We start from the raw sequence: 72,089 nt of genomic DNA, 5'->3' as shown, positions 1-72,089 counted from the left end.
ATATCACCATCAAAAATGAATTTGATATTGAAACTCGCAATTTTGTTGGTTGTGGCAGTTGCGGCCAATGCAGCGGGGAATTGTGAGTATACGTGTTTTCTGCGCATGACTTAGTCTCAATCAGTCGAAATATTGTTGAAAACTTCCATCGTAATGTATATCGCCAGACAAACTTACGATTCCGGCAATATAAAACAATAACTAATCCCCGGGGGCAATGTTCCCTCTAATGTTGACGAGTCTGCGCACACTCACACTCACACTGCGCAGACCCTTGGAAAATAGTGCGTAGCGTTTAAAAAAGAGGTCATCAATTCGGATTTTTTGTGCGCAAGTTCGATTTTCTGTGCGCAGAGACCGCGTCAGCACTGCGCATTTGCGCACGTGCGCAGCTTAGAGGGAACATTGCCCGGGGGTGAATGGCATTTTGTGCGAAAATTATGGGAGAGGATAAGATTCATAGTAGCTTGCACGTGTCAATATCATTGGCAAAATGGATCGAAGAGAATAGATAAATAAATATTGTGTTCGCAGCCATTTATTACGGCTCGTTCTCGAATCGCATAAACCTTGACATGGTTCGCTCGGAAAAGATTTTGCGCATGGATATTTAGTAGTGAGTCCGCGTTTACTATTAAAAAGGGTTACGATACGTCTTCTTTTAGGAGGATTTGACCTCTTTTTTGACTATTTGGAAAGTGACCTCGGATGACGCTAAAATGTCCTCTTTCTGGAGAATTTGTCCTCTTTTTTAAGTTTTGGGTAAATATAGGGTAAAATTCGACTGAGATACAGTAAATCGTCACTGAAGTAACGCTCCGGCAATTATTTCGGGAGATTAGCCGGAAAGTTGACCCTTTTTCTTAGTCAACCAACGGAGAATTCAAGAGCAGTATCAATTCGAGAAGTCGTAAACTTTCCGATAGTCTTATGTCTTGATGTGTCCTGACGCGGAAATACACGCGACTAATAGCTCGGAGCCGGCAGGCTGCACACCTGTTGGCTGAAACATGCCAATGGGCTCAATTGATTCTAAGAATATATTGCCCTCTTGTAAGTGCGAATAATATTTGAAAGGATTATGTAATTTTTATTTCTACCTATTCATTTATTTGGAGGCGTACCCATTTTTAGAGCAAGAAATGTAGTGACACTAGATCGTGCGAAGCGCAAAAGAAATATTTTCAAGCCTATGAAATTACAATGAAAGTGCTATACTTTACGTTGATATATGAGAAGTTACAAACTATATTTGAGGGGCACCGCCATTTTAGCCTCGCCTGACTACGCCAATGCTGTTGTTTCAACAATAAATGAATCAAAAGAAAATATGTCGCTTCATCCATTGTGTCGACATTTCGATTACTTTGGCATGGTATCATCTGGCTGTTCAGCTGTTTGCTAAATATAATACAAGTTCGCTTTGATTTCAGTCGGTGAATTTGGCTTTTGTTTTCAAGATCGGGAGGATTTGTACTTTCACTAGCTTCCTGGCGGTGATGAATTCAGCTTTAACATTCACAGCCAAGTACAATGCAGACGATGGGCTATGGTTCCCTAGAATTGTCTCGCGAGCCGATCCTTCAGCACATAGTTTACCAAGTTAGGGGGGTTGTGCCAGAACGAAAGATTTAATAGAACATTTAAACATATACTACTAGCTAAAATTAACCGAAACGATCACACATTACACAACGAACCAGTTGCATGTCATACTAAGCAGTTGCGCAATGACAAAAATGAAAAAAAATGGTGATTTCCTTTACAATTATAAATACAGATCCACTAGAAATAACACGTTTAACCCCAAGGGTGTGCCCACCGATTGGGAACCAGTATTTTAGTATGAATTTTCTGCTTGGGGTCCTGGAAGACTCGAAAATAAATGCAGGGGTCTCTGATCAGGGAAAGAGTTTAAGAACCGCCGATACAGTGCTTTTCAGCCTGTGTGACGGTTCGCACTTGTGCGAATGAAAAAAATGCAGTGCGAATGACAAAGATGGTATCCAAGGTCAATGTGTTAGGTACCGTAGTCAATAAGTGAGACACGCAGAAAATATGACTTTATCATGAGAATTTATGATAAGATTTATCCGACTGGTTTTTCTGGAAAACATGGTCGAAGCTCGTCGGGAAGAGCTAGTGTAGGGGTGTGCAACGAGCTTTTTGTTGCACATCTGAGCAAAATGTTGTTAAGTACCTTCATCTTCGTTTTGCATAATAATTTTCGATTAGTTTGTGCGAATGGAATTTATTTTACAAAAAATAAAAGTGCGAATGGAGCTGAAAAAAATAGGAAAGAACATCCCCGATATGGGTTTTGTCAACCAAATTTAAATTTCATGGCAAATGAAATTTGATAATACACTATTACCATATCCTACATGACAGGTAACATGATTTTTCAGGCTGTTGGAGTGACTCACAGTGTGGAAACGGAAGCGTTTGCGCGCCCCATCCTAGATGTTTCAGCAGAAGGAGATGCACATGAATCAATTGCCGCCGTAAGTCGCTTACAATTTTGAATGGATAAATGGCGATAAACGAACGCACGGGTACGTGGCCAACTGTGTACACAGCGTATACACAGTTACACACATTATCAGCTGTGGTCAGCAACAGGGTTATTCTATTCCTCAGAAGTAATCCGGCGACGTTTTGCATACATGAGGTATTGAAGCCAAGCAAAGTTATTTACACTCCTTATTTGATATCGTCAAGTTGAAAGTAGCGGTTATATAAATGCGTATAAATTTTTTGAGCGACGTTAACATGTTGACCACATGTCTGATACAGCCCCAGGGCATTATGGTAAAAGCTGGTTATATCAACCAATATTTTCACGTGAGTGTGTCGTTGCCATGTCGAATTATATCCAGCAGCAAAAATACTCGATCATTCGTAGAACGAAATCCATCCACAAACTCTTTCTCGCCATACGAACTGAACGGAGGATCTTTCACGTCTACCAGTCTTTTCTTACTGATGAGAGCTGACGGGGCTTCGTCGTCAAGATTTCCAACAAGTCAACAAAGTTCACGACAATGGTTCTTAACCGGGGGTACGCGATGCATTTTCAGGGGGTTCGCGCAAACTCCAAATTTTCCAAATAGTTGATAGCCAGATTTGTATTTTTACATTAGAAATCTCCCCAGACAGTTTCGCTTCATTTCTGCTAAAACTTCAGAACTCAAATAAAAAGAATGGCCGTCTGATATGAAATATTCTACTCTGCGAACTCATTTTAATTGCCGAAAGCCTATTGATACAAACATAGTGACGCTCAGAGATGTTTTAGTGGAGTTTTAGAAAATATATTATTTCATACCGTTATTCCGGAATATACTTCAAGATGAACTTCTAGATATAAATGACTAGGCTGGACAGTGGACATGATATGATGATCATCAAAGATCTGTTTCTCAATTTTGCTGCCATATATGTTGCAATCATACCCAAAATTGTCGCCGGAAGTGTTACGCGTTATTATTAAGTTCGTCAAAAGCACATATATACGTGAAAAATGATGCACGCGATACAGATGACGGCTTGCCGAAAATTGAGCTAAATTTGAACGCAAACTGTGAGGGAGTTCGCGGCGGTCTGTAGCGCCCAAAAGAGGGTCCGCGAAGATGAAAGTGTTGATAACCACTTATCGTCTAGCTGTGATTGATGTGATGCGAAAAAAAGTTGTGTCTAATCAGTATCAGACATGGGGTGATTACTTCGCGAATGTAATCGATTGCGATTACGATTACTTGTGAATCCCGCGATTACGATTACGATTACGATTACAGCAAAATCAGGAAGTAGTCGATTACGATTACGATTACATTTCAAAAGTAATCACGATTACTCACGATTACATTTGTTTTGCTTTTTAGAACTAATTTCAGAAGAGATATTGGAAGACAATATAAGGCTTGCGATGAAAAGGTTTAATGCTTTTGCTTGTTACGTCATCATACACCCATTGTCAAACTCTACGCAGGACTATTCATCGCATCCAACGATTTGCATTATTGCCACATCCGTAACTGCCACACCCCAAACTTCCCAATAGGACCGGGAGCGAGCTCTAAGGGGACTCAAAAGTATTTCGTAAATCAACATAAATTATTATAGAGTATTTTCAAGAGAGTAATATACCTTGAAAATTTTCTTCGAGCTTCGGGATTTAATGACTCTAAATAGCTTGATTTTGAAATGCTTACCTCTCCCCCTCAAGAAAAAAGCAAGCATAATTTATTGGAATATGCATTTCGGTGGCGGCTATTGCTCCGTCACGACACACCAAAAGACGTGTACAATTCCGGCCAACATACAACTCCACAAAGTGTGCTTTGTGCCAAAACTTTTGGTATGTGTCCGTTGTCAGTAGCCGCGCTCTGTGGGGGTGACGAATAGTCCGTTCCTTCCAATCTGAGCCCCAACAGTGCAAATGCCACCCGGGGCACTAACAGAGGAATGAAGACATGATAATTGGTGTGTGCGTCTCACAAAAGTTTTTTTTTAGTCTGCTACGTTTGGGCGACTCCAGTATCTTTTGATTATATAAAAGACGGGAGGTCACGAATCAACAACATACAATAAAGTAATTATAACAACATACATGATGCTATAATTATGAATTACGTGCCCCCAGCTCTGCCGGTAAATCGGAATGAATAGCAATATAATGCAATGAGCAATATTATTGACGAAATTCAGTCATCAACTTGAAAACTGACCACCCTATGGGCCCCAACACCCAGGATTGTAATGACTCGAGTCATGACTCGACTCGAGTCGCGATGTTTTGGTTACTAGACTTGACTCGAGTCATTTTTTAAAATGCGTAAATTGACTCGACTCGAGTCAATTTTTGTATTGACTTGACTTGTACTCGAGTCATTTTGCATGACTCGAACCAAGTCATATGATTCGAGACTAGAACGGCCAAGACAGACATTCCACGTAACTTCGAAGAATAGTAAAGTTACCACATTATTTTTATTTCGTCTATCAGTTCTGATACTTGGAAATAGGGCCGTAAACTGTGAAAGCTGATGAAAATTACTATATTATTAATACGAGCCATTCTATATCACTCGAGCAGAGTTGAAAAAAGGGGGTTGAACCGGATTGATCTTAAAAGTGATCTGTGAACATAACGACTTGGCATCGTACACGAGTCAAACACTATGACTCGGGATCGTCCCTATACTAGCTGACTTGGACTCGGACTTGACTCGCGGGTGAATTGAAAATAACTTGACTTGACTCGAGTCAAAACTATAAAAGTGCGATTGACTTGTGACTTGGAACATTGTGACTTGGTTACAACCCTACCAATACCAACGTTGGGAGTGAGGGACGAATTGCTGTTTTGGTCCTGATTGTGCCTACAACCCACGCTAACATGGTGTATAAGCGGAAGGCCATGGCGACAGGTATAAATCTTGAGTGAAGAATTACGAAATAACGATTGGCGCCCGTTTCAAGTATAGTCATATGAGAATAAGATAAAGTGAACTTTAAATTCTACCTTTCACTCAATACAGATACTGAAAGCTGCCGTTACGAGAAACAGCAAAGAACGGGCCGGTTATAATATATATCAGCAGCTGTTGATTTTAACCATCATAATGTTTTATTTTGAGTACAAAATTTCAAATCTTTGTCCGGTGTACGTACAATACATACGTATACTAAATAGATAGGCCTACTGCTCGCCAAGCAGCAACGGTCAAACTGCGTTTAACTAAGCATAACCAAACATCAATACATAAGTTACTATTTGAAACTAGGCAGAGTGGTGATTATTATCTTGCTGCGAGGTAGTGGCGTCTGGAGTGTATTGATAACCTGATATACAGCATGGCTTACACTGTTCTAACAATAACACAACAATGACCATCGAATATATATTTACTACGTGTGGATACTTCTTACGCAAGGACGAGCAAAGCTAATATTTCTGACGTAATAATGAGCAGTGGCGTCTGAAAATCAACCGTTTACGCTATCAATAACCTGGTATAACATCTCTTAGTTGTTCACAAATGTTCGGTAATGTCATATTCATTGTACAAATAAAAAAGTAATCGTTCTTTCACGAAGAAATCGATTAGATATGTGAAGTAGTCGATTACGATTACGATTACTTTGGATTTTTTTCGAATGTAATCGATTGCGATTACGATTACTTGAAAATGCTGTAATCGTCGTAATCGATTACGATTACTAATCGCGATTACCCCATGTCTGATCAGTATACGGTACAACGACGAATCGGATTAAAGAATATAAACACATATAAGACCGTAACTGCCACACCCCAAACACCCCAATTGGTGGCGGCCGAGCTCGAAGGCGGCCCGAAATTGTTTCGTGAATTAGCATAAATTATAGAGTATTTTTAAATATTTATGCAACTCTTTCAAAAATCTTTAGCGCTTTGCGCGATTTCAAGTTGCAAAGTATCTTGCTTATTTGGTTCTCTTCCCCCAAGAAATAACACGCAAGATTTAAATAAGTGGACATATCGGCGTTGACGATTACCGCGGCACGACGCACCAAGACATATAACGATTTAGGACATATTACATGCGACTCCAAGAAATGTGCCAGAACGATCGGCAGCGCGAAAACCTTGGCCGGAAAGGACTGCCCTTAAGCTGACCGAAAACTTCGTTATATATACAAAATACACATCGGTTCAATTGTCCATAGGCGCATATAAATAACTGACGCCAAATGTTCTTGTCTTGGCAATGTGAACCACAGAAGACGAATTCCATCCCGCAGGGAAAATTATATGCCAGTGAAGAAATACCTATTTGAAATCATGTGCGTAGTTTAGTACGTTCGGGCGATTCTATAATATAGCAGACAGGAGGTCACGAAATAACATCATAATTATAACGAAGTCATACCAGCGGGTCTGCCCTCCCGAAGATGTTTAATTATTAGTTACGAGCCCTACCGTCTCCAAGACACCTCACTCAGCTCTACCGGTAAATCTGATAACGTGAGCAGAGAAGACAAGAAATTGATAGCAATGTATATGCAATTCCCGGTCTTATTGACCGATTTTATCATGAATTATCGAAGATTTTCGCGCCCGGCGCTGGCTCACTGAACAGTACAGTAAATTTCGTGGCAAAAGCGAACGTGATAGGATGTGGTCGGTTTATCACCCTATAGGAGCCCACGAGCCAAGTTTTCTGGGGGGCTGACGTAGTGCTGTCTCGTTCCAGCCAACGGGTACACGCCTGAAGATGTTCAATTATTATTGAGGGGTCCTATCTTTCCATACACACCTTACTCAGCTCTACCGGTAAATCTGATTACGTGAGCAGAGAGAGAGGATAAAAGTGATAGCATTATATATGCAATTCCCGATGATATTGACCGATTCAAGGATGAATTATAGAAATTTTTCGCGCTTGGCGCGTCTAGGCGAGAATAGCTGGCCCACCAAACGGACACCCAACGTAGGTGAGAAGTAGCGGCAAAGAGCGGATATCCAGAAGAGGTCTGGGGGGCTCAGCTCCCATAAGTGCGGTTTATCACCCGATGTGGGGCCCGAGACCAACTTTTTTGGAGCGGGCTGACGAAGTGTTTTTACGGCCCTGGCTACATAGATATATCGCTATGCAATTGTGCGTGCATAGTTGGTTGTTTATTGAGTGATTCCAGATGACCGCAGTGTACACTGCATTGTTTGTTTAGAGATAACTAGTTATCTGTAGTTTCTTCCGGTTTGCTAAATCACGAGATTAAAGACTAACTTTATGCTCTAAGATCAACTGGTTTCCTTGATCCTGCGGAACGCGATAATCGACATATTCGAGCATCCAACTCCGCCCCTAATTTCCTATAAGTTTTGATTGCCTACCGTAATGAGTTTTCTTATTTCATCCTCCATTTTCACAGACGATGAGGGTGCATTATGCATAATTAGCATATCTATCTCGTTAAGCAGTTCTATCTATGTGTTAGCGATTCAACCCCCTTTTGCAACCATAATTAATTTCATCTTAGTTACTCGATTTCTCATGTAAAATGCAATGACTCGGGTCATGTCTCTGAATTCTGAAATTCGTCATGACTTCAACTTATCTGAATTGACCTTGAAATGTGAGTGACTTGATTAACCTCGCATGAAAGATATGACTTCTTCCCGATCTTTAATAATAGATATATAAATTAGTAAATTACACCTACTACCTGTGTCATTTCCGGGATTGAATCATTGCAAATTGCAATGTTAAAGACTATGACCGTTGATTCGACAAACAAAAGCCAGCGATGTGATGTTTCAATTTGTTTTTAGGGCTACCTACACGAGTATTTCTAATATTCGTGTTCTGTTTACACTTGATGTCGATTGACAATGTAACTTTTTCTACTCAGTGTCGAGCAATTCTGACTACCTGCACCGTCTGCGGTTTTTACAACATCGACTGTTTATATTTTGTGTCGCAAATTTCGACTCGCAATGTAAGCGACAGGAAATAATTGATTGCTTCAGATTTCGGCCATGGTAGTACGGGAAGAAACAATTAAAAATTAGGGTTTTATTTCTTTGCAAGGCAGGCAAATTAAACTATTTTATTTGATCCAAAAATATGGAATCGAAGCTAGAAATAGGCTATGTTCAGCATTTTGAATACGACACTTGCAAAATATTATTACGTACAATAATGGTACCATCATAATGGAACGTTCGAAAGCAGAAGAAATGCAGTCACATAGAAGGTCAATTCGAACCGATGGTAACAATACTGTAATAATTGTATGTTATATTGTATATGATATATTGTTGTGATATACACATAGTAAGTTGTGACTAGTCATATACAATGTGGGTGGGTCTCAAAAACTCATCTTAATTTTCTCCTGGCTTAAAGTCAGTACATGACTTGCCATCGTCGCCAGGCGTTGACGATCGTGAATCCGCTAAGTTCACCTGTAGGTGAGCTCACACCATTAGTTGCGACGAATTACCATCGACTCCGTCGCTGTAGTGAGGTCACAGCGGAACCGAAGCCAGATGGTTATCAAGTCTTTTCTCTTAGCGATTCAATGATGACTTCAATTTTCACGGTAGCTTGCATGGTATGTAAAGCGTCGACCGGTATGAAGAGCCTGAGCAAACCACCAAGCATCATATTACCATGCTTGCATTCAGTCAATCTGGAAATGAGACCTACACCAACATGCTTAGCAAGCATGTGAACATTACACACATAAACAAGGCTCATCATTAAGCCCGTACTTGTTTAATATATTTAATCATCATGTTAGTAATCTTAGTATTGCTATACACCAGGGTTATCAAACATACGGCCCGCCAGACCATTTCATTTGGCCAGCGACGGAATTCTGAGTAAATTGGAAATTGCTTGTAGTATCCAGCACAATTTTAACTAATGTTTAGGTTTTTAGCAAGAAATACTTCTATTAAGTAATCCTTCGGGGCAACAAATCTTGTATTATGTTCATAGGCCGGATTATAACCCTCCCACAGCCGTAATATGGCTTCACTCCAGTCACCATTAGGAAACAAATCACTGACATTGACACCAAATTCCCAAAAATCAGTTCTTCTAAGAAGCTAAAAGGGCAATGCGAATCCGGTATATGCAGGCTATATTGAGAATATGATAGTCACAAGGTTATGATTCAAATATATGTTGTCGCACCTCTGTATCAGGTTGGACTCAAAAGCTCGCCGGCCTCCAAATGAACCTGAATCCCGAATCAATACTGATGAACCAAATTCCAACGTGCGCGTATCTTAGAGTTATAAACCCCTTGTATTACTCACAGCGCATATTCTTAACCCAGAGCTAACAACAAAGGGAGCATAACAATATGCAAGCGTATATCGTCTTTGCACTGTTTTAAACGGTTTATTACTGTATTCAACCGGCCAATCATCGTACTTTTGCTAAATCGATTGTTTGCGAATAAGGGTGTTTCTAGAATCGAACTCCCTTGATCCGTAATACAATGTAGTCTACACGTACAGTGGCTCGATAATGAAGTACTCACATGAAAACACGGGCACGGATTTTGAGGTAACAATTTGAAATAATTTGACCGGTGCCGCCCGCGAGCGATCTGAAGGTTTTAGTCCAGCCCACGACGCAAGTTGAGTTTGAAACCCAATCCCTGTAAAAGAAGGTTTCTTACACATTACATGGCCTTTCTTGACCCTTCTAGTTTTTTTTCTTGTAATGAATGGAAAACTACATTCTTTTACTTAAAAAAGCATTTTATTTTCCAGGTTCCAGGTCCGGATATGAACAACAACATTTGCCTATGTTAAATTAGTCTGCGTTTTGTTTAAAATACATATCTGCCCGCGACGAGAAATAGTGTCTTTATGAGTTGTGTCATAGACGTATAAGAGCGGACGTATGACATAGCAAGGTGAACAGAAAAATGTTAAAAGGCAGATACTTTTGAATTGAAGACACCATTGGGCAAGCATTGATGTTGATGTCATGAGATAATATGAAGTGACCAGTATATGAAATGTTCAGGTCGAAGATTTAGTGGGGTAACTTCCCTTTTCGCTCCCCTGGGATACGCCATTGATTGTAGGGTAAAAGCTTTGTAAGACTCGGCAAAAATAGCCAGATCTTTTCAATTAGAGATTCCCGGTCATTTCACAATATTGGAATGTTCCAGCTTCAGCTTGAACAGCTTCTTTGAGGTACAGAACTTCAATATACAATTGAATAGTATATTCATATTGAAATGAACCCTAATATTTTCGGCTGACACTCGTCAGGGGTAATCGTCAGCAACTAGTAGAGAATTCGAATGAACAGCGTATATCAACCTGTGATGTCAACAAATATTATCAACAACTGACTTGAGATCAGTGCACCAAAGATCGCCTAGCAAACTAGTTTAAGGTTTATTTGGTTTATTTCGAAATGTCTCTCTCGAATACCAAACTCGTGGCATCCAACTAACTATAGTCGACTAATTTCCCTGAATTCCTTCTCAGCTAGGACACTCCGTTGTATACACTACTATATTGAGACTTCACAGGATCCAGTGTCAGTGATCCGTGATTTACGATCATAAGATTTGACCTGAGGCGGTAATTTCCAACAGATTGAGGAAGATTGTCGATGTATTGTATGTAATTCTATGTTTAAGTAATATATGCATTGAATAAATATACTGAAACCCGGAGCTTTCCGAGCTGACACTCTTCACGAATTTCCAATCAACCTATAAATTGGCCACTAGCTGCGCTCGCGGTTTGCCTGTAGTGCAGCACAGATGAGCATTGAATTTGACTTGGATTGGACAGGATCAGGATTATGGGTTATTTTCGTTGGAGCCGGATCGGACCGGATTGTGATTTTGAAAAAAAAATGTTGGAATTGGACTTTGAGCATCCCAAGATACGGACTCGGATTTCGTAACCAGAAGTGCGGGGCGGCGGGAGAGAGGAATTGTTTCCAGTGTTGTCAAGTGACGCATTTAGAAATCAAATTACGGAATTTTGGCAATTTTCATGCTGGTTGGCACCGGAATGATGACTTTGGCACATTGGCTCTATTTTGGCACTTTCGAATTTCTAAAATTAAAGCAATGTAAATTAGTTAACAGCACATTAGATCTTATCAAGTGCTGTTTACACGAGCACCTAAGAAAGTATTTGATGTTAGAATTGGAGAAATATGGGATTGCAGTTAACATATAGGTGTACATTGAAATATTATGTCACAGGTCACTTTATCTGCTTCCAAGGTGCCAAGTGCAACAGCCAGTTTGTATAATGTTACTATTCCTTCGCAATCTGGGCTACTACATATGTTTCTCTTCCTTGGACACATGGATTTAGGTCGAGTCGAGATACTACTATGTTTGCTGATCCACAGAAAAAGTTTGCCTAGTTCGTATAGGCCAGTGGTTCTCAACCGGGGGTCCGCGGACCCCTAGGGGTCCGCGAAGCAATTTCAGGGGGTCCGCGAGACCTCTAAATTTTTAAAATGGTTGATAACCTAATTTTTATTTTATTTTTTATTTTGAGAAAGCATGAGGCAGTTTCGCACCACAACTGCTAAAACCTCATGACTCATATCATCATAATAATCGTCTGGCATGAGCTATCGTAGTGTGGAAATTCATTTTCATCGCCAGTTTTCCAATAACCTGCTGATACAAACATATTGCTGTTTAGCGACGTTTTGTTGGGGTTTGTGGTAAAAATATAAATATGGAGATAGTAACATCAATCAGGGTGACTTCGTAATGTCTGCGAAACCTTCTCGATTTAAAGTTGTCAGTCTCATCAAATTAGTGAACAGTCGTTTGAAATAAAAATTTACGAAGTATTTCCCTAATTTTTCCCAATGCAGGGATTGAAACCTCGCCACGAAATCCATTTGATCCTGTAATATACATAACCACTATTTGAATAGCTTCTTGGAGGTACAGAAATTCAATATACAATTAAATAGTATATTCATATTGAAATGAACCCGAATATTTACGGCTGACACTCGTCATAAATCGGACAATGATATACCTACTCTTAAAGCTCGGCTATCAGATTTGGCGCATTCTTATTGCGGATGCCCTATCGACAAGGCTGGTTTTTTGATGAACAAGGAGTGTTTCGTTGCTGTCAAAGCATTACGCTCCAACCCTGAAATTCATATCACCAGTTATATTGGTACCCATCCTTGTCGTGTTAATGTTCAATAGTTCATGGTCGAAAATGTTTGCTCGAACAGAACAAGTCGTTTCATTACAGTCATTCTCAGGTTGGAAAACTTGGATCCATTCTTTGGCGCATAAAATTTGTCTATATACTTTTAGATTAGGATTTCACTTTGACGGTAGAAACTCTCTGCGGGCCGATCAAAATGCCGTCGCGGGCCCATCCGACCCGCGGTGCGTATGTTGCCAGTCCCTGCGCCAGATGCTGGGCGTGATATGTTCATAAAATATATGTTTCTTCATTTTGGTGCCATAAATGTTGCAATCACACCAAACGTATAGTCGGAAGCGTTATAGTTAATATTGCATTAGCCTCCATCTATCTTTGCGGAAATGATTTTCGGAACTCCTCGTTCATATCAAAACGAAGACGTGGATTTTCAAGACACGACCACTTACTTCAAGAAATACAGCAGCAAAATTAGCTTTGAAATATTCAAAGTCTACCAATTTATACATAAATAGTATATGACGTTATTTTCAAGAAAAATCAATATTTTGCTGTTTATCACAAGCCTACAATTCATATTTGCACAAAACGGATGAAGGTTGCACCATAATACAGCTAAAATTGAACTAAAACTGGAGGGGGTCCGCGAGGGTCCGTGACGGTCAAAAGGGGTCCGCGAAGCCAAAAAGGTTGAGAACCACTGGGTTAACTATTCTAGAATGAATATTGGTTGTGATAGTCATGTTTATTTTTGTTGCAATCTTATATTGTAGCCTATATCTTAAAGATTGTTGTGGCACAACTCTTGCCTTCATATCAACCGGAATGCAATAACTGAAATTTCCCGAAACCAAATCTTCTGCATGGCTATTATGATTATATTTATTTGTAGGGAGAAGAAGCCGATAAGTTTATACTCCTGACGGAGTTACAAAATGCAGTAACTGAAAAGAGAATAGGGGCACAGCATGATTCGAGGGCGATTAGGCTTTATGAGGTGAGTTGTAAGATTTGCTTCTTGCTTAACCTGGTACTTTGTGAACAATGAACGTAGGTGTACCATAATGTCCTGATTTGTCAGATTTGCACCGATTTTTACTCTTGACCTGATTTTCGGCAAACATTGTTCGGCGTTATTCGTAACATCTGGATTGTTTTGCATGCCAGGATCTGGCACAAGTTCGAACTTAACAGACCATCACAAAAGTACCGCTAGTTGTCTGAAAATTTCGTGACCTAACATCGGCGCATGTTGAGTTAATTTCCGGGTTGCGCCATAAACATGTGTTCTAGTTCGGGGTCTGTTGAGTTCAGACGTGTGCTGCAAAAATGCGACACAATTGTTTTTATGTGCTGAAAATATGGTATGCGAGGCCTGTTTTGATTGTTTACGGTATGACGGTTCAATAAACACACTCGAACTGAAAAAAGGCCTCGAAACAAAAAATGATTATTAAATATTTTTGAATTACATCATCTTTTTCATAAGGCTAAGTCTAAGTTAGAATGATCTGATGTAAATTCGTTTTCCCATTCGTCCCATACCCTGGAAAATGTTTTCTGCTGCTAATGTAATTTTTGGTTGACCTGACTTTTGAGTCCATGATGAGTCCGTAATTCTTGTGTCGTTCCAAAAGGAACCTGTATGATGGTATACTGATCAAATCTGATTGGATCAATAAAGGTTAGTAAACTTACTAGTTTATGGTTTACCCTCGACTGTAATCAGAACTTCATATGATCAAGTACTGATTTGCAGAAGATATCTGATTATGTGGAAAAATCCATACGTGTCAACGATTAGACAGCATATCGTGACGACAGAATTTGCTTGTCACGACAGAATCACTTGTTCCCATGAGTTAAGCTTGTTAAACCATATTGATACAGAAGTATATTGACCCATTCAGCTCTATCTTTATTACATATTCATTGTGCAGAAGTCCCATAAAAGCATTTCTACCTAATCTAAATCTTGTGCTTTCAATTCGCTCATGGATCATTGTCAATATACTTTTACGTAATATGTTTTTTTCAATTCCAGGCCCATTCAGTCGAATTAACGGCCACAAAGCCGAGTCAGTCCCGGCAACTCGTACTAGCGCACCATGAAAATGGTGACTTGCAGTCATGGATCATGGCGAATGGCTTCCGCATAAAGGGATCGTCTCACAATAAAGCGGAACCATTTGAGATGGTGCTGGATCTTCTCGCGTGTTGTTATGTTTGGAACCTCGCATATCCAAAAGTTTTCCAAATACTGTCAATTTTACAGTATGTCCTGAATGGAGACAAAAATTTGGGTTTCAATCAAACAAGCTTCTCTGTTTTATGAGCAGAATCCAGAAATCCCAGGAATGATTTTGATTTCGTTTGCTGACTTGGACAACCATACAATTCTAGTACTAGTCTAGTTGTCTAATTAGAGTGAAAAAATGTGTCGCTAAAATTCTGATTATCCTCTAATTTTGAAACAAAAAAACTAGCTATAATTATAAAAATCTACTTTAATTTGTGAAGTGCTTCGTCTCTCTCATTCGAATCTAATTTGTGAAAACAACTGAACCTATAGTTCTAACTGTACTCTAATTTGGAAAAACAGTGTAGCTATAGTTCTAATTCGACTCTATAATTTGAAAAAAAAAGAACTGAACGTTACTATAATTCTGATACCATTCTAATTTCGAAAAAAAAAACGAGCTACAATTCTAATTCTACTTTAATTTGAAAAAAGCTGTGTAGCTATAAATTCTGATGTTTCTTTGCTCTCAATCGAATTTAATTTAGAAAACAACTATAGCTATATTTCTAATTCTACTCAAATTTGAAATAACAAATACCTATAATTCGGATTCTACTCTAATTCAGAAAATATACTGTAGTAATTATTCTACTTCTGTTCCAATTTTTGAAATGTGTTCTTAGCTCTGATTCGAATCTAATTTGTGTTAACAACTGTGTCGCCATAATTCTAATTCTACTCCAATTTGGGAAATGTTTTTTCGCTCTAATCAGAATCTCATTTGTGAAAACAACTGTGTTACCATAATTCTAATTCTGCTCCAATTTTTGAAATGTGTTTTGCTCTAATTGGAATCTAATTTGTGATAACAACTGTGTCGCTATGATTCTAATTCTACTCCTATTTGGGAAATGTTTTTTGCACTAATTAGAATCTAATTTGTGATAACAACTGTGTCGCTATAATTCTAATTCTACTCCAATTTGGGAAATGTTTTTTTGCTCTAATCAGAATCTCATTTGTGAAAACAACTGTGTTACCATAATTCTAATTCTGCTCCAATTTTTGAAATGTGTTTTGCTCTAATTGGAATCTAATTTGTGATAACAACTGTGTCGCTATGATTATAATTCTACTCCAATTTCGGAAATGTTTTTTGCACTAATTAGAATCTAATTTGTGATAACAACTGTGTCGCTATGATTCTAATTCTACTCCAATTTGGGAAATGTTTTTTGCACTAATTAGAATCTAATTTGTGATAACAACTGCATGTGTAGCTATGATTGTAATCCAACCCCAATTTGTTAAATGTTTCTTTAGAATCTAATTTGTGAAAACAACTGTTTCGCTATAATTGTAATTCTACCCCAATTTGTGAAATGTTTCTTTGCTCTAATTAGAATCTGATTTATGATAACTTTGAAGGTGTAATTCTTATTTGTATTTGGAAAATCTTAAATTTTTCAATTGTGCAAGCTAGAAATTCACACATTTTCGTTTGCAAATGAATGTTCTGTATTCATCTTTCGATGCAATATAATATTTTTGAGCCTAAGTTGAGTAAAAGTTCATGGATGGCTGGTATTAATTTCGAGATCTGCACGAGTCAGCATGAACACACCACCACGAAACACAGGATAGGCAGGCGCACATCGGCTCCAGCACGTTGTGTGGTAGTTTAAAAAAAACGGATTTGGCATGTAAGTTTGCGTTCCGCTGCACGCATTCGAATTTAGAGTGTACCCTAAGTTCAACTTTACCGGTGAATCTGATCACACGGCCCGAGAAAGGATAAATATTCGATAGTAATATGTGAAACTATACTAATATTTATTGACGAAATTCACTCATGAACATGAAAAAAATTTCGCGCCTTGCGCCGCTACAGAACGAATCCCGATTTCGGTCACATAGTAAGCCGATAAGCCCTACTAGACAGGCTTCGTGGTACGTCAGCCAACGAACCCTGCGGGATGGGACGACGGTCCGTCGGAAGGAAAGAAACACGCAACGAGTGGTAAACGTAATCTTCTGGAGTCAGATTACACAAGTACAACATCTACAAACATTCGCTCTGCGTTATAACCTCTAACGGTCATTTCCAATAGATCGGGTCAATATTCGATTTATATAATTCTATGATATGCATTATTACTAGGTCGGTTTGTTTTACCTAAAAAAAGAAAAATTTTAACCTAAAAACTCGGAATTTTTATTTTTTTTGACCTAAACAAACTGAATTTTGACCAAATTTTGACCTAACGTATGTAAATTAGGTGTTTTTCCACATAGTGTTAAAAGTGTACCACTTATCTTCATTTCTGGTTGGAAATGGCTGTCCTAACGAAGTAGTTTGGCCTGAAAAAAATGTTTTGGGCTCAGAATCAGGCAACTTTTTAAACGAAAAACCAATATTTTAACGAAATCTGGCCCTATGAAGAATTTCAGTGGTTACAACATGTATTATGGTAGAAATAATTAGGATTTTTCGTAGTGCAACAAGATATAGGCTACTTTCCTACATTCTTGGGTAGAAAATGGATGTCCTTACTAAGAGGCTTGCCAAGGACGTTCAACAGTAGCAGTTGTTGGCTGACAACACTCAAATTGTGCGTACACTGCTAGTGACACACTCTGTTGCTTCATTCTTACAATGTTGTCAACATTACAATTTTTCATCATGCGCTTCTTAGTATAAGAATGATGCAATGCCCAGGAAGTCTTTCTTTAGTTATGATGTTGCGGTACGTTGACCATAACACCCAGGGTTGTAATGACTCGAGTCATGACCCAACTCGAGTCACGATTTTTTGATGACTCGACTTGACTCGAGTCATTTTTTCAAAATACGGAAATGACTCGACTCGAGTCAGACGGACCAGTCATTGACTCGAGTCAGACGGCCCAGTCATTGACTCGAGACTCAGACGGCCAAGACCGACATTTCATTGTAATTCCGAAGCCAAAACACTATTAGGATTTCGTCTGTTGGTACTGGTACTTGAATATGCGACCAGAAACTGCTAAAAGTAAGAAAAATTGGTATATTATAAATGCGAAACATCCGATATCACCAAACAGAGTTATAAAAAGTGAGTTTACCAAGACTTTAACTGGCAACTGAGCAGTCTATACAATGACTTGGACTCGGACTCGAGTCATAATACCATGACTCGGACTCGACCCTCTGCTCGCTGACTTGGACTCGGAATTGACTCGGTGGTGAATTGAAATGACTCGACTCGACTTGACTCGAGTCAAAACTATAAAAGTGAGATTGACTTGTGACTCGGAGCCTTGTGACTTGGTTACAACCGAACACCATGTCTACCTATTTGTTTTATTTGACCATTTATGATTCACAATGAGCAGACAATCAGCCGTTTACAACGGTAGGCGATTAAATAGGCTACAAGCTGTAAAATATCAAATGATTAGTTCACCGACCGTACAAAATCTACGATACAAACGAAATACAGACGTCAAAAAAATTTTGACTTTATGAAAAATTTTGACAAATTTTGACCTAACGATACAATTTTGACAAAATTTTGACAAATTTTGACTCGTCAAAAAAAATGCCTTAATTATTACTGATCGACCTTTTAAAACAATGTCTTGAGGACACATATTTGTCTTGTTCAAACTAACCCATACCATATACCAAGCATCGGCAGTTATTCATGTCAGAAGTCAAATAGCCTTAAGGTATTCAATCGTCACAAACCAACTGACCAACATGTGATCCGTCGATATTATCTTATCCTTACAATCACACTGGTGTGGGATACTTTGATTAAACTTGACAATTTTAGATTTACGACTATATGTGTGATATAGGGCCACTTTCCGAGATGTCGATATCCAGTGTGATGCAAGATCTCAATGATTAATTTCAAGCATTTTGTCTAGAAAACACCTATATAGTGTGACTAAACTGTGTTAGAAGTGACTTTGCGATCTAACAGTACGAGCATAAATTCAATATTTACTATTGATTGTAATGACCACTGCAGTTATGGAAACATATTGCTTATCGCAGATATATTTCACGTGGAGCGCTACGAAAACTATATAGATTTGATCGTTTTTGTGGAAAGCATGTTGGAAATGAAAACCCATGACGACTGTATACCATTTCCTGCTAACATCAAGTTTCTTCAGCGCCTACATATTGCCGTATATTGTCGACTTGAAATTAAGAATCTCCCCCTGAGCTAATGATACTCAACGGCCTCACAAATCCTAAATTGGGAAGCAGCGACTCTTGCACCTTTGATCCGCAATAATTGATGGTGACATTTTACTGAGATTCGTGGCGACATAATCCATGAATTACTTGAAATTACTTCAACTATACTGTTGGACGAATCATGTTTAAGGGGAAAAGTTTGTAATTCAGCTGTTCATTATTCGTGTTTCTTCTTACTATTCTACAATTCTAATTGTCTGACTATATTATACTTGATTGTGTAATTACTGTTTTACTTGTCTCTTGGTTTGCCTATTGTCTTCCAGTATCTTTTCTAAATGTTAGCCGGCAGCGAACGCGTAAGCACAATTGCGAATGTTGCTTAAGCATCTTCGTATTTCTATCAACCAAATCCTAAGTGTGTGTTGTTCATCGATTTGGGTTGCTGTGTTTTATTAAAATGAGTTTAAAACCGTTACGCGACGTTTCCTTATAGTCCTAGTAGCAGATGTCACCTTCGGAGCAAACAGGATCCGGCACCTTAGAAAGTGGTTGAAATAGATCACACACTATCCCACATTATGTGAACGTGTGAAATTCAAGGTTTGTGGCACAATTTGCGAAATTGTAAAATAGCAGCTATGTCAGTGGTTCCCAACCTTTTTCAACTCGTGCCTCCCTTGGCCGAAATTTAGGCCAAAATTCCCCCCTTGGGATAAATCTCCCCGATGATTAAAAAAGGTCATTTTTGCCGCGCAAACACCTGTTGACTGAGAGAATACGACGGGCGGTGCCGAGTGTTTCTTTCTAGCAGTGCTGTAATAACACTTCGTAGACCTCCAAAAATAACGGCCTTGGTTCCAATCAAACAAATTCTGAAGCGCTTGACTCAACAGACCCCCTCACTTCCATTTGTACTTTCGGCTTAACATGCACCAATCGCTAATTAATATAACTGCTATGAAAAATCAGTATCCATAAATTTACTGGTCTCGCGATTTTTTTCTCAAGTTTGCGTATGCATTTGGCCAATAATATTGGTACTTTCATATATAGCAGGGTTGACCAGACTCGAGTCAGACTCGATTCGGGACAATCTGGGTATTGACTCGACTTGGACTCGAGTCATTGTGCAGGACTCGAACAAAGCCATATGACTCGAGACTATAAAACGTTGGACGTTGGAATATTTTGTCAGTGTCTGAAAATGTTGACTTGAAAATATAAGATAAATTATTTCACTAGAGGCCTTATTGTGGTAGATCAGCATGACATTTGCTCGCTTAGGATATATTTGATTGACAGGCCGTCGCTTGCCTACAAAATTGTCTTGCGAACTGCAGCACATATGAACTAGTTTCAAAATGGGGAGTGGGGATTCATATGTGAAAAAGAGATTTCAAATAGCATTAGAACATACTTTCAGCAAACAAAAAACAGCCACAAGGAGCATATTGTCTTGCGATCTGCAGCACATATGAACTAGTTTAAAAATGGGGAGTGGGGATTCATAATATGTGAAAAAGATATTTCAAATAGCATTTGAACATACTTTCAGCAAACAAAAAACAGCCACAAGCAGCATACGTTCGGATATAACTGGTTGACTACATGACAGTTCGGACATGAACAATTTGGGAAATCCGTTACAATTATAAAGTGGAATTCCTCCCTAAAAATTGCAAAATTCCCCCCAAGGGGGGAATTCCTCCCCGGTTGGGAACCACTGAGCTATGTGATTAAAATGGTTTGAAAAGTGATGAATATTTATGAAATATAAGATAGTAATAGATGGAATATTATTGATATCAATGAATGAAAACGTTCACAACTTCGCTTTGTCATCTATGACGGCTCGGTTGACGTATACGGATTTGGAATCTGGATTCAAATCGTCTTCAGTCCGTTTCCCACCATTTTTAGCCAGACAGACGAGCAGGAGCGCTTCAACTGCCAGTAGAACTGTAAGCGTTGCCATGACGACGATCGCCCAGACAGGGATCATAGTTTCCGTTGTAGACACGTCCGTTGTTGTGTCGGGCGAGAGAGTGGTCGTAATTGGGGGTAGGTTTAGGCTGTTCTTGCTCGTGAAGAGATAAGGACGTTGCTGCAACAAATATGGTACCGTCTGGATCAAAATGTGACGTATTTCAACTACAACTTCCAACAGTAATTCCAAAATATATCATCAATTGGGTGTCCTCAGTGTCCAGTCATCCCGAGAAAACCATAACTGATAATGTTATTACCGAGATTGGACACCACCGTGAATTGACATTACCGAGAATGGACACCACAGTGGGGGACATTACCGAGAATGGACACTACCGAGAATGGTCACCACCGAGAACGGACAATACCGAGAATGTAAATTATGCAATGCAGGCATGTTATGCATATGTACAGGTCATGTGTATGTGCATCACGGCGTTGCCACATTCGGTGGCGATTCTTAGATACATATTTCTCTACAACGTCCGTCTCAGAAGTTAGATTCTCGGTATTGTCCATTCTCGGTAATGTCCATTCTCGGTAATGCCAATTCTCAGTAATATCAATTCTCGGCAATGGCATTCTCGGTAATGTTCATTCTCGGTAAACGTTTTCTCGGTATTGGTATAAAACATTAAATAGGCTTTCAGAAGTACAGAATTAGAATTGCGTCCATCTTCTAGAACGGAATGGCTTAACACTGTATTTGAAGCAATGCTGTACTGTTGGAGCCCTATAGTGTTACACACTAGTAGTATACGGTATTCGTTGAATTCCTTGGTATCAAAATACTGTGCAATACAAGTAACCTCGAAGCATAAAATATCATGCGATCATCGCCAATTATTACATTATAGCGCGATTGCAGGGTTGTATTGACTCGACTTCGACTCGATTCATTGCGCATGACTCAAACGAAGTCATAGGACTCGAGGCTCAGACGGCGAAGACCGACATTTCGTTGTAATTTAGAAGAATAGTAAAGTAACCACCCTATTGAGTCTATTGGTACTGGTACTTGAAAATGCGACCAGAAACTGCTAAAAGTGAGAAATATTAGTATATTATGAATGCGAATCATTCGATATCACCAAACGGAGTTAGAAAAAGTGGGTTTAACAAAACGAACTAGAAACTGGACCGTCAACACAATGACTTGGGCTCGGACTCGAGTCATAGTACCATGACTCGGACTCGACCCCCGGCTCGATGACTTGGACTCGGACTTGACTCGGTGGTGAATTGAAAATGACTCGACTTGACTCGAGTAAAAACTATGAAAGTGAGATTGACTTGTGACTCGGAGTCTTGTGACTTGGTTACAACCCTGCGCAATTGCAATTCAATTAGGCCTATCTCGCAACAGTAGCCTACCGTATTTTTAATGCTTTGTCTGCCTCTACGTGTGACCAATAAACGAATTGTTGATTTCCGCTTCATTCATACAAATCATCAAGTACCAGAGCAGTGGTTCTCAACCTTTTTGTCTTCGCGGACCCCTTTTGATCCGACACGGACCAAAGCAAGATTTAGTTCAAATTTAGCTCAGTTACCGTGCAACGGCCAGCTATCTTGTGTCAATTATAACTTTAGGCTAGTGATAAACAGCAACAAAATGACTTTCTTGGAAGTACCATCATACTGTACGTTGAAATCGGGAACAAATACGCGGCCGTGTCTTTGAAATCCGCGCCGTCGATTTGACATAAACAAGTGCCGAAAATACATTTCCACAAAGATAGGTGGTCGCGAAGGTAATATTAACGCGTAATGCTTTCGACAACACCTTTAGCTATGATCGCAACTTACATGGCACTGAAATTGCGGAGTAGATTTAATAATGAACATCCAGCCTACTGTCATTGTTATGTGACAACACCCCGAGCTCAACTTCAAGTTTTTCTGGAATAGCGGTAATGTATATTACAGGAGAAAATGGATCCCGTGGCAAGGTTTCAATTCATACGAAAGCAAATCAGGAATTTCGATTCCAAACGACTGTTCACTAATTAGGCTGAGACTGATAACTACAAATCCGAAATGTTTTGCATACATTTTGAAGTCACCCTGTTTGACCTTACAACACTGTATTATAATTTTTCCACGAACCCAAAAATCATCCCTAAACGGTAATACGTTTGTATCAGTAGGCTCTTGGGAATTTGGCAAGTAAATTGAGTTTGCACAGTACGATGTTCCATCTCAGAACGCCATGTTATTGATGTGAGTCGTGAAAGTTTAGCAGTTATGAAGCGAAACTGCCTCGTGATTTCCCTAATTAAAGTAAATACAAATTAGGCCATCAATCATTTCGCAAATTGAGAGGTTTCGCGGACCCCCTGAAAATGCTTTGCGGACCCCCGGTTGAGAAACACTGTACTAGAGGTAACGGTTTCGAGGTAGCTTCGGGGACTCCCGGTTGAGAATCACTGTACTAGAAGTAACGGTTTCGAGGTAACTAAAAGATGAGTACTGTAGACATGGTTTCGCCTAAAAAATGCACACTGCTATAAAGAAGTGAATGTTGCTTAAAATCACAACCACTCGTGTAAGTAGGACCAGTAGGGAAATACGTACCTGGGTACTTGAGAAAAGTAGAAGCACTTAGTTACTGCCTAGCTCTGTACCTGACACGAATACTTACGCAAGAGTTAACTGACCCCCAGACTATAACTCGCATGCTTCAGTATCACAAGTCCGAGTGTTGCATGCTGAAGTAGTGATGACTTCATTGCAAAATGTCGGCCGGGTTTGTCCGATATCGATATTTCTACGAATGCAGATACTAAGCAAATATTGAACAGCTCACCTTTGTTGGCACTTTCAAATCCGTGATGCTCCAAACTGTAGTCTTCTGGCCCACCGGCTCTAGCTGGAAAGTGACGAAACAGAATCGTGATTATCATTCACTAACAAACTCAAATCTTGCAGACTTGTACAAACTGCCAGACTAGTTAATTGATGTCAACTATAACTAATATTATTTTAGTATAGTGATAGTTCTACTTGCGTTGTTCTTGCAGCCATTGCTAGCTCAGAGTCAACACTAGGGCAAATTTTGGTTGGAGTCAAATCCATCGAAAGTTGCACTTATTTTTCATGAAAGTTGCTGTAAAAGTTGCATTTATTTTTCTTAAAAGTTGTACTAAATAGGTACATTTATGGACAAGTTCCTTGAAATTATTATGGTATGACATACTCGAATCTATCCGTATCCAAGACATTGTAGCAAAACTCAGTGTTGGCGACTTCAACTGAATCAATAGCCTGAAAAAATTGACCCAATGGAAATATGATTTTCGGCGGTCTAGCCTTAATGAACGTCAAATCAGAAATGACCTCAAATTTAAACGACAGTGAAATAATTATGTGATCTATTTACATATAGTCCCAAATATTACCAGTAAAACGTTGTATTTGCATGAAAAATCGAAAAAAACTTGCAAAAAGTTGTTTCCAAAAAAAACGAAGAAACGTTGCAATATAAGATTCCTCCAAACAGCTTAAAACACCATACTACACAACCTCTGGGTATTTAGGAAGCTGCCGAAAGCTGTGAAAAAAGTTGCAAAAACTTGCCCTAGTCATCACTAATAAAAGTGGCGTAGACAGGGGTGGATTTTGAGAGTCGAAACCCCTCTTATTCCTAGTTCAAAACGCGTTCCCAGTTCGAAATGCCCATGTCATATCTAATATTTCTTAGCTCCTTCTTAATCCAGAAATTGGTATTATCAGTCATTAGTTAGTTGTGTTTTAGTTGTTAGTAGCGGGTTTTAACGATCGTACTATAGTTCTAGTTACTAGTCTGGAAAGTAAGTATAGTTCTAGTTCTAGTTGTGAGTTTTGAATATCTCGTAGTTTGTACAAGTCTCGAGTCATGACGTCACCATGTTGTTCCATAGATTGATGGCGCCCATCGCATGCCCGATGTCACTGAAGTGAAAGCAATCAGGAGCAAAGTAGGTCGCGTCGACTTCACCGAACTGCGGACAAATAAGAGGCGGTCACGTGGTTTCTGATAAAGAGAGGCAAAACCCACCTCCGTGTAAGGCAGAACAGAATCTCTAAGGAAAGGTTGAATAACGACAGTGAAGTCTTCACGAGTGTCATACTTGCCAGAGTCTATTAGAGCCTGCAGTTGAACCTGCAAATGTGATTCGTGAATATTATCGCTGGGGTTGGATTTAATACAAAAGGTGTTTTAAAACACTTGAAATAGTCTAGGTACACGATTTAGAATGGCAATGTCTATTCAGCAGTTCTAACTATAGCCCAACTGCTTCGGTCGTTTTGTATCGAAATACTGTACAATTCAACTAAGCTGAAATTATAACTCTTGTGAGTTTTATGAGATCAGTGGTAGTTGCTGCGATATAGCGTTGCTGCAATTCTGTTACTACGCAACAATTCAGTGTTTTAACCATACGTTTTTACCCTGGGATGTTTCAACACCCCAGTGAAATATATTTGCTTGTAACTGCTCAGAAATCTAAAAGCAACATAATTGCTAATCCCATAGCTTGCGACCCGAGTTCTCAACTTGAAGACTTCGAAGGCTATTTCGGGGTGGTTCCAATGACCTGATGATATTTTAATATATATTTTCGGAATCATCGCGACAGTGGCTTTCTACTAAGATCAACTTAATTTAATTTGAGCGCTCGGGTAGCCAGCAATGGTATTAGCAATTATGTTGCTTTTGGATTGCTGAGCAGTCAATTCACCCGGGCAAGCAAATGTGACGACGGGAGTTGCATATCTGCCCGTAGATTATTTATCTATAATTTCCCTTGCTCTAGTCGCATAAACCAGTTATATAGTAATGCAGTCGCTGGTTATGTGCAGAGGTGGTCAGTAACGAAGTACTTCTACTTTTTCGAAGTACTCAAGTAGTCTTCCTCTACTTCTGGTACTTACTCAAGTAGATCTGATTTTAGTTATTTCTACTTCTACTTTGTAATATTTTATGATCTATTTACTTACTTCTCGTATTTTCAGTTAGTCAAGTAGAAGTAGTTCAATCTTCCAATCAGGAAGGTAGCCTGAGGAATTTCGGGGCTGTTTTCACGGAGTATCAACATTTAATTTTCATAAAAGTTGAGTAAAGCCCATAATTTTCGTCGCGCTTCGTGCTCAGTGGATACGGAGTAACCAGTATGATTTCACAAAAGTATCGGCGAATATAATTTAGGTAGCGGGTTGGCGTGGTTCCGTTCACATCGCATTGTCGCCTTTCACCCATATGAGACATTTGATCACAGTATATATGGCCAATCATAACGTTTTAAACTGATGTTGCCCAATCTAGCATTTACGTATCATGTAATCTAGCAGTCCACGGCTTGTCCAAATCTGGAAAATTGGACTCTGACTTTTTTCTTTAGTTTTAGAGCTGTTTTAGCATACCGCCTTTGAAACTTTCTGGACTATAGACATGGAATACGTTTTCCGCTTTTAGAAGTAGCATTTATATTTTGCTTTCAATTCCAAGTATAATATACTTTGAGTTTTAACTAATATCAGTTCTTTTGTCTGGACAACATACACGTTAAGTATAAAAGCCTTTAATTTCTGGAAATAAAGCTCCACAATATGGCATTTTTACAATCCACCATATTTTTTTATTGACGTTTAGGCTACTAATAGCGCTAAGTGTTCACACCGTATCCTATACAACTTCTCCGTTTTGCTCTTGGACTAAACTACGGGCCTTATATTATGGGGGGGTGCACCATACCATGATACTTTCTAAAACGCGCTGTTTGAGGAGTAAAAATAGGATTAGTATCGCATTTCCATATCAATACCATCATTTTCATACCATGATGCGGACGAATGGTTATGCTGTCGAAAATGGATACCTCCTGGTATGCATCAATATGAATCAAGCTCGGCACCTTTCGCATAGCTCAATTTGAACCTTTGGACAATCCATACGAACGAATTAAGATCATTTTCAAAACTAATTACTTACTTGAGTAGATTTAAAGTCAGTCAATTCTACTTTTACTTCAAGTAGTTTTAGGTTGTCTATGTAAGAAGTACTTCTACTCGTACGTGAGTAGATTTTTTCGTCGCTTTTTCTACTCTACTTGAGTAGCTTTCTTGACTACTTTGACCACCACTGGTTATGTGAGCTAACACTAAGTGCTTATATACAAATTTCATAGTGTAAAATGTCATTTTTTCTGAACTGTTCAACTAGCAGTCAGAAAATATAGCCAGTTGAAAAGCTAAGCAAAGTGAGTATACTCCAAAAAAGTAGAAGTTCTTCGTTACTGACCACCTCCAGGATATACCGATTCTAACAGCTTGCTTTCTGCGATTTGATTTCTTGAAAATTTCACCTGATACTGCTTGTTGATCGCCCTGAGTTCGTCCTGAGCTTCGGTATTATTCATGGTGTCGACCACGTGACTGCAGAATATGTTCTGCATGATTCTGCACACCCGACTGCTACCGAACCCGTATCCGACGTAGGGCAGAAGATAAATGTCGAGGATGTCAACAACGTTCACGAACAGTTTCGGAACCTGCCAAAATTGAAATCCCGATCTTAGAGTCGAGTTTATTATTTTGAAGTGGCTCTTAGAGGTACGAAACATCAATATACAATTGAACAATATATTATTATTGGGATAAACCCGAAAATGTTCGGCCAATGCTCGCCAGTGGAGATCGTTGGCAACTAGTAGTGAATTCAAAAGAACTTTGTCTATCAACAGCCGTATTACTAATTCCGACTCCACTGGCCTAAAATGTAGAATAATCTAAACGAGCAGAGTTCAATGCTCAATGCAGAAAACACCTGACGTAATGACATACATGATCATTATACTTCTTACACCTGGTTTCGTCGACATTTCATGATCATGCAATTCCCCATTGTTTTGAACATCATTTTTGTGGGTGTATGGTATTGATCTTCCTATTAGGGTGTATACTTCTTAGTTTCTGAGATCATTTGAATTTTTTAGGGGTGGTTTGTAGCTATCTATTTTCACTTCTACTTCTACTCCAACTTTTACTTGAACAGTTTTGGGCAAAACTACTTACTTTTGACACATTGAAGTTTAAACATTATAAGCTGGTATTGGATTTGCGATACAACTGCTGATATACAAAGTTATATTAAGCTCTCTACTAGTTGCTCACATTCAACTCTAGTCCTGAAAAACTTCGGGTTAATTTCAATATGAATATCTTATTCAATTGTAATTTTGTTTTACACGTTAACCTCCTCGTGCAGCAGATCCAACGCCCTCTCAATTTCCGCCACATATGCTTCGGGTGACGCCCCATCCGGGTCACGGCCGAGCGCGCACAAATCGTTGCCGCCTATGAACAGAGTAAGCAGTTTCCAGTCGGACTCGAAATTACTTCGCTGAACAGAAGAGAAGAAAGTCGCGGATTATGTTTCCTATAAAACACTACCAAATAAATTTTACTCCCTACCAACATGCAGGAGGGTATACAATTTGGGATTATTCATTTTTTCAAATTTTACTGACTACCCTATGATATTGTCAGGCTGTCCAGAAAAACATTTATAAGAAATTTTGAATTATTTTAACCCGTTGAAGCGAAGTTATTGCAGTAGAAAATTATGGATTTGAAAACAATTGTATGGTGGGAAATTCAGTCATTTGGCGCAGCTATACTAATAACATCGCCTCCACATGTTAGAATTGAGCCAAATTCCTTGAGGATCAAGATTCACGCTGTATGTGTACAGAATTATAAATATAATCGTACCGTGCTATTTATACTCTGTGCATATTGTGCAATCATTTCGCACCCTTTAGATTCGTTCTGCTTCACTTACCGGGTCTGACTGGAGGAGATCGATGAGACGTTGAGCTTGACCGAACATGTCGCTGGAAATTACATTCTCTTTCAGTACGGATCTTCAATATCACTTTATCAATAAAAAAAAGTGGAAAACTCCGTGCATGAGAGAAGGAGAGACTGAGAGAAAAGTCAGCAGATAAACGTTTTGTACCAGCCATTTGTGGTACAGACCTTCAGCGAAACACTAACTTCATATTCTTAATTTATTCGCTAAGAGCTTTTCTTCTAACTCTCATCAACAGCAAACGTCAGTAATTGGGTGAATCAAATTCGCAATGTTTTATATTTTGTGCGATTCATTTTGCCCAGAAAACCGTACAGTTAATTTGGTAAAACCTCTGGTGCAAAGGGCACTGATGATTTGCAATGGCGTCAAAATTGATTCTGGATTGTAGAACATTCGGTCAATCTTCCTGCCAAATGGTTACCCCGATCATATCATTAAATGATCATCTATCGTAAACCCAAAAATTTTAGAATAGATAAACCTTTCTAACCTGGGAGACGTCTTATTTATTTGCATCTTCCTCGGATTGAGAAAGTGTCGTACATGTTTGAAAAACAAATTAAATCATCAGTGAGCTATTGTTTTCCACAAGCACAACCTCGGATGGATAATCGTCATGCAAAATTCTCTGATGCCTGCAACGCAAAGGGGCATGCTACGTGCTACCTGTGACAAATCAAAGCAACATAATCTATCAATACACGTGTCTATGTGATGGTATAGGTCGGATATATCAGCGTTTGCAGCAAAGAATTCGTCAGTATGTCCTACGGACAATTAGAATAGCTAATGTTGTTTCCCCAACTTCATCATCGCACTGTGTTGCCACACTGCGGGATTATGATCAAGTTACTGCTTGTAATTCGGCTAACGGACAGCATCTTTTATGCCAATGTGCTAATCATTACAATGAAAGTCAATGTTCTGTAGTTGATCGTGGTCGTTCGCTTTGTTCATCCGTAGGTCCTGGAATCTGCGACCACAAAGCTGCGAAAGACGATTGTCTGTCGCCAGAAGGAACACCCCTACACTCTTGGAACATTTCATTAATGCTATGTGTTCTTGTTCCCGAAATATACTCGTTACCATTTGTTATGTGTCGTTACTGTCGTATCTTGCCAGTCTACTAGTTGTTTGTATTTGTTATTATTAGATCATACAGACAAATAGTTCCTTCATTTCGAATTTGATTCACCTTTTCACCGACGTTCGCTACTGATGAGAGTCAGTCGAAAAGATTTAGTAATATGAAGTATTTGTTTCGCGTTATGCTAACAATTTGATGTAGTTATAAATAGAAACTGGCATGTCAAGTCTGGCCACGTGACGAATAAGGACAACATAGAAAGCAAATTCGAAAATATCAGACATACACGGAGAGAGAAAGAGAGGGGAGACGGAAGAGAGAGGGTAAGTATTTAAACAAGGTTCGAAATAGGTGCTCGCATGTTGAATCTGACGTAAGAATGGGTGTGGAACAATAACGAAATAAATGTGTCGTAATTGCTTTACTCTGCTCTGGCTCCGGGCACGGCTACGTTGAATCCGTATTTCTGTTGATACAGGACTGGGACTCCGGCTCCGGTTGAATATCCGTCGACGCGTGGGTTGAACTTTTTCAAAATATCTGAAGACAAGAAGATGGAAAAGCGGAACGAAGATTGAAACTCAACAAATCTGACTCGGTATCGTGATCGAATCTTCTACTTCGGCATCTCCTCCCACACTGAAACACATTCCTCGATACTCGAGCGCTAGACCTGCGATAGTGGTCGCGCCCGCTCCGTTAGCGGCCTGAAAATCGAGTGACGGATGTGACGACACGAGTGCGAAATGACCTTATCGAACTCACAGACAAGGAATCCCCCATTGCTGCGACGATGTCGATGTCTCGCGGGCGCAAGCTGTGAACTGGAAAGTCATACGAAAACTTTATCGCTAGCAAATGCCACAGATAAATTAGGAATGGAATGATAAAGGGATTTTCAATGGATAATTTGATCCAAAATAATTGGAATCCAAACGCTGGAGAATTCCCACTCACGAAAAATAGAATAGCATCTGACATATTGCATAATTGAGAAAGTGTGTTAAATGTATCCAATATGACATGGAAGAATATTCCTATGGCATGTCACCAGTGAGGCAGGAGTGGAACATGGAAGTTTCCTGTTTCATACCATACCATACTATCCCCTGTTCAGAGGATCCGGAATATAGGCACGATCCTTGGAGTATTCTTCCAAGTTGTTTAGGCAAATAACGAACACAGATATTTTTACCTGTTGTGGTCTCGAACTGCGTGACGTCATTTTCGAACCCAATGTCGAAAAAGGGTAGCCCGATTCTTCTTGTTTGTTTCGCCGCCGAATCTTCGACCTGTCAATCAATCGACAGTCTTCGGGCGGGGTCAGTAGAAACACAAATCGATGACGTCACTAACCACATATTCTGCTATCATTTCGTCGAGTTTTTTCATTTGTTGCTGCCAAAGTTGTTTCGCACCTTCGAACAAAACACAATTATTGATGGATAGCTTAAAAAGCGCTGGACTTGAACTTTACCGGAGCCTGTGCCACTGGAAAACGGCAGCATCGTCACGAGCAGAAAGTAAATATTCATAATTAAGAGATAGTACTGACAAGAAAGAGAATGACATGCGGTTGAAACACAACTCAATAAATGAATTATGACAACATTGATTTGAAAGGAAAAAATATAGTTCCGTTTGGCTATCACGAAATCAACGACGGCGTGACGCAACAATAGCAAAATGTCAATGAATCGCTGAATCCTTTCTCCTTCTCTTCCGAACAACGAAGAGAACGACGCCCTCTATTACGACACAAGCCGCCAAGACTACGATCACGCAAATCAGCCACGCTTCAGTTCCAGAGTCGTTCGGATCCGGATTATTTTCCGGCGGTGGGAAGGGGGTGGGTGGGAGGCTGTTCTTCGACGTGAATATGAAAGGATGATCCTGAAAAACGGAGGCTGATTTTGACGTCATTGGTGGAGCAGCAGCAATTGCCGGAATGACTTTATAGGCTTGCTTTGCTACTATAGTACGATATGGTTCAAAATTTGTAATTTCCAATGTTCCAATGCGAGTTTTATGTTTTGTATTCAAACTGCGCCATATTGGTTTCATTTTTAACTCCTTAACTCTTAAAGACAGGCACGCGAAAAGTCATCGAGTTGAAATAAATGTATTACTGCAATGAAAGCAATATACATTTTATTACTATAATTCATTATGTAAATGTATTAAAACACGAAGTTCCGGGTTTTTATAAAATAATATATTTACATAACGAGTATATTATTAAAGGCCAAAGTTGAAACCCGCACCGATGTTGGAACTTTCAAATCCGTGATCTCCCAAACCGTCGATTTTTCGCCGACGTGTTCCAGCTGAAGAACAACGAATATAAGACATTTTGATCGCTTTGTTTAAACACAGCGGCGTCACCATATTGTTCCATAGGTTTACAGCGCTCATCGCGTGTCCGATGTCACTGAAGTGAAAACAATCAGGAGCAAAGTAAGTCGCATCGACTTGCCCGTCGTCAGTGTAAGGAAGAACAGAATCTCTCAGGAAAGGCTGAATAACAACCGTGAAGTCATCACGAGTGTCGTACCTCCCACTGTCTATCAGAGCTTGCAGTTGGACCTAGAAACACAAGTCTTTAGCGTTTTAGAGCCCGGCCTATTAGCGACTCGCCGATAATATTGAGTCGATATCACACTTTGGTGGTCACCGTTGGTACTCTAGTACAGTGCTCTTCAACCTTTTTAGTCGTGGTACACCCTTTTAACGTTTACTCAAAACTCGTAAACCCCTGACCACATAACACACTCATTCCGTAGTAAGCCTAATCCAGGAGAGTCCAACCTTTTGGTTATTCAGGACCGCATTTCAATTACATATATAGCATACGGCCGCATTCCAGCAGTGTGTCGATATATACCGGTGTTATATTGGCTACTGGGAACGTCGCATCACAGAGAGCCTTGTGGTGTTCCATGCAGGGCTTTGGAGCAGCCGTAAATGTTGAATTAATCCAGTTCCGGCTCCGGAGCTTTCTTCTATCATAAATTTGCTCCAGCTCCGGAGTCGCATTATTACCACTGCTCCGGCTCCAGCTTCGGCTCTGAAATCTATCGAATGGGTCTGTCTATATCAGGGGTGGCCCGCGAGAAGATTTTGAGTGGCCCGCGAGTTAATTTCCTAAATTTCTCATATTATCGAAAATAAATTACTCAGATTGTGAACTTGCAAGGCCAACCAAATATTTGATTAGTCTGTCCGCGACTCTTGGGATGTTGAAGACTAAAATATCAGTTCCGACGCATTGGCAGATCCAGGGTCCAGTCACGCTTTTAGTAAATCGTCGTACATTACAATAAACTAAAATAGTAGTAAAATTTTCTTCACGATTCGCGTGTTTAATTGTCTCTCGATTTCTTGCTTGGTAGCCTATACCCCATCCTGAAAATAAAAAACACGCCCAATTTACCCGATTGAGTCCAACTATATTCGTAATTACAAAAGAAAGTCATTTCGCGTTTGCGCTCGCAGAAATATCGTCGACGATGAAATGTAGGCACAAAATGATTGTCGCATATTAGCGGAAGCCTTCGATATCGATATGCGCGGCTAGTGGCTCGCGCACTCGCGCGTCAATTGCATGTAATGATTGTAATCCTCTAGCCGGAAAGGTTCGGACACCCCTGGCCTATGTGGAACACTAAGCTACCCACCCGTAGGTTAGTTATCTATAGTAATCTAGAGTGTGTCAGCCGTCAGTAACATCGGATGCAGCAACGAAGACATAGGTGCCTCCGTACCGGCTTGTGGTGTCATAATGACTCCTTGTCAATTGTCGATAACATAATAGTTGAACTAGAACGCACTTTACTCCATGCCATTGCTGTGTACAGCATCAAAATTCTGATGTAGCGTTTTAACACTGGCACTCTACTCGTTGACATTAAGCCATACAGCTAAATTCAATCTTTAAATTTGAGATTATTATTCAACTGTAACTGCAGTAAGAGCAATTCGGACGCATATCACCACCTGCTCAACAGAAATCCGATTTGTGCCAAATAGCCAATGGTTTGAAGTTCGATATTGGTGCACTCGTTACCAGTCCTTCCGGTTTCGATCAAGTTCATCTGGATATAATATTTTCCCGTTGAAACGAATCGAATAAAATCTGAATTGGTGCCACGGAGAATCTTTTGTTTTGATTAATATTGCCATGCACATTGCGCCACACCTGTAACGAATTAAACTATGCTCGTTTACAAGTCACATTGCGCGATAATTTTGGAATACTAGAGTATCAAGCAGACATGAAGAATGAACAAAGATGAATCAGATGAAACAGATGATTACAAATTGTGGAAATCGGCTAGCAAATCAGTAATTTGTCTCCAACATAAAATAACATGGGGTTCTGACATCGCTTTGAGTGGCCCGCATGGCGAAAATTGTTTGCTGAGTATAACAGCGTTTTAGGCTACTTCTGCCATCCCTTACGCTCGAAAATCCTTACTGGAGTGAATGACGATCATGCGCAGTAATGCATTCCAATTGGCATGCATACCCAATAACACTGTCCAATTTCGCGCCCCAAAACTATCTCGAAAGAACGAGTATTTGATCATCCCATTCATAGCAACGATGAGATGGAATTTCCCGGCGCGTGCTCGTCATATCAACATGTGCAACGAAATCACGTTTTATCCTATGTCTCATTTTGCGTAATACATAGTGATCATTATTTTCGAACCGTACAATTGGCCAATAATGTTGTGCTGATGACGAAATTGTGGGTATGCCGAATACCCACAATACTTAGAGGCATAGCCTATCTAGCATACCGATGATCGTCGCTCATGTATGAAAATTGAACATTGAACATATGACTGCTCTGCTGATAAATACCCAAGGAACGTGGTTAGTTGAAAAAGGTGGCGCCATAGAGGCAAAGATTCTTAATTTCGCGACGGGCTGCTGTTGAATTATGTGAATTCAGCAGATATGGTTGTTTCATATGTATAATAGTATCTTATGAAATATACCGGAGCCGGAGCTACTCCTCAAATAACTGACTGCGGCTCCGGCCCCAGCTCCGGTGAAAATGCACGGCTCAGAGGCCCCGGTTCCTTGCCGTCACTGTAGCAGCAGAACACCCACGCGGGCTTAGTGCTTACATCAAAATCGTAAGTATTATAACATGGAAAAGTGATCTAGATTTCTTTTGTATTTGACTTTTTATTTTATTTCTTTTCTTTCGCAGAGCGCGAATTTCACGCCTGGAAAATTAATTTCATCGACAATATTTGTTGTTTCATATATTACTCAACAAATATTCATCAATTCTTAGCCCACGTGATCAGATTAACCGGTAGAGCTGATGTAGGGGGTGTCTGCAAAAATTTCGGGCACAAAATTAATGGTAATGCATCTTCCGGTTTTCATTAATCACTTTGTTGCATGTTGTTAACTTTTACCTCCCATCAGGATTGTAGGCATAGTCTAATTATATGTTGGAATCGCCCAAACGTACCAGAAAAACCTTTATTCGTGAGACACACATGAACCCGACATAGTTTTTACTTTATAGGGTGCATCATTTTCCTCTGCGGTTCGCATTTGTATAGTGCTCATCTCAGATTTCATTATTATGATAAAAACGAATAAAATTTTCAAGTTTAAATAAAATCCCTCAAAGATTTCGGAACCAATTCGTTATTTCAAATTGCATATTGACGGCCTCCAACACACTCTAATTTAATTATGTGTAGAATGCGGCATAATAATTGTTTACCGGCTTCATGCGACCGTACCTCAGCAGGTTGTCCGTGAAGCCTTTAAATTTACGAAATAGTTGACGACCTAATTTGTATCTTTTTTAATTAGGAAAATCACGAGGCAGTTTCGCTGGCTTTAGTACAATTCCAGAAAGCACATCAACAGAATGGCTGTCTATGATGAAATGTGCAGACTCATTGTGACTGCAAAATTACAGATACCTACTGATACATATATTTTGCGGTTTAAACATATTTTGTTGTGGATGGTGGGAAAAATGGATTATTAAGGTCAATCACGTTGACTTCCAAATGTTTATAACAATCAATTTTCTCCTGTGATATAGTAAACCATTTTCCATTATAAATTCAAGATGAGCTGCTTGATGGAAACGACCAGGATTGTCGTTATATGCTCATTGAAAAATTTGATTGTGAATTTTGTTGCCATATTTGTTGCAATCATACACAAATGTGTCGTCGGAAGCGTTACGCGTTATTATTTCATTCGCCACCACCTCTCTTTGTGAGTGGCGAGATAGCGTAGTGGTATAATCCATAGCTGCAACACCAATGGATTGTGGGTTCGAGTCCGAACGAGGTTGATTCCAGAATTCCTATCTAAGTGTCGTAGTTTTATCTAGGCTCCTCCTCACCACGTGATCCGCATAAGCCGTGTCATATAAAAAGCCTAGAAATGGGCCGTGCTACAAGTCTGTAAATACGGAATCAAATATGAATTATGTCGGACTGGTGTAAAATGACCAATGTAGTCGAAATACCATGAATATCAAAAACAAACAAACCTTTCTTAATGGTAATCGATTGTCGGCAAGTCGTTCATATCAAATCGAAGGCGCGGTTTTTGAAGACACGATCACGTATTTCAGGAAATGCAATTGCAAAATTCACTTTGAAATAATAAAAGTCAACGCAATTTCTACATAAATAATATGATGTTATTTTTAAGAAAAGTAATTTTGTTGCTGTTTATCACTAGCCTACAGATGTCATTTGCACAAGACGATTGCACGATGATTGAAGTAAATTTGAACTAAAACTTCGGGGGGTCCGTGGGGTTCAGTGAACGTCCGTTGGGTTCGGTGAACGTCTGTGAAGGTCCAAAAGTGGTCCGCGAAGACAAAAAGGTTGAGAACCACTGGTATATACTAATCAGGGCTCGATGTTATCGGACAACCATCTAACACAGTGGTTCCCAATGTGGGCGATGTCGAAAATAACGAAGGGGGCGAAAATAACGAAGGGGGCGAAAACGGACGAAGGGGGCGATAGATGGGCGATGTAACTGCCGCACGCACCCCAAACCCCCTATTGTGGGTGGGAGGGGGCGAGTTCGAAGAAGGCCTAAAATTATTTAGTGAATTAACATAAATTATACAATAATTTTTTCGAAATTCATGCAACTTTTTCATTTTCCGCTCAGGGCGCGATTTAATATTGTCATGTATATTTATTTGGGGGTACCCGTCACCCAACAAAAATACTCATGATTTATGGAAATGGGAGACTTCCGCGTCGGCCATTACTGCGCCACGACACACCAAAACATATGAAGTTATAGGCCATGTAACATGCGACTCCGAGAAGTGTGCCAGAACGATCAGCAGCGAGAAGACCTTGCCCGAAAAGGAATGCCCTTGTGCTGACCGAAAACTTCGACATATATACTATACATATATGTTTAATTGTCCATAGGCGCCTCAATGACTGGAGTCGAATGTTCCTGTCCTGGCGATCTGAACCCTACAGGACAAATGTCATCGCGCAGGGAAAAATTATTTGCCAGTAAAGGAATACCAATTTGAAATCATGTGCGTCTTTTACTTTGTTGCGTTTTGGCGATTTACATATCTTCTGACATAGCAGATATAGGAGGTCACGAAATAGCATCATGTAACGATATCAATATAACAAAGGCTTCGCCCGAAGATGTTTGATTATTATTTAGGGGTCGTACCTTTTCCAACACACCACACTCAGCTCTACCGGTAAATCTGATTACGTGAGCAGAGAGAGGATAAAAAATTGATAGCAATATATATGCATTAAATGCGTATTGACCGATTTAAACATGAATTATATAAATTTGTCGAGCCACCAAACAGTACATGAAATAGGGTTTGGCTGATATGTAGCGACAAAAAGCCCACTGGCTGAGGGGGGTCTGGGGTTTGGTTTATCACCCTATGGGAGCCCAAGGACAATGTTTTAGGAGGGGCTGACGAAGTGCTATTACGGTCCTGATTGTAGTCAAGTTGGAGAAATGAACTTTATTTAGTCAACTCACGAAAATTTCGCTGTCAAAGTGTAATTTCGAGGTCGAACCGAAAATGTGGCCTTTTTTTATTAGTCAACTCGCCGGTGATCCCAGTATGTATGCCCATTTATCGGTTCCCAATATTTGGGGGGGCGATGATCGGCGTGGAGCTTCAAAAGGGGGCGATGAGTCGAAAAAGGTTGGGAACCACTGATCTAGCACATTGGTTCTTAAACTACGAGAACCCTGACTACGCCCCTGCAATTATCCACACTGTGCTATCTTGCACGTCGCAGGATGTACCAATTCGAAATGTTTGAGTTCTTGCGGCGGTTTCCTCTAAAATCATTACAAACGCATAAGCTGAACACATGTCAACTATAGGGCTGGGCACAATGATTCGAGTACTCGAATCTGAATTGAGTATTAATTGTGATCATTCGAGTCGAGTAGTAAAAGATGATTTTTTTGAGTACTGAAATTATACGCTTCTCGGCACTGGAAGCTAATTTATCAACGAGGATAATAGTTTCGACAGTTATTTTCACTGTTGAAGCCTTGAAACCTTGACTGGCCGTATCGTAGCATACGAAACATCATCATCATCATCATTGGTTTATTAGCAATTTTATCAGTTCAATACACCACAAAAAATGCGATACAATGAATAGACAGGAAGATGTCGAAGCGACTTGGATTTGTCACTACAAAGCTACGAACGTACTGGAACCAGCACATTTGCCAAGTCATGATCGTCCCACAGCAATGCCACCACGTGCAATAAAATTGGTATGGTCGAAAAAATACCAAAGTATATTTAATGTGATGGATAACAGGCATTATATTCGTTGTGGGGGCATAAAAGATACATATTTGAACTTTCACATATTACGTTCTGTTATGACGTCATAATGAGTGATACTAGATTACTCGACTTGAAGCATATATTACGTGATTCAGAATCGAATCACCCAGGTACTCGATTTTGCCCAGCCCTAATGTCAACTCCATCCTGTTCTACTCCAACAGGAGCTATTACCAACGTTTAAATGCTAAGCATTTGCCTATGACATCACAAAAGGAATGTAATTTACAAGCTGCAAGACAGCCGATATGAGCATTGTACGATATTGCACACCCAGTCAATATGTGCTGAAGCATTCACTTGACTATTAATTGTGATAGCTAGTCATGGAACCATTTTAATGTGCCTCTAGTACACCCCAGAACACCCCATCCTAGTGATACACCCTTATAAAATTTAGTTACACCCCGTAGGGTGTACGATACAACCGGTTGAAGAGCCCTGCTCTAGTAGACGTAGAAGTAGCGTCGAAAATTTCTACTCAAGTACAAGTACAAGCAGCGATTTCCAAATAAGCAACATAGTAGTCTTCTAGGCTTAGTTCGCCTAAATTACAGGAAACTGTTCAGCAGAATTAAAAAATAGCGTAAATTCATAACGACTTCAGTCATTAGTGCAAGTAAACAAGTACTTCGTTACCGACCACAGCCCTTTGCAGGTGTCCAGAGGCAGCCTTTCTAGTTCTAGTCACCTGATACTCCTTATTGATGGCTATCAGCCTCTCTTGCTCTTTTTGGTCGCTGGCAGTCGACACTACGTATCCGCAGAAGTTATTCTGTGCCTCTTTGCACTGAGGAGTTGCGCCGAACCCGTCGGACACGTCGGGCAGAAGATAAATCTCCAAGATGTCGACGATTTGAACAAGCATTCTAGGAACCTGACAACATAAGATATTTTCTTTTTATTCCTATCTCACGGCACTAGGTCCAGTAAAATGAACCAAGTACTCGATTCCAAATCAAGTATTAACTGTGATGATTCCATTCGAGTATAGTGAGACACGAATATTGCGAGTACTGAAATTATGCGACCCTTCCCGTCGAAAGTGATATTATCAGCGGGAATAATACTTTGACGTTTTATTACCAGCGTATTACCTGCCATTGAAAACTAAATATCACATCCTCAAAACATGCTGTACGATGCTATGCACATTCATGGAAATAAGATATCTTCAGAGCCATTGTCAACCCACAATATCCTCATAAATCCAATTATGTGGATATGGTCGAATAAATACAAAATTTACGTTATGTGGTGAAGAACGGGCATTTATTTTTTGTGGTGGCATCCGCATAAAAGGCCCACGTATATGAACTTTCCATATCAATCATACGGTTATGACATCGTAAGAAGTGATATTCGAATACTTGAGCCGAATTCTGATAATATATTCGATTCGGAATCAAATCAGTCATGAACTCGGTTTTGCCCAGTCCTACAATACACTCACTCGTTCGTGCAGAAGATCGAGAGCTCGTTTGATTTCGGCCACGTACACTTCCGGTGTCGTACCTTCCGGGTCACGTCCGATCGCACACAAATCATTCCCGCCAATGAAAAGCGTCGTTACTTTCCAGTCACTCTCGAACTTTGACCTCTGCAAAATACCTGGCCGTGAGCGGGTGAAACTATCATCACATACTGAACAGAGATGGTAATTGAGAATGGATATGTATTTTAAAAACCGGATTTTAATTTAGCCGTGTTCGGATTTTAGATTTTATTGAACTTCGTACTGGTATTTCTTGACCTTTCATCAGGATTTTCGGTATAGCGGAAAGATATTCGCCCAAACATATGCCTATGCCATAAACAAATTTCCTTCGTGATGAGGGAACACGATTACGAAATGGTATTACTTTATTATGGGAAGCATCATTTTCCTCTACCGTTTGTATATGTACTGTAGGGCTCAGATTACAAAGGACGCTACTATATTAAAATCGAAAATGAACTCGCATTGAACTGCGCGTAGCGCCAAGATACTTTGAAGGAAAATTCAAACGTCTCATTAATGAGGGAGTCAATTCGTAAATTCAATTTGCATATTTTGGCCGTCAACACATCCTAATCGTCGGGGAAGCGAGTGGCGCAGTTGGTTAAACACTGCAGTCACGACACCAATGGTTACTGGTTCGAGTCTCGGCTCTGCCATGTTTCTATGTGTCGGAGGTTTATCTGGGCTCCTCATCGCCGATCCCGCTGTATATACAGCGCCTTGAAAAGCCCAGAGAAAGAGAGAGCCGAACTCCCGAAAGATGGCATCAAAAGACTAAGTTGCGGGCGCATGAAAATCGAGAGGGACTGATGGTGGAAGAGCGCGTGAATGGAAGTCGTCCGTAATCTGACGAAAAAGACCGTAAAAGACCGTTGAAATTACTGAAATTGATGTACTGGGCGCAAATGACCTTATAGGCGATAAGCGCCAAAGTTGTGCGAATAAAACAAACAAACAAACATCCTAATCGAACAAGTGTCGATGGCCGCATAATTTTCCTTCTACAGCCGCAGATTTCCCATGCCTGAACCTTGACCTGAACCTTCTTAATTGGACCAAAAATCGATATCGGGGTTAGTTAGACGCGGTATTTGCTGGGAAACTATCTCCCCGTATTTTTTGGTCTTTTGAGGAGCCCGAAGTCGTTTTGTAAGCGTTTCAGTCTTGGCAGTGGACGACCATTGCACGACAAGGCAATATGCCCATTCATAGCAGCACATCCTTACTCCATGGAATGATATAACCATCGCCGAAGTCATATCAGCTAGTGAGGAATAATTATGTTGCGCACAGGAGAATAGCTTACTTTGAACAATAGCAACAATATATGTTTAATCTGAAATCAACTTCAGCATTTCAAAATGCTTTACTAAGCGTTCTTCTGAAATTTCAAAATCATGTCACGGGCCGCAAAATATGACCTTGCGGGCCGCGTGTTGGTGACCTCTGGACTACAGACTTGTATAATCCACCAATCTAGTTAGTTGACGGTCAACGAGTTTTTAAGTAGTTATAGTTCTATTTCATTTGCGTATATAGATATAGAACAACTAGAAAACACGTGTCATCACTCAGACTCGGCCGAACGTCCGCGTTGCGAATTTCGCGTCATCTATGTCGATATTTAGTTGACCCTGCGCCCATTAGCCTAGCTGTCAAAGCTGTAAAAGAGAAAGAAATTCCAAAAAGGAGGACATTTAGGCGTCCTCGGAGGGCATTATCGATTTCCTGAAAAGGGAGGACAAATCCTCATACGGAGGATATACGGTGAGCCTAGTTTATGCAGATCGCAATCCCTCCATTTAAATATCGAAACACGACCATTTGAGATGCCGATTCTATCTTCAAAATTCCATGGCTCATTTTCAAGTCAGTAATTCGTCTTATTAGAACTTTAGTTCGCTGTATTTTAGTTAGTAAGTTGCAGTTTATAAATCTCGTTAGTTCTAGTTCTAGTAGCGACTATTAAATAGAGAGTAGTAGGCCTACTATAGTTTTAGTAGTAGTTGCTAGTTTTCAAAAGTGAGTATAGTTCTTGTTCTAGCTCTAATTTCTACAACTCTGACTTCAGTATGAATCTTCTGATCATTTTCAATTTTCATACGACTTTTGAACAACTTTCAGCCAATACCGAATTTTGACGTGAGACAGACTTAATTCTGTATTTGGGCTTCGACTTGGAATCCACAACAGGATTTGCGTTTGAAAACATTAGACCGCTCATGTCTGGTCGTGATGTACTTACGTCATCGTTCTCCAATCTGTCGATCAAGGTGCCGGCTTGTCCAAACATGTTGCTGTAACGACGAAGATGCCGCTCATTTATTTAATCCCAAAAATCTCGCCCACTCACCGAGCCCTGGCCCCGCCCACAGCGACGTTGAATCCGAACGGATAAGTGTCGATTTTGGGTCCGTTCTCGTACGAGTAGCCGACCAATCGTGGGTTGAACTTTTTCAAGATGTCTGCAACAAAACGATGTCAGGACACGTATCGATCGGACTTTTGCAAACTACTAGATTTTGTAAATGAACTACTAGAACTAGAACTACTCACGTTTTAAAACTAGCAACCAGAACTAGAGCTAGAACTCACCAAATTCAAAAATCCTCAACTAACTGACAATCGATGATACGAATTACTGAATTGCCAATGTCCTAAGAAATATTGAGGATATAACAAGAATTTCAGAACTACGGGGTTTCACGATTAAAATGTGCGGGGTTCCCATCCCAATAACCCACTCCCTGGCTACATAGTGATGACTCCAAGCTAGCAATGGCTGCAAAAATATCAAACATCATAACACCGGTATCACAGTTTACGTCACACAACGACACGTTTTTTCCAGATGTTCTGAAAGTAAATTAATTTCAAAATACGCAACTAGAACTAGAAGTATGGGGTAACACTTTTCAAAATCCTCAACTACGGCTAGAACAAAAACTAGTAAAACAAGTAGTTAGTTGATCGTGAACTAACTAGACTGACAGTCTGTACAAGTATCGTACGGATATAGTAAGGCCGAACGTACTGGGCAATGTGATCGATTCTTCCAAGGTGGCGTTTCCTCCAACGCTAAAGCACATGCTTCGATATTCCACAGCGATTCCCGCCAACGATTCGCTTTCTGCACCAAACGCCGCCTATACGGAAAGCGGACGTTTGAAGTTGAAACTTGGGAGGGAACGTGGAGCTTTGAACTCACTGTTATGGAATCACCCATCGCAGCCACGACGTCGACATCTTGCGGCCGGAGAGAGTGAACTGCAATTTGAAAATTGCTTTTCGTCATCTCTTCGAATCGAATCGATTATTAGGGGTCGAGTCGAGTATTCGGATATCACCAAGTATGCGCCCACACACAAGGGCCCATTTGGATATTGAAAGTGGCGGTAGGACTCAGCGAGCTAAATGGGGGCGCTGGGATGTTATGGGGACGCCAAATAAAATTGGCGTAGCAGTACAGAAAGTGTAGTTGTTCTCATAGGGATATATTGTTCTACAGTAGAATTATAGCTCTATATAAGGGGTTACCAACACGCGGGCCGCATCATCCGACCGGACATATTACGTGCAATAACCCAGACACTGCTTAAAAACAGCTTGGGGCTTCGCCGCAAGATCATTGTGACGTGGTACCCTTTAAGCTAGTACCGTGCCGCGTTAGCCCAATATCAATTCCTTAGTCACTGAAATGCGTCAGGTATGGTGCGAAGATAATAGTTCCAAGTAAAAGTGATGGTCATGATACTTTTTGTTGTATTGGTATTTCTTTATTAAAATATTATTTCTTCTGTGGTAACTATATGCCCATTACACAGGTCAGAGAGCACGGCGTTGTACAGTTGTACTGACGTAGGGTTTTTAAAAGCGTGGTTGATAAACGATATGGCCTATTTTGTCTCGATTTATTTGCGGCCCGTGGTCTCGACGAAATTTGAAAAGTGGCTCGCGAGGCCTTGTGAGTTGGCGACGGCTCTGCTCTGTATATTCCTTAGTTCTCGTTGCAATTTTTAGTTATGACAGAATTCAATAAATATCGTAATTTTTGGTGCGCTGTGCGCAAAATATAACGCCAACGTATACAATATATTTCCACAACTTATAATTCATGTAAAAGGTTTTTGTGCTTGATGCGCGTAAAACGTTAGATTGCAATGTCCCCCTTAACCCAGTTCCATCACACCAGATAAGGGTGATCGAACATTCGGTATTGTATGTCGTAGCGTATATAAATCTGGAAAAGTGGCCCCATACCAATTTTAAAAGAGAGAGCTATTTGTAGATAAATAAACTAAATAGCCACCAAATGAAAATGTCAGTATATTCCCTGTCGTATCATTAACAAGCGATTCTGTTTAGTGTTGTGACCCATAACCTCGTAGGTAAGCTAAATAACATGGGTTGCTTTGTTCGGAGTACGTGTATGTTGGGGTTACCATACGTTCTCTTTTTCGGCTTTTATAAGAGTGTCCTCCGAGAATGCCCAAATGTCCTCTTTTTTAGATTTCGTCCTCTTTTTTGATAATTTTGGTTAAATATAGGGCCAAATTCGACTGAGACATAATAAATTTACCATTTTCCCAGGATTTACCTCCGGTTTTGCAAGTCTGAAAATTTTGAAAAAGTGTCCTCTTTTCAGATTTCCAAAATATGGTAACTCTAATGTATGTCAAAGTAAAAAAAAACTGTGAGAAGTATTCCCGTAAGTTGATCCGGAAAATATCTAGATACAAATATCAGATCGTTCATTAGTATAGGTTTTATCGCGCGCGATTCCAGCGCGAAATACTTCCTAGTCAAGAACACACCCGGCAAGACCGACCCATCGTCTTTGATACGGCGTACATAAATGGGGGCGCCGGATTATGTACATTTCTGAAATTGGTCACCGGATCTCTGAAGTACTGAATCGCTGGAATTTCGCTCTAATTAGCCTAACTAAGGTGTTTCCGACCTTATTATGGAAGATTAGTAAATTTCTATTTCAAAATGTCTCACCACCACCTCTAAATTCTGCGTGATGATTACTAAAAAAATGGCCAACACCTTCGGTCAAACCTACTCACTCATTATGTGGGATAATATCAGTTATAAAATACAGTTATACTAGTCAACCACTGTTTATTAAAACAATACAATCGATTTCGATCTCTATCCAATCGAAGTAGTCAAGTATATGATGCTACGTGAAGTTCCGCGTCACGCGAAACACAGATAACGATCTATACATGTAGGCCTATAGATGTATATTTGTATATACTGGTAACACACAGCACTACCGGCCGACTCGTACTTTTCCTTAAAGACGAAATTCTTGTCTTATTGATTGAGATTGTCTTGCAGTGATCGAATCAGTCTGATGCTACTAGCAGTTTTGCAAATATCTTAAGATGTGTTACCGTTAAGTCCGTCTGTAGGTGTATCGACGAAATTGATGTCGAAGAATGTCGTCCCGATCTGACGTTGCGCATTCTGATTCGGCTCGATTTTCGGGAGCTGCGGACAAAACGAATTGTTGGAAGATGGGGGCAATGCTAAATTGTGGGGTTATTATTATTAATAACTATTATTATTTGAATAGTGGCGCTTATGACCGATTAGGTCTTTTGCACCACGTACGAGAGGATTGGCGTAAACAATATTTCACAGATATTTCGCACACGACAGAACAAATTCCACCACCGGGGTTACCAGTTGAGCAGAAGTGAGAACATTCTCAAGTGAAAATACGATGCCGTAATAGTTGCACGATTCAACTAGAAATCGACGGTGAAAATGAAATTGTGGGGTGATAATCGTTCAAACTCGAAAATCTGCTCGCTTACGTTGAACTCATCTATCGCTTCTTCGACTTTCATCATTTGACTTCTCCACAGATCCTGCGCTTCTGATAATTCTGAAATAGTGAAGTATGTAGAGAGACAGTCATAAGCTCGTAGTAATCAGAAAGCTTTCATAGCCATCAAATGTCCTGAATCAAAATTGAGCCAGAAACGGTTCAGAATTTTTTAGGATACGCGTAACCGCCCACAAAACTTGAAGGGGGCCGCGATCGCGATATTACCTCCTAATGAAGGACGACTCACCGAGATGTCCCTGAGCAAATACGCCGAACAAACCGAAAAATGCGAATCTGGTGACCAGTTTCATAGTATATTCTTCCTGCAAAAAATAAAATTAGCTCGATATCGCTATCGATTCGAAACGCCGTTCTTCGAAATCGGCGGCAGGGAATCGTTGAAATATAACCGCCCGAGATTAGGAAGAACTGATTTAGGGGTAGGGTTCAGTTTACAGTGAGAATATCTTGAAGGGTTATACATTTTTGCGACCCGGTAATTTCAATCCGGGGATGAGCGCAATAATTCGATTATTCGAACTGAATCGAGTATTATTTCTAATGATTCAAATCGAGTAGTGAAAGATTATTTCGTGAGCGATGAAAGTAACGCTCCTCGTCACTAAGAGTTGATTTATCAACGAGGATGATAGTTTCGACAGTATTTCCACCGTGGAAGGCTGTCTGCCTCGATTGGTCTCGCAGAATACAAAACATGTAGGCTACTGGGAAGAAATGCGCGTTCGATTCAGTATGGAATTACTCAGGTACTCGTACTGCTCTAATTGCACTAAGATTTCTCATCGAAAAACCCCGTATCGATTCGGAAATAACTTAGAAAGTAGACATCTCATGAAAAATCGACCTGATTGCCGACTAAACGCCTATGTTTTGAATTCCTTTGACATCTACACGCACATTATATTTGCTTGTAAGCTGTGTTTGCGCGCGCTGCCGTAATTGTCGAGTTTACGACCATCATGATGAGCGACGCAAACAATAAGGGAGAGAGATAGTTTTTCGAGGAATTAATCTCTGACGCAGCAAACAAGCTTTAATATATCGACCTACGAATCGTCGAAGTCTGAACTCAAAATCCCAATCTTCTCTTCCACAGTGTATTGAGGTTACTAATGCACGCGAACGGTTTTATAACCATGTCAATCCACTTTGATCACCTCATTAATAATTCCGTAAGTAAACATTGCGTGACTGCCGTTTATCGTAAAATGGTGTTTGTTGCATTAACCGGAATGCACGAGAAATATTCCGTAGGCGGAGCGAGGGTTGAAATATCATATGCCAATAGCGACGTGCAAATGGAACACGTAACAGCCATAGGGCAGTGGTTCCTACACCTTTACCGGACCGCGGAACTATGAAACTAACCTGCAAGCCTTCACCGAACTCAAAATTGTCGCTGAGTCATAATGAAAGAAATCTAGCACAAACACATCTAGTAACTACACATCTGTAATAATACATAGCTATCGATTACCGTTGCACAAAATGAAGAGTAAATCAACAGAGTGGCAAATGAACAAATCCGTTGTGATATACGAAATGACTCCAGAATAGCATCCCAAGTGTTGGTGGTTTGTCTAATAGGCTCCTCTTGCCACTTGATCCGCATAAGCTGCGTCTTAAAAACCCTAGGAGTTGACCTGCATTCCCCGCATTAGAGCAATGTTTCTCAAACTTTTTCCGATCGCGAATATCTATGTTGTTGTTTGTGGTGTTTGTCGACTTATTTTTGATTCCGTATGTGCCGATTTGTAACAGGGCTTACTTCTAGGCTGTTTGTAAGACACCGCTCACGCGGATGAGATGACGAGGAGGAGCCTAGATAAACCTCCAACACTTTTACATCGAGGACTACTCCAAGTCGTTTCGACACCTTCCTATCTTTCATTGTATCGCAGTCTTGTGGTGTATTGAAATGATGAAAATTGTGAAAATAAATAGAAATTGAAGTTGAAAAGGTAGGAATTCTGGAGTCGACCTCAGTCGGACTCGAACCCACAACCCTCTGGCGTTGTAGCTCTGAAGGATTATACCCCTATACTATGTCGCCACACCTCGTATATCTCTAATTTGTTTTTGTTTTTTACTGGACAGCAGGGTTGTCAAATTCAACTGACGTCGCGGGCCGGATTCAAATCTTAAGCACCAGTCAAATGATTAAAAAATATTACCTCAAGATCCATGCACTCATTCGAATATTATATTAAATAGCCGATATATACTAAATGATATATTACAATATATTACGTATCAAAGTGGTTTTATTATAACTACACCTTCAGTCGCAAACAATGGATATAGCAATATTACGGCGTTTGAGCGGCTGAATACATCTATAAACCGATAAAACAGTGGCTCTAACGATGATATAATTTGGCATATTACAACGCTCCCTTTGTTTTAGTCGTACACTGATGTAAAACCTGCGTATGCATTGTGCGGAATACAAGAGATTTCACTCTAAAAGCGGAAATTGGAATTTGATTCATTATTATCAAATCGCGAATCGTGTTTCTCTCGAGGTCGGAGACCTTTTGAGTGACATACATCCAGCGTTAGCGACCCGCTTTTCATTCAAATGTCATTGTGCGACCCACAATGAGATATGACAAAACGAATGAAAGCGTGAGTCGGCGCACACGGTGTCGTTGTTGTTGTTGTTTTGTGGTGCCCATGGTGTTTTTCGACTGCGATGGTCATTTACAACAGGCCTGTATTCTTCATTTTGATTCCGTTGCTGCCTACTTATAGCACGGCCAACTTCTCAGCTTTTTCAAGAGAAGGCTGACGCGGACGAGATGACCAGTAGGAGCCCATGTATAGATATACCTCCACTTGGTCACACCTCAGTCGGACTCAAGTCCGCAACTTATTGGTGTTGCAGTTGTGATTCACAACGCTTTATCGCCACGCACAAGGCGTCGTTTGATTAACGAGGTAAACTGAATGCCGACAAATTGCGAGATAATTCAGGAATACGGGTGTATGAAGCAGACAAGAATAAAACACATAAAATATGATTACAAACAAGAAAGCGCGTATCTTTCACGCTGAACACAATTAGGTTCTGAGTAAGGCCGTAACTGCCGCACCCCAAACCCCCCAATTGGGGGGGGGGCGAGCTCGAAGGGGGCCCAAATTTATTTCGTGAATTAGCATAAATTATAAAGTATTTTTTGAAAATTTGTGCAACTTTTTCAAAATTTTTTCGCGCTGGGCACGACTTCAAGCTACCATATATCTTTATCATTGGGTACTCTTCCCCCAAGAAAAAATACGAAAGATTTTTAGAAAAGGGCATATCGGCGTTGGCCATTACCGCGCCATGACGCACCAAGACATATAACATTTTAGGCCATGTAACATGCGACTCCAAGAAGTGTGTCAGAACGATCGGCAGCGAGAAAACCTTGGCTAACCGGAAACTTCGTTATATATACAAAATATATAGGTTTAATCGTCCATAGGCGCCTAAATGACTGGCGGCGAATGTTCCTGTCTTGGCAATCTGAACCTCACAAGACAGATACCATCCCGCAGGGAAAAATTGTATGGCAGTGAAGAAATACCAATTTGAAATCGTGTGAACTTTTAGTTTAGTACGTTTGGGCGATTCTATATTTTTTAATATAGCAGACAGGAGGTCACGAAATAACATTATGTAACGAAGTCAGCCACCCGAATATTTGTTTAATTATTATTTACGGAATCTACAGTTTCGAAGAGACCTCACTCAGCTATACCGATAAATATGAGTAGAGAGGACAAGAAAAACATAGCAATATATATGCAGTTCCCGATCTTATTGACCGATTTATCATGAATTATCGAAAATTTTCGCGCCTCGCGCTGACTCGCGAAACGGTGCCACTATAATTTCGTGGCAAGAGCGAACAACGTTATGGGGGACGTTTAATAACCTTGTAGAAGCCGATGATTCCAGTTTTTATTGGGGGGGAGGGGGCTGACGAAGTGCTATTTCGTTCCTGCCAACGGGGTTTACACCCGACGATGTTTAATTATTATTGAGGGTTCCTACCTTTTCAAACACACCTCACTCAGCTCTACTGGTAAATCAGATTACGTGAGAAGAGAGAGGGTGAAAATTAATAGCAATATGTATGCAATTTCTGATCATATTGGCCAATTCAGTCAATAATTATATAATTTTCTCGCGCTTTGCGCGTTTAGACGAGAAAAGGTGAGTCAATGAACGGACAGCCAATGTATAGATGGCAAGTTTCGGTAAACAGCGTATAGCCGGAGGGGGGTCTGAGGGGCGAAGCCCCCCAGAAGTTAGGTATATCACCATATGGGGGGCCCAAGACCAACGTTAGGGGGGGGCTGATTGGTTCTGAGTAGCTTGCGTCGCGGCAATTTGCTCATAATAACTCCAAACGGATTTCTGCATTTCCCGATCGACTTACGCAAAGCCTTTAAGGGAAGGGCTGAATTGCAATTTTCAGGCATACACAATAACACACTGTCCAATCTCGGGCAATAATCAAAATGAATGCCATGGAAATCTGGCTCGCGAATTATTGTGAGCGCAAGAACGTGGCGCTTTTGCGCTCAAAAACAAATTATTTTAATGGATAAGAACGTATATTTATTTAGTGTGCCGATAACTCTTGAAAAGAGGCACGCGAAAAGTCTTCGAGTTATATTAAATGTTATACTGCAATGTATGTTGTATTGAAAGCAATCTTCAAGTTTTGTACCACGAACCGGCTCGTTGAACGTGTATTTGTTCGTCTGTGACTGTAACTTTTAGAAATCCTTCGCTATCCATCTGAATGGACATTACCGAGAATGGAAATTACCGAGAATGGTCATTACCGGGAATGGACACCATCGAAAATGGATATTACCGAGAATGGCCAATGTCAAGAATATAGCTTACTGGGACTGACGTTGTCGACAAATTTATACCTGAGCATCGATACCGAATGTGCCAACGCCGTGATGCACACACACGATTTGTTCATATGCATAACATGCCAGCATTGCATATATTGCATTCACGGCAGTGTCCATTCTCTGTGGTGTTCATTCTCGGTAATGGCATTCTTAGTAATGGCATTCTCGGTAATGGTTTTCTCGGTCTCGACCGGGCACCTGTATTCAGTGATTCCGAAACTGTGTGCCGCGGCACATTACTGTGCACCATAGATTCTCAGATGTGCCACCAGCCTTTCTTGGATTTTGGAAAACACTGTATAATATTTAATACAAGGCACGTAGACAAGCGGAGGCGACTAAAAAGCGGTCGGACTTCTTCAGCAGGATCATAAATAAGCACATGTGATCATGTCTACGAAACCAATCATGGCATTACCGTTGAATAGGGTAATGTCGTCTTCAATCAATTTTTATCCTCTCTCCGCTAACGTAAGCAGATATACAGGAAGAAGTGAGGTGTGTTTGAAAACGTAGGACCCCTCAATCATAATTAAACATCGTCGGGCGTATACCCGTTGGCAGGAACGAAACACCACTTTCTCAGGCCCGATAAAAAAACTTGGATCTTAGGCTCCCATAGGGTGATAAACTTACCCCCAATCACGGTGTTCGCCTTTGCCACGAAACTATCCGTAGTGCAGAATGAGCCAGCGCGAAGCGCGAAAATTTTCCATAAATCATGATAATATCGGTCAGAAAGATCGGGAATTGCAAATATATTGCATATATATTCTTGTCTTCTCTGCTCACATAATCAGATTTACCGGTAGCTGAGTGAGGTGTCTTGGAAACTGTAGGGCCCGTTGGTATGACTCCGTAACATGATGTTATTTCGCGAACGAGTCTGCTATATCAAAAAATATAGAATCGACCAAACGTAGGCTACTAAACTAAAAGACGCACACGATTTCAAATTGGTATTTCTTCACTGGCATATAATATTTCCCTGCGGGATGCTATTTGTCTTGTGAGGTTCAGATTGCCAAGACAGGAACATTCGGTGCCATTCATTTAGGCGCCTATGGACAATTAGACATATATGTATTTCGTTTATATAACGAAGCTTTCGGTCAGCATAAGGGCAGTTCCTTTCCGCAAAGGTTTTCTCGCTACTTATCGTTCCAGCAGACTTCTTGGAGTCGCATGTTACATGGCTTAAAACTTGATATGTCTTGGGGCATCGTGGCGCAATAATGGCCAACGCCGATATGCCTATTTCTATATATCTTTATTATTTTTTCTTGGGGAAAGAGTGCCCAAAAATCAAGATATTTGGCATCTTGATATCAAGCAAGGCGCGAACAATTTTTGATAAAGTTGCATAATTTTTCATAAAATACTCTATAATTTGTGCTAATTCACGAAAGAATTTTAGGCCCCCTCTGAGCGCGCCCCCAATAGGGGGGTTTGGGGTCCGGCAGTTACGGTCCTGCTGGGTAGGTAATAATAATTTTGAATGCCATACATCAAGCAATCGTTTTGCAGAAGAAGATCGACTCATTGATTTACTAAACGGCTCTTTTTTTTTTTAAAACTCCGTTTTCGCAATACCATGATATGTGCACTTGTGCAGTGAATATTTTATAATAATTTAGACCTTTGGGTATTTGAACCAGTGGCGTATCCAGGGGGGGGTTTTAGGGGGTCGGAACCCCCCCCCTTTTCAAAATCCTAAAAATTGATGTCAAATATAGCCTCTAATATTTGCTAATTTATTAGTTTAACATATTCGTTTTTACGTATGAGAAGGCGAATATGGCGTCTTAATGTTATTTAAGGGGACTAAGACCCCTACAAAATATTGGAATTATGCGCCGAATTAGTCGAAAGGATAAAATAGGTCATTATAATTCGCTAATTCCATACGAATTCTGCACTTGTTCAGCTACATTTCAGCTGTGGCAATTGCCGACGTTCTCAACTTTCTTCCCTCGATTTCTCTCTCGCCTTGCTAAAACGAGAGACGCATTTTAGGAAAATCTAATCTAATTGGCCAACGCGATACGTAATTGCAAAGACGAAGTTGTCGGCAATCAACATCGCCCGCGAATTCGCTGCACCTGCTCGCCTTGAAATCCTAATTAAGAATTGCACGCGGCGGCGTGTTGATTGATCAGCGAGACGCAGACACGACGGCGCCAGTACGACAATGCTATTCTCAAATCCACATTGTATTCGCGATTATTGGCGAGAAATGGCCTAGGATTGACATTCACATTTCAAAATACAAGCCTAGCAATCCACGTTCCCGATTGTTAGGTGGCTTGCTGTCGTCCAAATACAGGCCTATGTTGTCGCTGAACGGGAGAATTGAGTAGGGCTAGTGGTAAAGCCTAATTATATCGGCTGACAAGTTTCTCTGTCGATCAAGTTATTATCCCAGTGTGTACTCTGTATTAGTTGACTGACTTGCGTGCTTGCAATTAAGGTCTAATTATCTTCGCGCGTACTACACGCTCAGCCGTATGGCTAGTAAAGCCATCGAAAAGCACACATTCGTGTACGACGTACACTGTTCACACCACACCTCTCTGTGGCGATCGCCCTCGTTTATGCTACCGCCCTATTCCGCGCTTGTTCGTCCGCTGCGATACTACCGACCGTGCGCATAATATCGTCCAAACCCAACAAAATCGCGCATCTCTGACCGGAACTAGGCGCTTGAAGACGGGCGGCATTTGCCGGCTCATGACTAAATGTGAGCATTTACGAATTTCTTTCAATCAGACCATAAAAGAAACGCGATTTTCAGGCAATGTCCGTATCGTATTCGTACATCTCCCACTCACCGCAAATCTCTGTTTATTATTAAACTATAATGTATTAATTATTCGCCAGGGCGTGGAGACGAGTGATCGTAATAATGACGTCACAATAGCCAATTTCGTAACGCAAACCCCCCCCCCCCCCCTTTTTCGCGCTCTGGATACGCCCCTGATTTGAACATGTATTTTTTCGTTTTGACTAAAATGTAAAGCAGTAACCGAGATAAACTGATTGGAAAATGAAAACATGCGGGTATTTTTGTAAACATATGAACATCGTATTAGCCGCATTTGGTCATCGCATTAACGCGTGGGTAGGTATTTTAAAGAACTTTCTTGTGAGTGTACCGCGAGCGAGTGGTTTTTAACCTTTTTTTTCCTGTAGCGCCTCCTTCCTGCCCCCCCCCCCGCCCTTGACAAAAAAAAGACGGTTGTAAAAACAAGGGGTAGGAATTTGAAGTCCAGTCGGTCATTTCGGGTTAGGACTCCTCTATTGGAAATAGCCTGAATCGCACCCGAGGACCACTCGACTAATTACCGCTATGATAATTGCCGGTGCAATATTTGGTATCAAATTACGGTTCTCATAACAACCATCGAGTACGGGCTCATACCATCTGGTCGATTAACTTTACCATGAATGTATTCCAATAATACCAACCCATTCTATATAATGTTCATGTAGGGTTGAGGGTCACAACACTAAACAGTATCATCATTTATGATACTATTAAGAAATATTATGAAGAATTAATTTTGTATCTCTCAAATAAAATAATCATTTTCACCAAAAAGCTTTAATGCATCTTTAATGTACAAAGGGCTTGCAATCGTAAAAGTGGTACGGTGCCTCTTCCTTCGATTTCGACACGCTGTACAGTGTACAATGCCGGATAAAATACCTTGTTCGAAACATTTTGTGGAAAATAACCCGAGGTAGCGTGATGGGAGTATTTTAATGGGAAGCTGACGATATAGAAATACGATCAATTAATTTTATAAGAAATATAATAAACCACTGCATACATGAAAACATGTTAAAACCATCGTTGGCATATATTTCGCGCTCAGCGCGACGAAAAATTTCGAGATTTGACAGATTTTGTCAAATGTTAATTTGCAATGAGAACTCAGGAATATATAGAACTGTTGTTCTACTAAATAATCATATGTCCCTACTGCCCCCTCTACTGCGACGTCATCTTTCTTCAGCGCCCCCATACCGGACCCCTGAGCCAGCGCCTCCCATTTCGCCCCCCCGAGTTTCCAAATCCCTTGGGGGGACGCTGGCGACAAGGTTAAGAAACACTGATCTAGACTAAGAGTTCCAAAACTAGGAGTCGCGACCCCAACGTGGTCGTTTGCCTATTCTTTGGGGTTGCCGAGAAGAAAATATAATACCTATGATATATATACCACTTGTTTTGCCTCATCAAATGGGTTATCACTTCCGCTTGTATCGAAATCGTCCTTCCAGAAAAGTTTCTATTATATTGGTGCCGTTACCTGGAACTCTCTACTAGTAAATTTCAGAAATATGTCTGACCATCTATTCCTAAAACGCCATCGGAAATATATTTTTGATAAGAATTGATTAGATACCGGTATTCCAGCTCCTGTCTTGTGTTGTACCCATATGTGTGTGTACTGCACTTTATTTAAATATTCCTGCATTGCAATTCCAAATCTTCGTTGAATGTAACTCGTTATTGTATCCTGGTTGAATTTTTTTCCCTGCCGTACTTGGAGTTTGATTTATTGATTTTCATTGCAATACGCCATTTATTGTAATGTACGATTGAATAGTATATTCATACTGAAATAAACCCGAATATTGTCGGCTGACACTCGTCAGGGGTAAACGTCAGCAACTATTAGAGAATTGGAAAGAACCTTGTATATCACAATCATATCACAAAATATGACGTCACCAGCATGAAATTTCGAACGAGAGAGCTTTCAATGTACTATTTTCAGGTGGGACACGAACTCCTTTGATTGACAGAGTTTGGGTTGATGTATTTTGATAAAAGTCGACTCCAAGGCACACAAATGGAAGTGTGAACGGCCCCTCCCAACGACGCGAAATCTGTCGTCTGCGTAATTATTCGCACAAATCGGATTATCTAACAGAAGTTTGCCGTTTTCTCTACTAGTTGCTGACGATTACCCCTGACGAGTGGCAGCAGAATATATTCGGGTTTATTTCAATATGAATATACTATTAATTGTATTGTGTATACTCCTACAAGAGGCGACTGGACACTAAGGCCTTGCGGGCCCTTGTCGTCATTGTGGTCCGTACCGTATTTTTACTGGTGTGATAAATAAATGAATATGTCAATGACAATTACATGCTATCGGCGGCTCTGAGGAATGCGAAGCCGGCATACAAGGTATCATATCCGTCACAGCGTCATTTTAAAGCGCCGCCTATACTTCTTTTGAGTAAGACTGGTGTCTGGTCACCACTATGACGAATAAATTGACAGGAGCATAGAAATCTATAGGGCAGAAATTTATTCCAGGAAAATTACGAGTGACCGATATTGATATGTGTTAACAGTTTATTACATACATACACGCTCAGCGCGGCCGAATAACTTATCGAATCGAATTTATCGTTTTCTGTATTTCGCGTGACGCAGAATTACATGTAGCAGTACTTGACTACCTCGATTGGACGTATAGTAGAAATCGTTCAAACAGACCTATATACGTCTCTACTCGCTATAGTCTTGACTGGCGGAGGTTGAAGAGTTTATAATTGCAAAATTGCTAATACTGCGCACGTAGTCGGCACACAGCTTCTCACGTGGGCGGTGAGTATATAGGTTTGGCGATGAAACAAGTTCTTTAATAAATAATCAGAACGCCAAATTGAAGGTGAGGTCGCGGAACATTTTCGAATGAAATTTGGTGTCGCTTCGATAAACAAAAGTTTGGGAAACCCTGGTCTAGTCAGTGCAAAGAACAGAAAATTGTAGACTGAATAGTATTGAAACCACGTACCACTTGAAAAGATCCCGCGTACCACAGTTGAGAACCACTGCATTATCGAGTGTATTGCTTTTCATCCGATACCGATAAACAACTGGCACCTTCACCGATAACAACGACCTATTCGGCCGATGTTCCAAAAGTTTATGTCATTTATTTTTACAGCTTTGCACCTTGGACATGAAATACACTAGAAAGGCTACATCAATTGATAGCTGTAAGCTATATAAAATAGATGAATATTAACAGCCTACTGGTCGCAGGTGACAGTTCTGACTGCATACCATCATATTTTAACGCCACGAAAAGTGCCGGTATTTCACTTGATACCGATATCATCTTTAAAGTGCTATATCGAATCGATATGGAGAACCAATCGGCCGGAGTCTACTCACGACCAAGCGCGTGTTGATTCTTTCATCAATGAAGTCGATTGCAAGGTCGAATACTTCTGAATCACATGATTACGATTACTATTACAACAAAATCTCCCAGCCGTTATTACGATTGCGATAGAATTCAGTTTGATTCTTAGAATTTAAGTCTTGAACACATGTAGGAAGGCAATATAACGATGCAATAAGTAGATCTTTCCCATTCTCTGCTTTACTTTTCATTCAGTGTGCAATGTATGCCTCTTCTCTACTTCGCCTAGGCCAAGGTAGGTGTCTGGTTTCAAAGTTTTCAAAGATCTCAAAGTCGTTTCGACACCTTTCTATCTTTTCATTGTATCGCAGCTTTGTGGCGTTTTGAAATGGTGAAAACATTAATAAACCGATTCTGATACCTCATGAAAGAACGCTATTCTTATTGAATGTGACATAATGTGTTTCTGCATCACAATATATCCATTGCCCAACTTTATGGCGGACGATTTTTTGTCCCAAACGATTTTCATTCTAACTACAACTATCGCTGACTTGGTCTGTCAGCGGATGGATAAGGCCGCAAAGTCAATGTAAGGAATACAAATAACGAAATCGCCTACCATCCATTCAATATACAATATACATATCGTGGGCTGCCATTACGAACAGCTCGGTCATGATTTACATCAGCAGCCGATCATTTTTAATGCTTCGATGTGGAAATCGTCATGTTTTATTTGACTTGTGCAAAATTTTCAATGTTTGTCCGGTGTACACTGTACTTGTACATGCTACTCGTCAAGTAGCAACGCTCAAACTGCGTTTAACTAAGCCTAACGAAACATCAATAATTACGTTACTATTTGTAGCTAGGTCTCAGTGGTGTCTGATGAGTACGGATAACCTGACATGGTAGACGAAGCCTTTAAACTTTCACGGGTAGTCTTAACACTACCCTTTCAACACCCGATTAACAAACGGTATTACGCGATTTACGAATGAGCCGGAATAGGAAACGGCAAGCGCGCGACTTACATATTCGTTTCCATCGGCTTAGTAAGGATCAATCAGTGCTATGAAAAAATCAGTGTTATCTTCTAGCCCAGGGGTTCTCAACCCGCGGGCCGCATGCGGCCCGCGACAACGTGAGAACGAGAACGCATTTACTACTGGCACCATATTGTTGCTTAATAATTTAGCTACTTAATTCATATCTCGCACAGTCTCTAATGTCCTTTGAATACTTATTCTTTGATGTGTTCTGGTTTCGTGATATCTGCTCGAGTTTAGATTTGTTTTAATTAGCATTCCTCTGGACTCTGGTTCGGCGAAAACTGTGTTGGTAACACTGCGCGTGGAACAATGAATTTGCTTTCTCAGATATATATGGAAAACTGATTTGTCATATTTGTCGAAGAACAATTGTTGTAACGAAGCGAATAAGCTTAAAATGTTAAAACGAAAGTCTCTTCTGGACTTACACATATCGCCTGATCTTGAAAAACAATGCTAGCTAGGTGTGAATCCCAGCAATCCATATTTTGAGGCATTGTTTAAATTGCCGACGACGTTACAGACGCATTGGAATATCGCTAAACCCAAGAAATCTGCTAGAGAAGGTGTGATTTCAATAAAACTTTAACATACGGTGCTTATATCCGGTGTTTCCAGAACAGAAAGGACACCATCACATGACAAATTTCGAAGCTTCAGTTGTCTGATGCAACCGCGACCAGTAGAGTAGCATAGCAATGGCAGTCGATCTTTGTACGTTGCCGCGTAGACCACATTTGCCTAGCATTGGACGAATCCACCGACGCTGCATAGCATTTTATCAGAGTGGATAGGGCCTATATTTGCAGAGGAAATGCTGAAAAGGCAAACGTGGGGAGGGGGCATGGGGCCAGCGAAAAACATCCACTTGACAAAGCTGACTTCTGGAACTATTGCTGACCGCGAAACGCCAGACTTCTTCTCTTATCACTGAGGGCTCAAAGTGATAATGGCCTCGGTAACGAAAAAGTTACCGTAATGTGCCGCTGGGAGATACATATTCTCACAAAAAACAGCAACTGCTAACTTACGAACGCAGTCCATTATTGATTAAAAATGCATTGTTGCATGATTGGTGACGTTCTCGTCAAATCAATCTTGATCGATTCAACATAGATCATTGATAAGTTGCGGCGCGTCATGGAGCTATCGGCTTCTTGTAAGCATACCGATGTAACGTATCGATTCAATTTCGCAATATCTGCTGAGAGTGTTGTTTCGCAGCACTCATAATACTAATCACGTCATCGGGTCACCTGAGCGCGCGATGACCAGCCGCGATCAACAGTCTGTTATGAGAAACGCTCTACGCAAAAAGTTCTTACGCATAAATAACAGTTGCGTATGTCATGATGCATCGCGTACGACATAGACATTTACGTCCTTGCGCGAAAGCGTTGTTAAGTCTCAGTAAAAGTCGACTAATGATATTCTACCTAGCAGCGGAATATAGACCAGTGGCGTAATGTAGCATGGTAAGCTATATAATTGACAGGATATGCTACCGCCATGGCCGCAGATCGATCGACAATCTTCAGTCTTAGACTGTTGCTATTCTGCGTACGCAGAGAGATGCATTGCAGGTGTATAACTTCTGTAATGTAACATGCAGCGGAAATATGTCATATACTACGGTTACGGAGGGGACAGATAAAAATATCGTTTTTTAAGGAGACGTTTTCCCTGATACGTCTCCGCTGTTGCTGGATCAGAACGATTTATCAACAGATAGTGATAACCTGACTAACGGTGCTGAGATAGAAATAGGGTATGAAGGATTTCAAAATTAACACATTAACTGGAACCAAGAGAGGGGAATCGAAACCTTTGTAAGAAGAAGCTATATGTTGATGAAGAATTACCATTATAGACGTATAGACTTTGGTCGGAGAGGCTTTTCTCTCATGATAAACTCATACCATAATCCCGGGAAATTCCGTTTGACAACAGCCGCGTGTCTTGTATATATATATTTGTATGAACGTTATATGTTTGTCTATTTTGAGCGTTTTTCCTGCGTAGTATTCGACAGTTACATATTCGTCTTGAAGTGTAATTCTTGAACTGCTTCATCTACCTGACTGCTTATTAGGCGGGGAGTCAACAGGACGTCACCCCCTCTAGATACATTCCGCCGGGTAGATATATCACTCACTAGTGACAATGACAATCTGCATCTACCGAGTCTAACAGATCAATAAAACTATTTTGGAAAAAGAGTGCCGCCTATCACCGTTTGGTCTTCTACGTCACAATAATGAATGACTTTGTAGTAGAACTGAGCAAAATCTAGTACATGAGTGATTCGATTGTGAATAGTCGAGAATAACTAATTATGACGCCATAAGAGTATGAATGTTGAGGAAAGATAAAATATGGATCTTTTATGCGGCCACGAATATAATGCCAGTTCCGCATCACATTAAAAGATAATTTGGTGTTTTTTCGACCATATACCCGTTTTATTGCACTTTATGATAATACTGTTGGTTTGTCACGACTTCGCAGAAATGTTATTTCCACTGACGCGCGTAATTTCGTACTGTGACATGTTTGCTGCGATACGACCAATCAAGGTTTCAAGACTTCCATGGTGGGAATATAGTATCGAAAACATATTTCTTCCTCATAAATTTACACGTTAGTGCAAATGGGGCATTATTTCAGTACTAGAAAAGTCCTCTGTCACTACTTGAATGGCATCAGTTATTACTCAATTCTGAATCGAGTATTCGAAGCCCTACTTATTATGAGCCAGCAATTCAAATTTATTTATGTTATGTCATGTTATGTTAAGTTATGTTAGTAGGTCAACGAGGCGTTCTCAAATATTCATGTGAGTGAAAGCACGGCATAGGAACGTTGTCTGGTATCCATGCGAGAGACAGACCATATTAAAACGTTCCACAGACTAAGGCTTATAAGACAGGCAGTACGATTTGGCGATTGTCCGATTCCAATTTTAAACTACTCAAGTGCAAACTGCAATGTCCTGAGCGCAGGTGAAATGACATCATTCTGACGCGAGATCTTTTGTATTACATTCAGTCATTGGAGCAGATTGGAAATAGTCTTTTAATCACCGCGATATGGATACGCTGCTTCTTGTGTCAGTGATAACTATCATGTGTACCAGTGTGGCGACAGCGACATGGAGTTCTGTTAGTCTTATACCGGCGAAAGGTACGTGTATCCTCAAATGAACCGCTAGAAATGCGAGTTCTGAAATTAGACTAAATAGAGCGAAAGGCCGGTAATCTGTTCTTTATCAAATTTGTGAAATGTTTCGAAGCACTAATTTTAATTCTAGTCTAATTTCTGGTTTTCCTGAAAATGTTACGGGACAACTGTATATTGCGAAACGAGCCAAGCTTGGTGTACACCAGTGATTCTCAAACATTTTTATGATAGTGAAAAATATTGCGCCCTCTTATCGTCATATCACAAAATGCATCCAGAATGCTAGCAATCCAAACGGATAGTTTGATCGCATGGGAGGTTATGACTGTTGATAAGAGAATTCTCAAATATGAAATTCGGACTATGCACAAAGCAACAACTATGAATTGGAGGCAAAGCGTGCGGTTCGCCGAAAAAAATTTCAGTTGACCGCAGCTTCGCGCCATCTTTCAAATGCTTTCACTCCCCCCAGTTTGAGAAACACTGGCGTACACACTTGGTGCCATTCTCCTGCTTATGAAAATTAACTCTGATTTGATAGGGGCTGATGTTCATAAACCTGATTTTGTTGTATTTCTTTTGCGATACTGATAATTCTAATTCTCATCTATTTTAGAAAAAAAATTGATAGCTATAATTTTGATTCTTATTTAAATAAACTTAAATATCCCAATTTTCCAAGCCTGCGTGCAGCTACATAATCATTTTGCCGAAATTCAACATTCTAACTCTTCTCGTGCGTAGAGCGTAGACAACTTTTGCAACTTTTTTACAGCTTCCTAAATACTCGGAAGTTATGTATAATACTGTTTTAAGCTGTTTGAAGGCATCTTATGGTGCAACTTTTGTCTATTTTTTTCATGCAACTTTTTGCAACTTTTTAGATTTTTCATGAAGGTAGTTTCTATTTTGCTGAAATGCACGGCCACATTCGACTGAAATACCGTCAATCAGCACTGAAGTAACGCTCTTACGGGTTTACGGGTATTTCGGGAGCTGAGCCGCAAAGTTGACCTTTTTGTAGTAAATAAATAGTGAATGCGGATGGAAAACTGTATTTCGGGAGTGAAACTGGGAAGTTGAACTTTGTTTTTAGTCAACCGAGAAAAAGGTGGTCTTTTAGTGCAACTTTCGTGAAAAAATAAATGCAACTTTTTACTACAACTTTTGTCAAAAATAAATCCAACTTTTCACGGATTAAACTGCAACAAAAACTTGCCCTTTCGTAACTTAAATAATATAACATGTAAAGTCGTCGTGGAAAATATACATATGATCCACTATAGTAATAAAATATTTCCAGGTATATATTGTATGTATTCTTATCTCTCCATGACCACCTATCTATGTTAGTATGTGGGGATTAACCTAGAGCAGAATTGAATTATGTGTTTCCCTACCTACTTCGTATATCATCGACCCGTGTGACACACCCAATTATTACTTCTGCAATATCCATACTCCTTAGGCTTATCCATTTTAAGCATCAATGTCCGGGGTAATCCATTTTAAGCATCAATGTCCGGGCTCATGCGTTTTAAGCATCAATGTCCGTGCAATCAAAGGCCCAGTAGAGAAAGAGATTCGAAAGTTGCTGACAATTGGCAATGTTACCAACGGTGAAGCGTATTGTTCTTTGAACGCGTACCCATATGTCACGGCCTTGCCGAAAACACACCTCATAGCTATACACTAATCGCACATCACGCAGAGATCAATATGACTTATATTCAGAGGACGAGAATTGCTCAGTTGGAGACGCGATTCCTTGCAACAGCACCATCAGTACCAACAATACCGTCCTCCGTTACGAGCGGGGAAACTTAACGAATCCTGTTTCTTCCGTACCGGGCAAGGTATATATGTTCTGTTGTTATCTGTTACCTGCAGGAGCGTACACTAGGATTGTTCAAGAATATTTTTTTCCAAATTTCACTCGCTTAATGATAAAATTGTCAGGTTGCCTAAAAAAACGCTACACACCAAATTTGGGTCAATTCCGATCAGCAAAGGCCGTGCAATCTTAATTGGAAATTTCGACCATATTTGAATTTATAGTATTTACGGTGAAAGATTTTGACACTTCGTGACCAAATATAGTGTTCCAGGCATGCCTGAGGGAAAAGTGATGCTTTTTTCACGGGTTTACATCTTTATACTGGGCCGTGATAGAGTTGAGATAATGAAATTGCTAATCAATGAAAAAATAATTTGACACTAATTTGCTGGAAATGAGTCAACGAAATTGAAGTAGTCTCGTTAAAACGATGGTGATATATATTAGCAAATAAAATACTTTCATGGCTGAAATCGGGCACCATGAAGAGAAAATGAACTGACGCAGAGGTAAAATACAGCAAAATATATTCCCCAGGTTAATATCGATACCCGAAAGTATCTTTTGACGTGCCGTTGTAGATTTGATGACGTTTTGGCTGATTTCGTCGCAATGGGTTATGATATTTGCTTTTCACGACTCTTATATACCTTCACAAGGCAAATTACGACTGCTGAGGCATTATTCTCGAATTTTAGCTTATCCGCATCATCATAGGCCATTTATATCCACCGTAGTGAACTCGCGACAACCAACAATGCTGTGGTTGAGGTAGGCTATGTCATGTTACCAGTTGGTTGATGATAATGATGACATATATCTTCCTCATATCAATATTTCTTCTGAACCACTTCATATCATCCTCGAGATTTGGTGGTGAAAAAAGACCCGATGAAAGAAAGCACTTGCAAGGAATGGGAAGAGCTATGAACGAGTCACGGCATAAAGATCAACATTGCAAATTAACTGTGACATTGGGCACTAGGTCGAGGTGGATGTCAGTTTAAGAGACCACAACTGCTCGTCATTCGGCATCCTCCTATGTGTTCATTACATCGCATGGTGTCTTATCGCATTGTGTGTATCTTGATCGGATGAAAATATAATCTCCAGATTATTGACCAGATCATTGTCTTTCCATACAATTGTGTTCACTTAGCCTAGTAATACGACAATGCGCTTTATTGCGGAGTGCGGAGTGCTGTTATCCACAAGCTCATTTGCTCTGATTAGGTGAAATTCACACTGGTGCGACCAAAGATATCGCCTCTAGTCTGGGAAGTATATTCTGCAGTATTTTACCTGCTTCGCAATTCATTCTGAGTGCTGAAAGTATTTATATACGATGTATATCACAATTATTATCACTGGGCTTTTTCAATGTAGTTCCTGCTTATCAGTGTCATGTTTATTTTTCATACATTAGCAAGTTAATCATCCAAACTCGATCACAGGCCTTCATTAAGATGTAAACGAGTGTAAAAAGCATCACTTTCCCTTCAGGCATGCCTGGAACACGATATTTGGTCATATCGAGATGTTGAAATTTTTCACCATATAATCACTATAAATTCAAAAATGGTCGAAATTTCAACTTAAGATTGCACGGCTTTTACTGGTCGGAATCGACCCAAATTTGGTGTGTAGCGTTTTTTAGGCAACCTGACAATTTTATCATTAAGCGGGTGAAATTTGTAAAAATTAAATTTTTGAATAACCCTTGTGTACACTCTTAGCGACAAGAGTCTACATTTCCACCCGTGTACCATCCCTGATATACGTGTGTGAATATACCCCCATGGCATACGAAACCAAAACGCACGGCCTTTTGGGTATGATACCATACCCTTTGTGGCCCTCTGGGTGTGAATTGTGAATGCACACTCTTTTCGCTAAGAGTGTAGCCTTATACGGGCCGTATATCACCAGTGCTACAAAATCCATATAACTGGAGCCAGAGCGATTGTCGGTTCGCTGATAATATTGAGTCGATATCAGCATAGTGTCCTATATGGTGTGGATACAGTGAGAGTGAACGGCTCACTGCATTTGGGTTACGTCATACTTTCCATTTGACCAAAGGCAATAATTTTACGGCGAATTTTGACCGGCTTGCCGACCGCAAAATCCGATAAAACGGGTATCAATGGAAAGCTGCTGCTATACTGATTACGAAAATATGAATTTTATTCTGTTCATGGTCCTCAAAACCACCAAAATCAGCCTAGTAATTTGCATTGTGATTCAGTTTTGGGATCGTGACGCAACAATTCTGTCTAGCAAAACGAGATTGAACCCGAGAAGAGCCAGACAGTCACGTTGCGTCACTCACAATGTCAAAACTATATAACAATGAAAATTTCTAGGCTGATTTTAGGGGTTCCAGGGCCATGAACAGAATAAAATTTATATTTTCGTGATCATTGCACGGTAGTAAGGTTACATAAAACTATACCAGGGGCGGGCAACTTGTCCAGTCGGCGGGCCGGATATAGAAAAATTAAGTACTATGCGGGCCGGATTGCTGAATCGATACATTATTCGCCCATTTATCCACATATACAAAGGATAAATCGTATTTAATGGATGTATTTTAACGACAGCAATGTCACTTCAAAGCCATTTCTCGACGATAAGGACGAAGACAATGTGGATTGAGGATAGCATTGTCATACAAGCGCCGCCATGTCTGCTTCTCTCTGATCAATCAACACACGGTGCAATCCTTAATTAACATTTCATGGCGTTCGATAAGCCCGGTACCCGAAATTTACCAAGATATCAATTCATTATGGTTGAGTACGTGGCGATATAGCGTCGTTGTTGAACTGTGTGGCCTAATTAATCTGGATACTGAATTCATGCGGCCCGTGTCCTTTACGAAATTTAAAAAGTTGCCCGCGACCCGTTTTAAGTTGGCGACCCCTGGATGGAATAAGCGGTGCCTTACAAAAGCCTAGAAGTGTGCCGAGCTACAAGTCGGCAGTTACGGAATCAAAAATAAGAAATATCAGCCTGGTGTGAATAAGCATTGTAGTCGACTAACACCATGAATACCACAAACGACATTAGGGTTGAGTACATCGTAAATGCCGATAATGCAAGTCTTCTCGATTCGACGAAGTTACGCGTAAGCTCCACTCTCGCACGCTGCGCATACACGTATAATAACTAGGGCAATTTTTTGTTGCAGTTAAATCCGTGGAAAGTTGCATTTATTTTTGACAAATATTGCAGTAAAAAGTTGCATTTATTTTTTCACAAAAGTTGCACTAAAAGACCACATTTTGCTCGGTTGACTAAAAAAAAGGTCAACTTCCCAGATTGACTAAGAGAAAAAAAAGTCAATTTTCCGGCTCAGCTCCCGAAATACCCGTAAAAGCGTTACTTCGGTGCTGATTTACGGTGTTTCAGTCGAATTTGGCCGTGTATTTCACCAAAATCGAAAATATGTCCATGAAAAATCGAAAAAGTTGCCAAATGTTACAAAAAGTTTGATGTAAGAAAATGGACAAAAGTTGCAAAAAGATAAGATTCCTTCAAACAGCTTAAAACAGCATTCTACATATCTTACGAGTATTTAGGAAGCTGCCGGAAGCTGTAAAAAAGTTGCAAAAGTTGCAAAAACTTGCCCTAATAATAACATATAGTCACTAAAATTTGACGTAGTAAGCAAGCAGTGGGGAATCTCAGCAAACTGGGGCCGCGGACCACATTATCATGTAAGAGGGAAAACTGTCCGCGGGCCGGACAAAATTCCTTGGCGGGCCGGATTCGACCCTACGACTGCTGGACTGGGAATATCAATCTATTTCTTATAGCTTACGGGCAGAAGTTGTCAATTAGTCATCGTCGCACTCAAGTAGAAGACAATGACCTAAATTTCTGCTCAAATACAAGTAGAAGTGCCGGTTTCCAAGTAAGAATAAAAGTCAATATTCTTGACCTAGTTTTGCCTACAAACTGAAAACTGTTAAGCAGAAGTACTAGTAGTCTATAATTAAACCCACTAGCTAGAGTAAACAGTGCAAGTAGGTAAATCCTTCTTGAGTACTCTTAGAACGTACAATCACTTCGTTACTGACCGCCCCTGTTCGCAGGTGTGCAGATGCAGGATGCAGCCGCTCCTAACGTAAGGAGAGTTATTTAAACCATTTTTAATTGAAATTATATCCCACGATAAATCCTCATAAACAATGATCCGTTGATGAAGGTGGAAATAACATATTCAAATGAACGACGTAACAACTGAATGTCCAAATACAGCAAATTAATTAGGTCGTGAAACTAGGTTTTAAAATAGTGGTCACCTGCGGGTATGGAGACAAGCCTAAACAATAGAAACATATGTCAGTAACTAGGGACTACATGTAACACAATTAACAGCGTACCAACTCAACGTAACTAACACATAGTACCAACGACAAAACCGAATAAACCAGAAGCGCCGCCCACTCAACATATATAGAGAACAACCATTGCGGCGCCTAATCAATTGCTGATACTGACTATACAGTATACACTGCAGATTACTGCAGTCTTACGCAGCCTTTCTAGTTTATTTCATGTCCGAGCGAAGCATTGGCTGTAATTATGTTCAAGTCAATGCTCTGAAGATTTGGAATACGCCTTAACCTAGACGCCATATATTTTTTTAGTATCGACTGAATATTTTGGGTTTATAGGCGAGGGTTCTAGATCAGTGGTTCTCAACCTTTTTGACCTCGCGAACGTGTAAAACTTCAAAACAAATGTTGAGGACCGGTGAAACTTCAAAAATAAAAATTAACCCTGATTCTGATTGCAACAAATGTATCCAACTCAAATGTAATATCGGAGACTTCATTTAATGCTACCTTTCTGGTATTAGGGTATTCGATATTTATACGTGGTTCTATTCAATTTCGTGTAAAGCAGTGGTTCCCAACGTGGGCGATATCGCCCCCCAGGGGGCGATTTGGCGATCTAGGGGGGCGAAAATTACGAAGGGGGCGATAGGGGGGCGAAAATGGACAAAGGGGGCGACGGGGGGCGAAAATAGCGAAGGGGGCGATAGGGGGGCGATGACGCGTCAAAACGGCTGACCTTTTTTTTTTTTTTTTTTTAGTCATCCACCTAGCCATTCGGAGAGAAAAAACGTTATATTCAGCTCTGAGCAGAGTAAGATGACCTTTTTTTTTTTTTTTTTTTAGTCAACCCGCCGGTGATTACAGCCTGTATGCCCAATTATCGGTGCACAAAATTTGGGGGGCGATGATCGGTGTTGACCTTGAAAAGGGGGCGATGGATCGAAAAAGGTTGGGAACCACTGGTGTAAAGTGAAGTCTTGTTAATGACCGCCACTTGGATTGTGATTGTTCAGCATCCATTGAAAGGAATGCGACTTTGCCGTTTGTTATAGCCTGTAATATACTGCCAAGTGTCGCTTAAATGTACTGCGAAATTGGTTTAAAAGTCTCCGTAGCTTTCACATATAAATTGTCCGAAACGAGTTCTAGACTACGTTTAAACAATTTACTACAGCATTTGCAACAATAATGCTTAAGCCCAAAGTATACCGTGAACTACGATACCATGCAGAAAACACGTCTTAAGCAATTTAAAATTTGATGTTTCATTTCTCTAATTACCGGACAGGCGTCCAACTTCTGGCATTTTGTTATTGAGATATAAAATTCGAAAAGATTTGGCGGGCCGGCAGGAAACTTGACACGGACAGACAATTTAGAACCACTGTTCTAGATATTGGTGTTATCGGTTTCGGATCAAATATACCATGTCATTCTGGCTCTACATGTAACGACTGTTGGCTCCGTCACAGGCCCACAGCATTGTTGTATTCGCTGCATTCCAAATACGATGAACATCGAACATAACAAATCACTTTCTCTGTCCAGGACTGTCCATGGAAAATACGAGCACCGGCGGGTACGACCATATACATGCGGACAACCTGCTATCACCATTTTCACGTCAGCAATCTGACCGAGTACGCAGTGTGTTTTGCTATGAGGGCGAGCGATGATTCATCATCTACGTTCAAATCCATTTGCGGAGGGGGCTACACAACAGAGTCATCGATTCCAGAAAGCGAAATCGACTATTCAGTATACTACAGTGAAGGTCATACATATGCAATGGGATTTACAACGGAGATCATTTTTGTTGGTGAACCGCACGCTACGACGCCTCCAACTGCAGAAGTCACGACGTCGAATGGTCACAGCCCATCCTTACGACACCTGCTGCAGTTCTTGCCGTTAGCAACGCTATATCTGTTAAATTACTGTGCTTATAGGTAGTCAGCTCAATTTGTATTTGTAACATTATGAACTGGAGCCAAAAGCATGTATTTCATATTTCATCTCGCAATCGTGACTAGCCCGAAGCTACATCAGGGAATTGACTTGACAATTTGTATGGTGTTGGATTCTAACGATGCGAAGTAATCTTTCAATAAAAAAGAGAGCGGATGTATGTCCTTGCGCATAACCAGTGACCAACTTCAACTCGAAATATTCAAGCAGCGTCCTTTGGATGAAAACTAGCCTACATTTCGGTATAGATATCTTTTGTAAACCAACTTCCCCTTACCCTGTGCTTTAGCATTCTTCTTGCTTGATCATTTTGTAATCTTCTGTAGGCGTTTGAATAATGCATTTTTCATTTGCTGCTATATATATTTGTAGTCCAAGATGGAAGATTGTTTGATTAACTTCATCACCACGTCAATGCGATTCCTAATCTATTCATTGTGGATTGTAATGGCGGAGGGATCTTGAATCGAAAAAAGAATTAGAAGTAATGTTAATGATAATATAGCATACTATGCTTTTGCTACTTTCAACATCTGGTTATGATGTGCGGTATATAGTTTCGGTAAAAGAGTGCATGCCCTATGGCGAAAAATATTTTGATCAAATAAAATATGAATTTTTGTCGTGCAATTTATGCTACTGATCACGGGACGTATAACACCTTCTTTTATGTTATATTGGAGGATGGCTATCAGGATAGGGTTGTGATAGAGCAGGGCGCAAATTCGGATTTGACAATTTTCCGCGAACCATCTCTGCTGATATGCCGATTACTAATAAAAGTCAATACCTTTGCCCACAATGAATGAATACCTGGACTGCATGAATATTGAATATCCATGACACTCTGTCTAGCAAGGGATATCGAGGTCTGTAACGATTTACAGTGATATCCAATCGCGGTAGTGTTACGTGAAATCCTGCATCACACGAAAGCCAGATAACGATCCATTAGTTATTTGGCCGTGCTGAGCGTGTACGCACGTGTACTGTTAACACATAGCATTGTTGTGTTTGAGTAAAAAGAGAGGCAAAGCTCACTTGTTGTTTTCTTGGAAGAAGACATGACCGTCATATTGATTTGTACGATGTAATTGTCACCGGATATCTCTTTTAGGGCTGATTGAGCTGAGCACACAATAAAATAAATTTCTTCTATTTCGCTTCAGTGTTTTCTCGCCTTGATCATAGTAGGTTAATGAAATGACACTTCGACTGATATATTGTTTGCTGACTTCGCATTTCTCAAAGGTAGTTATTTTTTATCGTGTAGAAATAATCATATGATACAGGGCTTTTCAACTATTTTAAGCTCCATTCGCACTTTTTTGTAAAATAAATTTCATTCGCTCAAACTAACCGAAAATTGTTAAACAAAAAGACGATGCAGATACTTAACAACATTTTGTTTTGTTCCGATGTGCAACAAATTGGCTATTATGTAGCTTAAGCTGTCAAGTGCATCATTGAGAATGCTCGTTTTGATTTCAACTATTTCACTAAAAACCTTTTCGGCCAAACAAGTTTTGTGCTTGGATGGCCAGGCCTTAAAATCTGCTCCGCACTCCTTTCCAAAATACGGCGTATTTTATTGTGAGTGAATAACGCCTGCTGGCAGAAATCGTTTTTTAAAGTTGACACAAAGGCTCCGGTTTGTCGAAACGGTAAAAAACTTACTTGTTTTTGTTGAGGCTTTGGCGTATGTCTTGGAAAATAAGGTCCAAAACGATCGGGGAGAGTAGGCATATTAGAGCTCGCTGCCTTATGATACGTTGATCCATTTTTGTTTCGATTTCCCATGTTCTGTCTCGCGAGTAAATTAGAAGAGCAAATAATCTCACGATACCGAGTGTTCTGCTCTTTAGCTCAATCTAACTTGAGAATTAATAACAGTTTAATAACGGCAAAGAAGCATTTTACAGTGCCACTCAAACTAGCAGATACTTGGCTACAGTAATTAAGAGATACTGATGCTACCAATTACAACACAACATATAAATTAGTGATACCAAACTCATAGCAGCTAATGAAATGTACGGTTGTCAACAGACGATTGTGCCTTACTCCATATGCTGTTTACCGAGTCATATTTATATTGAACCCTGAAGAATGTATTAGTCAAAATTATCTTATGCAGCACCTGATCTTAGAGCAAATTTCGGTTGAGACTCATTCATTTCTATGCCAACCCCTTCTGCGTCGGGGCACATGAAGACGTAAAGTTTAGGCCAACAAACCGCTGCTAACATGCGGTGCGAAAAACATAAGCGGCGACAAAACCTTGGTATAAA

The 72,089-nt window shown here is 40.2% G+C and overlaps 3 protein-coding genes and 1 long non-coding RNA gene across 4 annotated transcripts in view; 2 read left to right on the top strand and 2 right to left on the bottom strand.

Moving 5' to 3' along the window:
- The window catches only part of LOC145453313 (uncharacterized), a 10,388-nt gene extending 20 nt beyond the window's left edge, over positions 1 to 10,368 (top strand). Inside the window, exons 1-3 of the long non-coding RNA XR_013919711.1 lie at positions 1 to 82; positions 2,409 to 2,504; positions 10,280 to 10,368. The exon at positions 1 to 82 is cut by the window's left edge and continues 20 nt beyond it. This is a non-coding gene — a long non-coding RNA (uncharacterized LOC145453313). The remainder of the gene's footprint in view (positions 83 to 2,408; positions 2,505 to 10,279) is intronic.
- Positions 10,369 to 20,867: 10,499 nt separating this feature from the next.
- LOC145453894 (phospholipase B1, membrane-associated-like) lies at positions 20,868 to 31,675 on the bottom strand. Its single transcript, XM_080331861.1, has 13 exons — positions 31,543 to 31,675; positions 31,422 to 31,483; positions 31,261 to 31,357; positions 30,831 to 30,889; positions 30,661 to 30,772; positions 30,491 to 30,605; positions 28,946 to 28,997; positions 28,358 to 28,504; positions 27,468 to 27,653; positions 25,160 to 25,264; positions 25,008 to 25,103; positions 23,930 to 23,992; positions 20,868 to 21,235 (listed from the first exon to the last, which is right to left on the bottom strand). The coding sequence occupies exons 1-13, from the start codon at positions 31,598 to 31,600 to the stop codon at positions 20,954 to 20,956; spliced, it is 1,434 nt and encodes a 477-aa protein (XP_080187987.1). The 5' UTR covers positions 31,601 to 31,675; the 3' UTR covers positions 20,868 to 20,953.
- Positions 31,616 to 47,173, bottom strand: LOC145453895 (phospholipase B1, membrane-associated-like). The gene is made up of 12 exons (XM_080331862.1): positions 46,540 to 47,173; positions 46,279 to 46,349; positions 45,853 to 45,949; positions 43,656 to 43,714; positions 43,482 to 43,593; positions 42,801 to 42,912; positions 42,693 to 42,744; positions 40,400 to 40,546; positions 39,638 to 39,823; positions 32,451 to 32,651; positions 32,330 to 32,392; positions 31,616 to 31,958 (listed from the first exon to the last, which is right to left on the bottom strand). The coding sequence occupies exons 1-12, from the start codon at positions 46,601 to 46,603 to the stop codon at positions 31,755 to 31,757; spliced, it is 1,368 nt and encodes a 455-aa protein (XP_080187988.1). The 5' UTR covers positions 46,604 to 47,173; the 3' UTR covers positions 31,616 to 31,754.
- A 13,295-nt stretch (positions 47,174 to 60,468) lies between these two features.
- On the top strand, positions 60,469 to 70,428 carry LOC145453980 (uncharacterized). Its single transcript, XM_080331943.1, has 3 exons — positions 60,469 to 61,647; positions 63,379 to 63,500; positions 69,379 to 70,428. The coding sequence occupies exons 1-3, from the start codon at positions 61,554 to 61,556 to the stop codon at positions 69,781 to 69,783; spliced, it is 621 nt and encodes a 206-aa protein (XP_080188069.1). The 5' UTR covers positions 60,469 to 61,553; the 3' UTR covers positions 69,784 to 70,428.
- The last annotated feature ends 1,661 nt before the right edge of the window (positions 70,429 to 72,089 follow it).

The sequence above is a fragment of the Botryllus schlosseri genome, chromosome 13 (assembly GCF_051294905.1).
Source record: "Botryllus schlosseri isolate E-star chromosome 13, Bs_hap1, whole genome shotgun sequence".
NCBI lineage: Eukaryota > Metazoa > Chordata > Ascidiacea > Stolidobranchia > Styelidae > Botryllus > Botryllus schlosseri.
Note: the sequence above shows the minus strand (reverse complement) of the source record. Positions and strands in the feature narration are given on the sequence as shown.

Coding starts and splice junctions, on each gene's coding strand:
- LOC145453895 (XM_080331862.1), bottom strand. CDS start 46,603: ATGAAACTGGTCACCAGATTCGCATTTTTCGGTTTGTTCGGCGTATTT. Junction 43,715..45,852: donor ACCTACAGACGGACTTAACG/GTAACACATCTT, acceptor TTCAAATTGCAG/TTCACTCTCTCCGGCCGCAA. Junction 32,652..39,637: donor CCATCAATAAGGAGTATCAG/GTGACTAGAACT, acceptor TTGTGTTTCTAG/GTCCAACTGCAAGCTCTGAT.
- LOC145453980 (XM_080331943.1), top strand. CDS start 61,554: ATGGATACGCTGCTTCTTGTGTCAGTGATAACTATCATGTGTACCAGT. Junction 61,648..63,378: donor TAGTCTTATACCGGCGAAAG/GTACGTGTATCC, acceptor ACTTATATTCAG/AGGACGAGAATTGCTCAGTT. Junction 63,501..69,378: donor TTTCTTCCGTACCGGGCAAG/GTATATATGTTC, acceptor TTCTCTGTCCAG/GACTGTCCATGGAAAATACG.
- LOC145453894 (XM_080331861.1), bottom strand. CDS start 31,600: ATGAATATTTACTTTCTGCTCGTGACGATGCTGCCGTTTTCCAGTGGC. Junction 30,606..30,660: donor AGATTCGATCACGATACCGA/GTCAGATTTGTT, acceptor TCTTGTCTTCAG/ATATTTTGAAAAAGTTCAAC. Junction 28,998..30,490: donor GTGCCCGGAGCCAGAGCAGA/GTAAAGCAATTA, acceptor TGTAATTTCCAG/CGACATGTTCGGTCAAGCTC.